This window comes from Podarcis bocagei, assembly GCF_964188305.1.
Source record: "Podarcis bocagei genome assembly, chromosome: 12".
In the NCBI taxonomy this organism is placed as follows: domain Eukaryota; kingdom Metazoa; phylum Chordata; class Lepidosauria; order Squamata; family Lacertidae; genus Podarcis; species Podarcis bocagei.
The window spans coordinates 16,529,949-16,601,579 of record NC_138137.1 but is presented as its reverse complement, the minus strand read 5'-3'; the positions used below and the strand labels follow the sequence as shown (position 1 = coordinate 16,601,579).

Genomic DNA, 71,631 nt, shown 5'->3' with positions numbered 1-71,631 from the left:
GATTAAGAAAATTCCCCAACACCCTTAAGATTCCTGCAGGGGAAATAACTCTCTCCCTTCCAAATATCCCTTCCCTTCTCCCTCGCTCACAAAGCTTTAAATTAGGCTCTCTTGCTGATCAAGGGGCTCTCCATAGAAACAATTAAAAGAGAACTCCATAGGAACAAATCAGCATTTCTATAAAGAGTTTAAAGAAAAGAGATTTGGAAAGATTTATTTAAAGGCGCCCCTTTTTGAATCATTCCAAGTGACATAAAGAACACAATGCTAATGAACACAGCTGTTTTCAAACTGTGAACAACCATTGCACATCCATTTATTTTAATTATTACACACACCTAATAAACCCATTTTTTAACTCTCTAACCTGGTCTTGATTAGGTTATTAGGATAATCGCTAAGATGAAGCATCTATGGGAGAACTGTCTTTCTGACACAGGTCTTCCGTTCCTGTTCAAAAGGCAGCAATAGTGAGCATTAGGAGCAGGAATATACTGCAGTGCAACTTCATAATGTGAGTGTTTGCAGTGTTTACCCCCTTGGTAAAGTTAAAGGGACCCCTGACCATTAGGTCCAGTCGTGGCCGACTCTGGGGTTGCGGCACTCATCTCGCTTTATTGGCCGAGGGAGCCGGCGTACAGCTTCCAGGTCATGTGGCCAGTATGACTAAGCCGCTTCTGGCGAACCAGAGCAGCGCACGGAAACACCGTTTACCTGCCCACCGGAGCGGTACCTATTTATCTACTTGCACTTTGACGTGCTTTCAAACTGCTAGGTTGGCAGGAGCAGGGACCGATCAACGGGAGCTCACCCCGTCGCAGGGATTCGAACCACCGACCTTCTGATGGGCAAGCCCTAGGCTCTGTGGTTTAACCCACAGCACCACCCGCGTCCCTAGTGTTCTTATAGGCAAGTGTAAATTTGAGGAATCCCCCTCTGTGTTACCTGCAATTTGTTGCCTTTAAAACAGTTAGGTAACTAGAACAGCTGACATGCCAGTAGATATTTGATGCTATTGATGATAGCAACCCCAACAAATTCCAAGTAAATGTAAAGGGGCTTGATAACAATAGGAATAAAACCACGAGATAAAACAATGGAATGACCTGTGTCAATAACAAGATATAGGGGCACTAAAACTATGGGGTTTACAGCAAAGATTCGAGGTAAAGGTTATTTTAAAGCTCTGGTTTAGACAAGTTGTCTATCTAAGGAAGTTCCAGATGTATTGGGGTTGCCCTGTAAAGGTCCATTTAGAGAAGGCTTCCTCAACCTTGGCCCTCCAGATGCCTCGAGGCTACAATTCTCATCATCCCTGACCACTGGTCCTGCTAGCTAGGGATCATGGGAGTTGTAGGCCAAAAACATCTGGAGGGCCAAGGTTGAGGAAGCCCGATTTAGAGGCATTAGTTGAAATAGCCTACAAACAGGAAGTAAAGCAGCTGTAGAATGGCATAGAAAGGAGAAAACTGATAATGCAGAATTTTTGCAAGGTGTGCTAAGTCTAAACTGAGCTGCCATGCCCCAAAGCTCTTTGTTTTAGCAGCAACAGAGTAACACAGTGCCCTCCCCCACAATGTTTCTGTGTTTGCCATTGGGATTTGTCTTGACTAGGCTGCACAATTCTGAAGATAACTGGAAATGGCACTTGGTGCGATGAGATCAATGGGTTGAAGCCCCTCTGATCTTGGAGTATTTACCTACAAACAAATGTGCAATTTTCAGCAGCTGAAAATAGATTCTCCACCCCCACAACCACACAGCTGCTTGATAAGCACCCAACCAACCAACCAACCAACCACTGTATGGTAAACATTAAAAATGACCTATTTATATATATAGCTATAGTGTGTGAGAGAGAGAGTCTGTGTAAGGAAATAAAGGAATAGGATGTTTCTATACCCAAACACTATACAGTGGTACCTCAGGTTAAGAACTTAATTCGTTCTGGAGGTCCGTTCTTAACCTGCAACTGTTTTAACCTGAGGTGCCACTTTAGCTAATGGAGCCTCCTGCTGCTGCTGCGCCGCCGCCACGCGATTTCTGTTCTCATCCTGAAACAAAGTTCTTAACCCGAGGTACTATTATTGGGTTAGCTGTGTCTGTAACCTGAAGTGTCTGTAAGATGAAGAGTCTGTAACCCGAGGTACCACTGTAAAGGTAAAGGGACCCCTAACCGTTAGGTCCAGTTGCAGATGACTCTGGGGTTGCGGCACTCATCTCGCTTTACTGGCCAAGGGAGCCAGCGTACAGCTTCCGGGTCATGTGGCCAGCATGACTAAGCTGCTTCTGGCAAACCAGAGCAACACACAGAAACGCCGTTTACCTTCCCGCCGGAGCGGTACCTATTTATCTACTTGCACTTTGTGCTTTCAAACTGCTAGGTGGGCAGGAGCAGGGACCGAGCAACGGGAGCTCACCCCGTCGCAGGGATTCGAACCGCCAACCTTCTGATCGGCAAGCCCAAGGCTCAGTGGTTTAACCCACAGCGCCACCCACGTCTCTATACCCAAACACTATCAATTAATTAACCAGATTTCTTACTCAGTGGGGCTGAAAGCACTACTTCACCCTACCTAAATCCCACATATTAGAAAACAACTGTTGTTTATAGCTATTGACTTCATGGTAACTAGCAAATACAAATTACTGTTCCCAGGATTCTATTGGGGGAAGCCATGTGATATAAGCACATGACATGGATGTGGCTCCCGTTGATGGGGATCAGTGACAAGGATGAGATAAGTAAGACTATAGAGTCGTACCCTGGTTGCCGAACGCCTTGTAACTCGTACGTTTCGGCTCCCGAATTATCGAAAACCAGAAGTGAGTGTTCCAGTTTCCAAACGATTTTTGGAAGCTGAACATCCAGCGTGGCTTCCTACAGCCAATCAGAAGCCATGTCTTGGTTTTCGAACAGTTCCAGAAGTCGAACGGACTCCCGGAACGCATTCTGTTTGAGAACCAAGGTACGACTGTATATGTGTGTGTATCACTGTACCTAGTAAATAAAGACATTTGGAGGTTTGGAGCCATCTTTTTGGCATGCTTTTTTGGCTGTTCTCCCCCATACCAAGAATGGGATTTCCTTATCACTGTTTTGGTTTTGTCAAAAGCTGTCAGGCTTCTATTCCACAATTTATTTCTACCTCATTATTTCAAAACAGAACCCGCGTCAGAGTTTCTGGGGTTTTTTTGAGCCTTAGTAGATGCTTCTTTGCATAACCTTTGTTCCCGCCAGCTGAGGCTGGTTTTTTTTATCAAAAGACCACATCAGCTTGCTTGTTGTTAGAGAGTTATCAAAGCCCAGATCAGGCTCACATTAGCAAAGATAAGTCTCTGCATTGTACTACTGCAGTCTGTTTTAAGGCGCTGCTAGAAATCAGTGTGTCATATTAAATTACTTGCTTTGTTTAAGGGCTGTATTTAATGCTTTCACATCAACAGGAGCATACAATTAATGTATACTTTGTGAGTGTTTGTGTGTATATACACACACACACATATAAAGTGGAGGTACACAGTGGGGTCCTAGGTGAAACTCAGCAGATTCCATAGCCTGCTAGCATTTTGGACCTTAGCATGGGATAAGCATTTTGCTGAGTAGATTGTAAAGCACTGGCTCATTGGAAATAGTGACTTGCACACGTTGTCTTCACAATGCAGGGACGTGGGCGGTGCTGTGGCCTAAACCAAAGCCTCTTGGGCTTCCCAATTGGAAGGTTGATGGTTCAAATCCCCGCAACGGAGTGAGCTCCCGTGGCTCTGTCCCAGCTCCTGACAACCTAGCAGTTTGAAAGCACGCCAGTGCAAGTAGATAAATAAGTACTGCTGTGGCGGGAAGGTAAATGGCGTTTCCGTGCGTGCTCTGGTTTCAGTCACAGTGTTCCTTTGTGCCAGAAGCGGTTTAGTTATGCTGGCCACATGACCCAGAAAGCTGTCTGTGGACAAACACCGGCTACCTCATCCTGAAAGCGAGATGAGTGCCACAACCCTATAGTTGCCTTTGACTGTCCAGGGGTCCTTTACCCATTTTTTTACGTTCACTATGCTCTCCTTCTGTGCTTATTCTATCATAGAATGTGTGGACGGGAACAACTGTCAGAAGCTGCTAAGATTCTTATACTCTTCAGCAGCCTCTGTTACACCTAAAATATAGGCAGATATATGCTGGATTTTCTCTTCCATCTAGCCGTTGCATAATGCACTGGAAGCAAACATTTCATCCAGGCTTTTGCTAAAATAGGGTAATTGGTGGGGGAAGGACCAGTCAAGCCTCTGTTTGAGATGAAGATGAAGCAACAGACATATAACCAGGTGATGTACAGGCAGCCATAGAACTCTTGATGAGATTTTTATTTTTGGAAGCAAATATTATTATATACTTCAGGTGTACATGATGTATTGGTAATCATCTGGAAATAATGCTAAAGTGTACTGCTCATCAGAGTCAGTATGATAATTTTGCTGTTATTAAGATTACAACTGGGACAAATCCTTCCTTGGCATGGGATCCATTATTTCTTGCAAAAGGTGGCAATCTGTGCTGCACTTGCTCTGCTCTCTTGCTGAATAGGGCCCTAGAGTGCTGCCCCCAAGTCCTATCCTGATTGCACCACTTGCTCCCATTTGTACAAAGGAAAAATAGTATGGTGTCGGAAATGACTGCAAAGCACTTTGTGCACTAATAATACTAACATTGCATTGTTCAGGAATCGCCTCTCTTATCTCCTGTGCTCTGGTAACTTGTTCTCATGCGTTAATCTGTCTGTAAACATTTCTAGTCTACAGATAGCAAATTCTCTATAAGTGACTCCAGAGTACAGTGGTACCTTGGTTTGCAACCGCTTTGGATTACAACCATGTCAAACCCGGAAGTGCGTGTCCCTTTTTTTGGATTGCAACCCATTTTTTATTTTTTATTGGATTACAACCAATTTTTGGAGGGAGGCCCCATTGGCGAAAGCGCGCCTTGGGTTACAACCTGTTTTGGTTTACAACTGGACCTCCTTAATGGAAATGGATTATGGTTGTAAACCAAGGTACCACTGTACTTAACCATGCATATGGATTGCATCGTTCAGGGTTCAGAGTTATTCACCTGCACTCCATATTATTTATTAAAACCACGTGATGCTCTCATCCAGCCCTGGGTTAGAGCTCATAACCACCTAAGTCTCTATCAGCTGCAGCTTTCAGTGCCTCCAGTTATGTTTTATTTCCCCAAATTAGGAGTTGTGGCTATTGACCTCTGCACTACCCTGGCCTGCTGGCGTAGCACATTAGATGAATCTGTAATTAGGGTGCATGATGAAGCACAGCTGTCAAACTCAGGTTCCAAGTGTTGACTGAAGTATCATAGTGACCTGGCTTGCACTCTTACTTGAAAAGTTCATTATAAAAAACATAAGGTAAATGGGCCCCTTCTTTCATTCTGACTGCACAGCTATAAAAGGGTGATTTGCATCTGCTGCATTCCCCCCCCCCAATTTTTTTTTGCAAGAATTGGTCTGCTGGAGGAAAGAACAACCCTGCAATTTAAGAATGCCAGATGGCTACCTAGAGGTACAATTTAAAAAGAACTGCAAGAGAGCTATAGTTCTTGTGTTGAATTTCAGCAAACTGAAATGCAGCACAGCGAAACGCTTCCTGCTGGAATAATTGTCTTGATATGTTTAAAGAAAGCTACATTAAGCCTCGTCAACTTGAGAAAAGTGATGGCTATACAAATAACGTCTGAAATGTCCTACTGGGAGAAAACACAGGATAGCTCCTCCCCACTACTAACCCTCCCCACACCCCAAAACAATTTATTTGTTGTTGTCTAAAAGTAAAGAGCCCTCAGCACTCGAATCACAAAGCACAGACTGTGGGAAGCACGTTACTTCTGCAATGAGATTCTCGAGAGGGGAGCGAAAAAAACCTCAAGGAGGTTGAGCTACACTTTGAAAATGGGATTAAACCCCACCAGCTACCTTGCATAACCCTCCATCTGCTGTTGGGCTGCCAGTTCCCATGATCCCTGAGCGCTGCCCATTATGACTGGGACTGATGGAAGCTGCTGTCCAACAACTTTGGTTAGCCACCCCTTCGTTTCCGGACGTGCGGGTCCTAGCTCCTTCATCTCAAATACAGTGGTACCTCAGGATAACTACTTAATTCGTTCCGGAGGTCCGTTCTTAACCTGAAACTGTTCTTAACCTGAAGCACCACTTTAGCTAATGGGGCCTCCTGCTGCTGCCGTGCCGCCGGAGCACGATCTCTGTTCTCATCCTGAAGCAAAGTTCTTAACCTGAAGCACTATTTCTGGGTTAGCGGAGTCTGTAACCTGAAGCGTATGTAACCCAAGGTACCACTGTACTGAGTGCGGCAATTAAGGGGGGCAGATGCAGAACAGATGACAAGCAATAGATGGTCCAGAGCAGGGGTCGGCAAGGTTTACCTCACCTGGGCTGGTTCACTCCAGTAGAGATCCCTTCGTGGGCCGGATCGTGTGCACGCATGAGATTTCCGGCACCTGCGTCTGCGCAGACGCGGTTTCCAGCAACTGTGCATGCGCAGACGCGGTTTCCAGCAACTGCGCATGCGCAGATGTGATTTCCCGCACCACGGAAGCGAGTCCCTGCACTGCGCTGTGCCAGTTTAGGGCATGTGAGGACTTGCTGAGCGGGGAGTTCGGTTCGGGGGCGGCTCATGGGCCAGTTAAACAACCCTCGTGGACCGCTTGTGGCCTATGGGCCTTAGGTTGCTGACCCCTGGTTCAGAGGCTTTTATAGAATCTTAACTACTCTGCTCACACATGCATGGAGAAGGACCACACCTTAGGCCCTTGGCATCGACAACATCCACATGCTATGTTGATGCACAAGGCTCTGAGCACAAGCCTATGAGTAGGTCCGCACTGCATCATCTATCATCTATGCCTTCCAGTGTTGCAATGATCCAACTTTAAGCATAGTTGGCCTATGCAATACAGATTCCTATGTAGATATAAAAGTCCAGAAAGGAAGTCTGGCACGGTGAAGATGTAAAAGCAGCAGCCACAAAGAAGTATAACCCCCTTCTTACAACAGCAAATACCGTATTTTTTGCACCATAACACTCACTTTTTTCCTCCTAAAAAGTAAGGGGAAATGTCTGTGCGTGTTGTGGAGGGAATGCCTACGGGTGGCATGCCTACGGATTTTCCTCCTCTACAAACTACGTGCGTGTTATGGTCGAGTGCGTGTTATAGAGCAAAAAATACGGTAATTATTATTAATAATATAATTGTTATTGTTATTATAGCCCGCCTTTTCCCCAGACTCAAGGCGGCTTACTCAAAACAATGTAGATAAAATGCATAAAACTAAAAACATACAGAAACAAACTGTTAAAAAGGAATTAAACGGTAATAGGATCAAAACATAAAACAAATCCATTAAAACGCAGTAAAAAAACATACACACTATGAAAAGCCCTTTCCTTAAAAAACAAGCAAACCAGTCAGTTCCCAAAAGCCTATCGGAATAAAACAGTCAATGGTTTCAAAACTGAGGCCAGGCTCTACACATTTAGAAAAAGCATGTGGCATAGCTCTCCCGGGGGCACTGTACCACTTCAGAATGCCAGCAAGGAAAAACCATGTTCAGCCCGCCCATTCACACATTAAAGACTCCATGCGCACAGAAAATTAGTATGGGCAGGGAGAAAGCTAGGTGTGAACCCTCCCCCATCATATGCTAGCTCCCAATAAGCAAAGGGGACTTGGTGTGATGAAGGTGACAGCCATGCAGACCTCTATCTGTATTCCAAAATCGTAAATCCCTGGAGGACTGCAACTGTGTGCGTGTTGTGAGGGGGATAATGTGATAGGAATTTTATGGTCTTAGATATATGGTAATGTTCATAACTGCACATACATAGATCAACACAGGAAGACCCTGGAACCATTTTGATTCCTAAACTGACCAAATCCTTTCTCTGCAAGGTTAAACTGGAAAAGCCTCCCCATTGTCTCTTTCCTCACAAATCCTGTCTCAAGGATATGTCTGTTTGAATAAGGTGTGAGCCTGTGACCTGGCCCAGGAAATAAGTATTTTACCACTACAAAAGAATGGCCAGGCTCCCCAGGAAATCCAATCAAGTAACCTGCTAGGTAAAAGGTAAAGGTACCCCTGCCCGAACGGGCCAGTCTTGACAGACTCTGGGGTTTGTGCGCCCATCTCACATCTATAGGCCGGGGGCCAGCGCTGTCCGGAGACACTTCCGGGTCACGTGGCCAGCGTGACAAAGCTGCATCTGGCGAGCCAGCGCAGCACACGGAACGCCGTTTACCTTCCCGCTGGTAAGCGGTACCTATTTATCTACTTGCACCCAGGGGTGCTTTCGAACTGCTAGGTTGGCAGGCGCTGGGACCGAGCAGCGGGAGCGCACCCCGCCGCGGGGATTCGAACCGCCGACCTTTCGATCGGCAAGCCCTAGGCGCTGAGGCTTTTACCCACAGCGCCACCCGCGTCCCTAAGTAACCTGCTAGACAGGAGATAAACAACAACAGGAGAAAAACAGTATTAAAATTTCTGTGATGTAGGTGGGATGTATCTGAGGGGTGGTCTTAGGTTACACCCCTTCTGTGATGTATGCATAATGTTTCTGGGGGTGGTCTTGATCTAGAGGATGGGAATTTCAAAAGTCTTTATAAGCCCTGGCACAGCAATTTTGGGGGTCCTCTTCCTCTCCTGCGTGGGAGGGGAGCACCCTGTTGCAACAGATCAATAAAGATCAGACTTACTAGCTGCTTTGCTTCTCAATATTCTCTGGTTGGCCTCTGTTATTTTCTCCTACCAATAGGGAACCTATGTAAGGACTCTATATGGGCTCTTGGATACCCCATAAGGGAAAAGGGCATATTTTTATTTACAACAGTGTGCTTGTTACCAAATGTAGATTAGCCCTGAGATGTAATTGTAGATCAACGCTTTTATGCAGACTCCATGCTGCCTTATGTTTCACATTTGCCTGACAGCATCCCCGTGTGAAAATTGCCACAATTATAAAATGCATTTGCCACATCAGTAAGAAGCCTTAGTTATTCATATGAACTTTGCCAGGGCAATCTTGCGACCAGAAATCCTCCTGGGTAGTCAGTCCTTGCCATTTATTCTCTCCTGCCATGTGTGTTGTGCACGTACTGTTATTTTGATGGCTTTGGAAGTGTGTTTTTCATGCAAAACATGATGACGTCCGCAGTCGTCGTTTTGCATGTGGGTGCTCCTTACCATTCAAACTCGCATGTTAAAAAGCCAGTTACGTGCTCCAGTTTCTTATACAGTGGTACCTCAGGTTAAGTACTTAATTCGTTCCGGAGGTCCGTTCTTAACCTGAAACTGTTCTTAACCTGAAGCACCACTTTAGCTAATGGGGCCTCCTGCTGCCACCGTGCCGCCGGAGCATGATTTCTGTTCTCATCCTGAAGCAAAGTTCTTAACCTGAAGCACTATTTCTGGGTTAGCAGAGTGTGTAACCTGAAGCGTATGTAACCTGAAGCGTATGTAACCCGAGGTACCACTGTACTGAAATGTGCAACCTACCTTTCAAAAGAAACTAAATAGGTTCGAAATGGTTCAGATTCTTTTAAACTAATACAATCTTATAAAAAGGGGCTGCAGTTTCCTAAAAATGAGAAGCGGTTAGTGTTTTCCAAGCAAGTGCTGCATTAATCCTTGGTGAACCCAGAAGAGGATTGGGTTGTTCTACAATCATGCGCACACTCTCACATGCGCACACCAGCTGTCATCAGCACACAGGAAGACCGAGAGGAGGGGTGGGGGACAATTGCCACCTCTGAGCTAATCAAATGCTCAATCTTATGACCAGGAAGAGGGTGAACTTCCTGGAAGAACTGCTCCCTGCCTTGCAGGCCTTTTCCCACCTGGCCTGGGAGGGTTGGGCTCTGACTGACTCCAGCTACAAAAGCTGAGGTTGCTGAACAGATTCTTGGGCTGGGGTCTTGTTTGGGGGAACAGGGTTGCTGCCATTTTTGATACTGTCCAGATCTTTAGATTATAATTTATGTGAAAATTGTTTAATGTGGTTGTGTACTTTTGGCCGTTTTATTTATTGCTTATGTAAGTTTGTAATCATGCAAAAAGAATATTTATGTTGTAGTCTGCTTTAAGAATGGTTTTAACTATGGAAAGGCGGCGTACAAATAAAATTATGTATGTATCTAGATCAGGATTATGTGCTCTGCCCACCCCCGAATTGTGTGCACTTTTTAAAAAAAGGTTGCCGCTGCCAGAATCACTAGAGTGGCATGGAGCACACCCATAGCCCAAATGAGGGGTTAGCTAGAAACAAATCCCATTGAAGTCAGGGGGGGCATACAGAATTGTACTATTAACCAAGTAAAACTTAAACACGGCACTGAGAAGCAGCTGTGTTATTCTTTTAACCTGTCACCAAAAATAGGCACCTTGCAAGTACATCTAGACATTCTTGCTTTCCCTAGCACATGCTAAACTGTGCAAACTCCTGCATGGCGTCTGCACATCTGAAACGCGCACTCCGTTTACACTGCTTTTTAACCAGTGCTGTTTTTCTAGAAAAAGAGGTGTTGGAGCTCATCTCCCTTGTTCTCTTAGAATAGCAATGGCCTAAGGTGAGAGCTGAGCTCTGTCTGAAAAAAAAAGCCCCTTTAAAAATAATATTTATATTTGCTTGGTTTTGCTCATTACAGGGAGGTTCTGTAAGCTCAGTCAGTAGAGCAGTAGGCTCCCAATTTCAGGGCTGTAGGTTCATTGGGGATTGGACTTGGTGACCCCCATAGTCCCTTCCAAATCTATACAATTTAATGTTTCTTCATTTTACTTTGAAGTAGCTCCAGCTGGCTTCGGTGGAACTTTACTCTTGGGTGGCGTGCGCATAGGACTGCAGCCTTCATGTCCCCTCAGAAGCAAGTCCCATTGAACTGAATGGCCCTCAGGCAATATCTGCAGCCTAAACCACTCTTGTTACAGGGTAATAACCAACAGGCTCAGAGCAACATTTCCTGCCATGTCAGGCCAGGGGTGCCAACTTGAATAAAATATGGGGGGTGGGGGTGGCAGGCAGTGCCGGATTACCGAATACGCAGAGTAGGCATTGGCCTATGGGCCCCATGATTTTCAGGGGCCCCTCGAAACGAATCAAAATAATATTGTGTAATAAAATTGGTGAGTTAAAATTCTTGGTTGGTAAAAATCGAAAACGTAATAGGAGATCATTTTTGGGTAGCATGCTGTGCATTTTAAATTACACGTTGAAAGAAAATTATATGAAAATGATGTACCGTTGGTATTTAACTCCTAGTAAATTAGCAAAAAAGGATAAAATGGGGTCGAATGTATGCTGGATATGTAAGGAAAAAGAAGGCACCTTTTATCATATGTGGTGGGAATGTAAGGTAGTAAAAGAATTTTGGGAAATGATATATCATGAGCTGGGGAAAATGGTTAAAATATCATTTTCTTAAAAAAACAAACCTGAAACCTTTCTTTTAGGAATTCTAGGTGCTGAAATCCCAAGGGAGCAGAAAGGACTATTTATGTATGCGACCATGGCTGCGCGGATGTTATTGGCCCAGATATGGAAAGAAGAATAAAGTCCCTACCAGAGAAGAAAGGCAGATCAATTGATGGGTTATGGCTGAAATGACCAGAAGAATCAGAAAGACCAACATTTTAATAAGGAATTGGGAGGGGATTATAACTTATCTTAAAAACCATTGTAAACAATTAAGGTTGTTAGTAGGATTGGAATGTCACCTGTCGTTTAATGGCGAATTTTGGACACAATGGAGTAGTAAAATATTTTGGATTACTGTATCATAAAAGATGCAGGAGGAAACAATTAACAATATAACCCACAAAGAGGAAGAGGGAAGTCCATGCCATTCTTTGGAATCTTGTTTTTTATGTGGCATGCTGGATATGTGACTGTAAAATTTTAATCTGAAAAAAAATCAAATAAATAAAATTATTTTAAAAAGGGAGACAATTCGACTACCTAGGGGCGCCTCCACAGGGTTTACTCTGGTACTGTCCCCAGGTAAGCCCTGTCCCACAAGGTGTGACGCACACCACACAATTTGAATGGCAATGCTTATCAACTTTTTTTGGGCGGGAGTGGGTGGGTTCAAAATATTCCATAAGGGAGCTCATCCCTTATAGTGTCGGGGGCAAAAACTTGAAGCGAAGACTGGAATTGCCCCAAAAAGATGTTAGGCTGTTTTTGTATGCCACTACAGCGGCAAGACTCTTATTAGCTAAAAACTGGAAATCGCAAGAAATACCAACAAGATGAAGATGTTGGACTTTTTGGAGCTGGCTGACCTGACTGGAAGAATCCTTGACCAGAAAGAGGAGGAGATAAAAGAGGATTAGAAGAAATTTAAAGAATATTTAGCTAAATATTGTGATATAAAATAAATAAGAAAATTCTTGGAAATAATAAATAGGCTTAGGGGTAGAATAATATGTGATAGTAAATATTAAGGATTAAAACATTAACAAAGGAGAAGAGGTTAGTAAATGAAAGGAGTTAATATTTTATAAATATGAATTTGGAGAGCACTTATATAGGTGATGTAATGAAATTCAGTTAGAGGGTATTCGAGGAAGTCAAGTTATCAATGTAATAAGAATCAGGAATTTGAAGAAACAATTTGTCTTTGTGTTTAGTGTAGTGTAATGTGTTTTACTTTGTGTGTTTTGTTGTGTCATTTTTGTGATAAATGTCGAAAATCAATAAAAAAAAAATTGGGGGGGGGACACCTGAGGCGAAGAGGGAGCAAAGGACGCCACTTCAGGGCTTGGCGCGCGCGCGCGCTACCTGGTGCTACCTTCCCTTCTCCCCAGCTAGCCTGCGCCCCGCGCGCCCCTCCAGGGACCCGGCTTTTAAAAAGGAGACCATTTGCAAGATTTCGACTACCTAGGGGGAGCCTCCACAGGGTTTAATCCGGTACTGTCCCCAGGTAAGCCCTGCCCCACAAGATGTGGCGCACACAACACACACAATTTGAATAGCAATGCTTATCAACTTTTTTTGGCCGGAGGGGGGGTTCAAAATATTCCATAAGGAAACTCGCCCCCTAGTAACCGGGGGCAAAATCCTGAGGCGAAGAGGGAGCAGAGGACGCCGCTTCAGGGCTTGGCGCGCGCGCGCTACCGGGTGGCTCCTTCCCTTCCCCCCAGCCAGCCTGCGCCCCGCGCCCCCCTTCAGGGACCCGGCTGCAGCCTCAGGCCTCGCCCCCTCCCCGCGCGCCCGGCTCCTTAGCTCTGCCCCCTGGAGTCCCGGCGACGGGCTTCCTCACAGGCGCCGCACAAAAGCCGCCGCTTCCCCCTCAGGCGCTTCGTCCCCGGGGCTGTTGCGCCGCCTTCGCCGCGCGCAATCCGCCTCAGGCGGGCAGCACCGAGTCCGGAGCGGGCTGGCCTGACTTTGCGGGGAGCGGAGGCGCCCTGGCTGGGGCGTCGGCCCTCCTCCTCCTCCGGGAGCCGAAGCGACCATGGAGCAGCAGCAGCCGAACCACGAGCCGCACCGCCACCCGGCGCAGGAGCGCTCGCGCTCGCACACCGTCACCACCACCGCCAGCAGCTCCTTCACGGCCAACTGGTCGTCCGCTTCCAGCACGCTCGCCTACGACCGAGAGTTCCTCAGGACGCTGCCCGGGATCCTCATGGTGGCCGAGATTGTAAGTAGCCCAAGCTGAGGAGGAGCAGCAGCAGCAGCGCGTCTCGCTTGCTCCCGAGGAAACGCGCGCCGCGCAGGAGCTGCTGCCGCCGCCGCCGCCACAGCCCGCGCTCGCTGGGACCGATCACAACCGGGACCTCCCCGTTTATCCGGGAGGGAGCCCCACTGAGTTCAGTAGCGCTTACTTCCGAGTAGACACGGTTGCGATTTCCGCTCTTCTTCTTGTCCGCATCCCCCTCGCCCGTGCATCTCTCTCTCTCTCTTAAAATAATAATTTTTATTAGTTTTCCAAATTTTAGCAAATTTATCCAAATTATTAAATTTAATACATTTTTTTAAATAAAAAATTATAATTAGGTTTCCGCTCCTGTTACAAATGCTTCCTGATGTTGCCACTTCATTCTTCTAGCCAGTGCATAGCTCTTCCCCCGCCCCCAGGCAGAAAGGTTCAGTTCCCAGGGCAGGTGTAAAGTAGAAAGTGCAATAAAATCAAATATCTGAAGCCTCTCTCGCATGGAATTGGCTCTGCCCCAGGATGTGTGGGGTGCAAGGAGAGAGAGATCCATCCCTGCACTCCTCTGGAACTTGGAATATTTCACAGAATCTGAGTGGGAAGGGATCTCCGAGGGTCATCTAGTCCAACCCCCTGCAACGCAGGAATCTTTTCGCCCAATGTGGGGCTCGAACCCATAACCCTGAGATTAAGAGTTTCATGCTCTGCTGACTGAGCTATCCACGTGTGTGGCTTGTAGTGGATGGGGGAAGAGAGAAGAAAATGACTTTATACATGCTCAGAGGCACGTCCATTTCTTTAAAAGTGCCAAGACTTGAGCATTGTAAGCTAGTCAAAAACCCTGCACCAATTAATAAGAACTGATTTAGATATAACTGAACAGGTGTAGCGCTCCTTTGGAGATACCATTTGCGATGTGGAAATAGGATACGACTCCTTGGGCGGTTCTTCATTGTGACTTCATGCTGTGAGCAACCTCCTAAAGGAAAGAAGAAAGCAGGGGTGGGAGAAGGAGAGGGAGTCATGCATTAAGATCATTTTAACTGCTAAGGGACCTCAATTCCTTTATTTTGTTATGAGAGATCTGGAAGATACAGGAGTAATACAGACAGTTGCTTTCAAATCTACCAAAGAAGAGTTTCGTCTCTCCATTTCTGTTTCTTGCCTGAGCTTTGCTCTGTGCTTGCTGACGGTTCTTAACACATCTCTCCCAGCTTGTTGCAAATGCATTCGAGCCTGACAGATCACTTGGGCAGCAGAGAGTTAGACAAAGAACCTATGCCCCCCCCCAGTCCTTTTCCCCAGATATCTGAATAAAAGGCTTTTTCGGAAGCTCCTTGGGGCCATTTCCTCTGGTTGTTTTTTTTTTGCTTTGTTGAAATGGAGGCGCTAAAGTGGTTGTAGGCTGGGCAGGTTATTGTTGCCCTTAATAGGTCACCTGAGGCGAGATTAGAATCCTGGTGTCAGGTGAATCCCGAATAACTCAAGCTGGGCTCATTCACAACAGTCTTTTATCTCCTGTAAGCACTTCAGTACCTATGGTCAGAATGGCATTCTGTTAAGCCTTTGGTAGTGAAGAGGAAGAGAGCTGCCCAGGAATGTGCCTAACAGCCTAGATATCCACTCCCAAGAATGTGTGCTGTAGGAGAGCCCAGAGATGGGATCGCAGAGGTGTCTTGAACAACTCCCATTATCAAGGTGTGTAGTATAGTATTATACTATAAAAGGTGAAGGTAAAAGTACCCCTGACCGTTAGGTCCAGTCGCAGACGACTCTGGGGTTGTGGCGATCATCTCGCTTTATTGGCCGAAGTAGCCGGTGTACAGCTTCCAGGTCATGTGGCCAACATGATTAAGCCGCTTCTGGCGAACCAGCGCAGTGCATGGAAATGCCATTTACCTTCCCGCCAGAGCAGTACCTATTTATCTACTTGCACTTCGTGCTTTCGAACTGCTTGGTTGGCAGGAGCATGGACCAAGCAATGGGAGCTCACTCCATTGCGGGGATTCGAACCGCCAACCTTCTGATTGGCAAGCCCTAGGCGCTGTGGTTTAACCCACAGCGCCACCCGTGTCCCTTATAAACTTATATACCTTATATACTATACTGTGGTCTAATCCACTGAACCCCTTGGGCTTGGCAATTGGAAAGTTGGCAGTTCAAATCGCCGTAATGGGGTGAGCTCCCGTTACTTTGTCCCTGCTCCTGCCATCCTAGCAGTTTGAAAGCACACCAGTGCAAATAGATAAATAGGTACTGCTGCAGTGAGAAGGTAAATGGCATTTCCGTGCGCTCTGGTTTCTGTCACGATGTCCTGTTGCACCAGAAGTGGTTTAGTCACACTGGCCACATGACCCAGAAAGCTGTGGACAAACGCCGACTCCCTCAGCCTGAAAGCGAGATGAGCGCCACAACCCCATAGTTGCCTTTTACTGGACATAACCATCCAGGAGTCCTTTTACCTTAGTATAGTATAGTGAATTGGAAGTAGAATACAGCAGCAGATGTTTATGTTACCCATATTTTCTTTATTTTTTTTTTAAAAGAAAAATATTTATACGCTGCCTTTCTGTATTGAGCAGGTAGCCTGATGCACAACCCAACAATAGAAAGGTTTTTAAATTGTAACACAGTGGTACCTTGGTTTACGAACTTAATGCGTTCCGGAAGTTCGTTCTTAAACCAAAGCATTCTTAAACCAAGGCGTACTTTCCCATAGCAGTAGGGGGCTCAATTTACAAATGGAACACACTCAACATGTTCTGCTTCCAAGGCAAAGTTCACAAACCACAACACCTACTTCCGGGTTTGCAGCGTTCTTAATCCAAGTTGTTCATAAACTAAGCTGTTCTTAAACCAAGGTACCACTGTACAGGCAACTCACCTTTGACCTTTGAGTTACATTCTGAGGCACCACATGTTTTAAGTCAAATTGCCTATAATACAGTGGTACCTTGGGTTAAGAATTTAATTCATTCTGGAGGTCTGTTCTTAACCTGAAATTATTCTTAACCTGGTTTTGTTTTGCATTAAAGTACCGGTAGTTGAGAGGGACGCAGGTGGCGCTGTGGGTTAAACCACAGAGCCTAGGACTTGCCGATCAGAAAGTTGTTCGAATCCCCGTGACGGGGTGAGCTCCCATAGCTCGGTCCCTGCTCCTGCCAACCTAGCAGTTAGAAAGCACGGCAAAGTGCAAGTAGATAAATAGGTATTGCTCTGACGGGAAGGTTCACCAGAAGCGGCTTAGTCCTGCTGTACACATGACCCGGAAGCTGTACGCCAGCTCCCTCGGCCAATAAAGCAAGATGAGCGCCGCAACCCCAGAGTCGGCCACAACTGGACCTAATGGTCAGGGGTCCCTTTACCTTTACCGTTAGTTGAAGCACAGTATCTTTTTTGAGGACCACGTTGAAGGCAGAATAACTTTTGGTTTGGTTTCAGCATGCCTGATGGCATGGAAAAAGGGCTGCTTAAAGACCAATGTTTTATTTCTTTAGAATAAATAAAGGCATTTAAATTTATCTGCAATGGTATCAAGAATCCTCCTGCGGGGGAAATGTTACTTCATGGAACGCAGTGTGAGACTGAAGATCTGCCCACATAGATCAACTGTAACTGTTCTGTTTTGTTTTTGTCCTGGGCCTTTGTTGAACAGGTTATTTACACATTCAGAGCCTCTCTTCTAAAGCCTGTTCCATAGTGTACTCAAGAGGTAGCACGCTCTCTCTCCTGCCACACTTATTAGCTGCCACGCCTTCAGTGCTGCGTTCTGCCAAAGTTCCTGAAAGTTATTAGAGAGACCAGAGTGCTTTTTGTTCGAATGCTTTCAGCATATACTTCTGATATCTTGCTACGCAAAATGGAAATGTTCAGAATAGCAGAAAATGCTGTTATTTGTAAACAACGATCCACAAGCTAGTTAAGTCAGGCTGTGCAAATATAAAGTCGGAAACATTCCTGCTATGATCTTGACCGTTGGTGCTTCAGCTCATTATAAAGAGTGCTGTGTGGGTTTTGGGTGCTCACCCCTAGCACAAATTAATTTTAAGTGGTTAATGATTAGGGGATCTAAAACCCTTTGTTCTGCTCCTCTCTTTTTTTTTTTGCAAGTCCTCTTGTTCTACTTGACTGTTTGGCTTTGATGGTGTAAATAGTCTGTTTGCTTGATCACATATACCTTGATGCCTTGGGGGTGGAAAGCTGCTGTTGGCTTTGCAGATAAAACAATGGATTGGTGGACGGCTCAACTCACTTCCTCATGGCTTCCAAACAAAAGCAGCCTGATAGGAAGCAGAGACATTTTAGAACTTTGGGAATAGGATGGGTGAAGAACTATGTTACAAACTGTTGACTACAGCTGCAATTCTTATGCCACACAACCAGGAAATAAGTCTTGATAGAATTTACCGGGACTCGGGTGGCGCTGTGGGTTAAACCACAGAGCCTAGGACTTGCCAATCAGAAGGTTGGCGGTTCGAATCCCCGCAACGGGGTGAGCTCCCGTTGCTCGGTCCCTGCTCCTGCCAACCTAGCAGTTTGAAAGCACGTCAAGTGCAAGTAGATAAATAGGTACCGCTCCAGTGGAAAGGTAAACGGCGTTTCCGTGTGCTGCTCTGGTTCGCCAGAAGCGGCTTAGTCATGCTGGCCACATGACCTGGAAGCTGTACGCTGACTCCCTCGGCCAATAAAGCGAGATGAGCGCCGCAATCCCAGAGTCGGTCACGACTGGACCTAATGGTCAGGGGTCCCTTTACCTTTACCTAGCTATGAACCGGAATGCACTATAATATGTGCTACTAGCTGTAAGGAGTATTCATAGCCAGGGCGCTCTCTCTCTCTCTCTCTCTCTCTCTCTCTCTGTGTGTGTGTGTGTCCCTCTTCCTAGTCAAGTACACCTTTAAAATAGTTTAAAATAGTTCAGATACCAAGCTTTGTTGTTTTGTATTCCCCAAAGCACTCTTCTTCAAAGTGTTCTCCTAACTTGCAGCTGAATTCTCAAAGTTGCTTTGCTCTTCTTTCATAAAACTGTTGTTGCTGTTTGCAGGTAGTTATTATTCATATTTTCAGCACATAATGGCTGCAATCTATAGGAATTGTTTGCAATATTTTAATTTAAGTCTGTGGGATTCTTTTGGAGCTGGAGTCCCATCTTCGCTGATTTGGTTATTTTGCATAGCTGCTTGAAAGGAAAGCATAAGAAATGGGTGGGTAAAGATTCTCCATGATAATTACGGCAACAACAACAACAAATAACAACAACAACAATAGCAACAACAACACACGTTTGATTCCTTGTAGCAAAATAGAAAATAGTCACAGAGAGTTAAGAGGGACAGTTGCTCTGAAATTTTGAGATAGCTCAGTTGATAGACCATGTGACTCAGGATCATGGGTTTGAGTCACAAGTTGGAAAAAGGAATCTGGCATTGCAGGAGGTTGGACTAGATAGCCCTCGTGGTCCCTCCCAACTCTACAATTCTATGATTCCATGCCAGTGTTTGTGGTCACCTTCACTATGCTCTTTCTTGCAGTTATTTTCTATCTCTTGTAAAGGATGGAACCATACACCAAGCTACCTTCAGCAACAGCGTTCCTCTAGGTCAGGCCAGTCCAACTTTTCATACCAAGTGGACTGCAAGAGTACTTCAACATGGAATTCATAGCCGGGGCTGTGTGTCTTCCTTGTCAAGTATACCTTTAAAATAGTGCCTTATAGTGAAGCCCAAAGGGAAGAAGGTGTGAGGCTCTGGCAGGGTGCTATAGCCCTCCTTCCTTCTTCCCAAAGCTGGGAAAGTTCTAACTGGACTTTGGCAAGGAGACAGGCTGACTCAGGGACCCTGTTAGAGACCTCATGCCACCTTCTCAAAGCCCAGGAGGGCTGTTGGTGGGGAAGGGGGTATCAAATGTTGCTGAGAGTGCCAAAAGAGTCCTTGAGGGATGTCTTGCTTGGTGCCATTATTGTAGCTTTAGTAACATGTTGTTATCTTCTTATTTAAAAGAGTGAAAGTTAATATAGAGCTAAGAGTAGCGTTCGAAATTCGCCAGGTGCCAGTTACATTTTGCATCTGGCTATCGGCCGCTCGCAGCCAAGTGAAGATGCTTGGGCGCCAGGATGTCACCTGACGCCTCCGCCTTTTGGAGGTGTCATACCTGAGGATCCTTGGATCCGGACTGTTTTCACACACCTGTACCCCAGCCTGTAGAATTCTATATTTTATCTGCACAATCAGAATGAATTTCAGGAACCAAAAAGTTGTGTTTTTCAATAGGGCTTTCTAGCCGCCTGATCCCAAAATGGCAAGTAGGCATTTCTGTTTTGGTGGCTGCAACTCTCTTCCTACACTCGAGTAGGACCCTGGCAGAGACACATGCCTGACTGGCATGTTCTCTCCCTCCTGATCTTCCTTCAAAAGCTTTCTTCTGCCCGAATATCACAGCGACCGATGCCAACAGACACCAGCACGCTTAGGGATCCACAGAGTCTTTGCAGCTTGTGTAACAGACCTCAGCAACTCAGCATTTTGGCTGATCTACTTTATTTACATATAAACACACACGGAGCACTGCAACATGGCTCTCCCTCTCTCTAGCATCAGACAGCAAAGAGAAAGAACAAAGGAAAATAGTCCCACTTCATGGAACACAGTAACACAAACATCCTGTCTCCGTCACTTCCCACTCTGTGGAATCAAAGCATACACCGTTGTGTGATAGACAACAATCCTATGACTGTAGGAGCAGGAATTCTAACAGTTTATGCAGCCATTTGGCACCTAGCTTACATATCTGAGTTTCTAACACTGGCTAAGTGTAAAATTACTGTATTTTATTACATTTTTTTAAAGATTGGATCATTGCTACTGAACACAAACTAGGGATTATTTTGAGAGCAGGGTCTGTTTTACTCCTGATTTTTGTAATAAACTCTGGGGGCCTTTTGGATAAATGATTTGAATACCATATAGGGCAAGCTCTCTCCATCCCTCTGTCTGTTCCCATAAAGCTTCCCTGGTTTATTTTTTCCTGTGATGAAGGTGGTGCCTCTCATAAGGCATTATGTTTGTCTTTCCAGTAATCTTATGATTAAATGATGAGACACTTCCAAGCTGTTACAGATCCTGTTGCAGAATGTTCAGGTTGCCAAGGATGTGGTCCATGTGTTTACTTTCTGTACAGGAAGTTTGAGAGGACACACGTTTTACTAGTAAGCTGAATGTTCAGAGGCTACCAAAACCTGACTGTAGAATTGATACAGGATAAAGCTGAAGCTTGACTAATTTCTTGCCAAAGATTGCACTGGAGTTCCACTGCTACCCTTATTAATGTGGAATTTTAAGATGAATTTTTCTTCTTATCTCAAAAGGGGAAATATTTACAGTGGTACCTCTGGTTACGTACTTAATTTGTTCCAGAGGTCCGTTTTTAACCTGAAACTGTTCTTAACGTGAAGTACCACTTTAGCTAATGGGGCCTCCCGCTGTGCCGCCGCCGTGCGATTTCTGTTCTCATCCTGAAGCAAAGTTCTTAAACCGAGGTACTATTTCTGGGTTAGCGGAGTTGGTAACCCGAAGCGTATGTAACCCAAGGTACCACTGTAATGGCATTTTGGGTGAAATCATGTGCCTTTTGCAAATCCTATCTGGTTTTTGTGGACCTCTCAAGGGGGAGCGCTGTGGAGACACAGGTGGCACCGTGGCTTAAACCACAGAGCCTAGGGCTTGCTGATCAGAAGGTTGCGGTTCGATTCCCCGCAACGGGGTGAGCTCCCATTGCTCGGTCCCTGCTCCTGCCAACCTAGCAGTTCGAAAGCACGTCAAAGTGCAAGTATGTACCGCTCCAGCAGGAAGGTAAACGGCGTTTCCGTGTGCTGCTCTGGTTCGCCAGAAGCGGCTTAGTCATGCTGGCCACATGACCCGGAAGCTGTATGCTGGTTTCCTTGGCCAATAAAGCGAGATGAGCGCTGCAACCCCAGAGTCATCCACGACTGGTCCCTTTACCTTTACGAAGGGGGATGCATGAGGGCAACTGAACTACTTCACTTGACCCAAAAGAGCAAATAGCTGCAGCTCTTCCAGCAGTGAGACTAGTGTTTCAGCCATACTAGTGTTTCACCCCCAAACCAGTTTTATTGCTGAATGTGAACTGCAGATTTTAAGAAGTAAAATCTTCCCAAGAACATCTAGCAACAGAGCGTTGAGGACATCAACCTCCTGATTGCATCTGTCCTATACACTTAAGGTCACTTCATTTTTGAAATCTTTGTTTTATATACACTAAAAGTGGGGGAGGGGAGCAAAGTGCTCTGTGAATATTTGACTTAGCACCTACTCTTCCTGTTCAGGTAAAATTCCCAGTGTAGTCAAATTTCAAAAGTTAGCAGATCTGTAAATTTTGGGGGAGTTGTTTGTTTCTTTTCTTAACAAGGTGGCTATTGGGTGGTATTTTAAAAGAAGTTACATTATTGTTATCTTTTCTTCATAATAATAATGATAATAAATTTTTATTTATATCCCGCCCTCCCCAGCCGAAGCTGGGCTCAGGGCGGCTAACAACAATCAAAATAATCCAACATTCTAAAAACATTCATTATAAAATTAATTAAAATCAAATTGATGGCAACCATTAAGCAAAATTCTGTGCAGATTGCCAGAGGAGGGGGTCAGGCTGCGCCCTGACCAAAGGCCTGGTGGAACAGCTCTGTCTTGCAGGCCCTGCGGAAAGATGTCAAGTCCCGCAGGGCCCTAGTCTCTTGTGACAGAGCGTTCCACCAGATTGGAGCCGCGGCCGAGAAATAATCAGAACTCTGCGTGAGCGTGTTCCATGTTGTGTTTGTGTGTGCATGTGTGCATACATATTAGGTTGCTTTGAAAATGTACAATTCTTTTAAACTCTGTCTCCTGACAGATCTATAACTGTCCAGTATGTTTCCTTGAAAAACATAATTTGCTGTGCTTTATTGTGGGCTGTGGTTTTTTTGGGTGTGGGTCATAAAAGTGGGAGGTTGGTGGTGTCAAAAACAGGGGAAAAATGAAAGGTGAGACATGGAATGAGCCCAGCACATCAAGAAAATGATGGAGAGATTGACAAGGGAATGAATGATCATTCAGTTCACATTTGGATTGAATGAAGGGCTAACGAAACAAAAAAACACCAAGACAGCAATGTGTACTCAGTGCTCATATGGAGGAAATTCTCTGGTCTTTTAAAAAAGGGTGTGTGTGTGTGTGTGTGTGTGTGTGTGTGTGTGTGTGTGTGAACAACCCCTGACTTGCAGCGCCCACCTATGCAAGCTTACTTAAAGGTAAGCCCCAGTGTGTTCAGTGAGATTTACTCCTAAGCAGTGCTGTTTTTCTGGAAAAAGGCGTGCTGGAACTCATCATGAATGCCTCCCTTGTTCTCTTATAATAGCAATGGCGCCCACCTGAGAGGTGCGGGAACTCCGTTCCAGTGAGTTTCGGCTGAAAAAAGAAGCCCTGCTGCTAAGTAAATGTGTAGTCTTAAAGTATTCTTCCTATTTAGTTTTTGGCTTCCGTCATATGCAGGTAGAGGCTGCTATAACTGAAACTAGCAAATGTCAGTTAGTGTGATGGATAATCCATCCTTTGATACGCATGACTGAGACCATAGAGACAGACAGCAGAAATAAATGAACAGTTGTTCTTAATGCATTTTGTGAATCGGCACCTGTGATTGTTTGCGCGGGGGCTCCCGCCTCAAGCCTTCTCTTGAACAATCGGTGCCATATAATTGTGAATGACTAGTTTAATTATTAAAGGACATAATAACCGCAAAACATGTTGCTACGTATAAGTGCACTTGTATAACTGTGTGCATAACTTGCTCAGTCAAGGGAATTGTACGTTAGGGTTACAAATCTCACAAAGTTGCTCCTTGTCTTGATCCCCGAGAAAGACGTTTCTGAATTCCTGTCTGCTGATTAGTCAAGACATTTTAGCCAAAGGTAAAACCTATCTACCTCTTTAGAGATACTCATAAGCATGAGACTTTTAAAGTGGCCAGATCTCTTGACCCTTTCTGTGCCATTATTATTATTATTGTTTTTATTATTAGCTGCAATTGCACAGTTTTGATTAGATTCAAGCCATCCACCTTTGCCTTAAATGTACTAGAGGTACCTATGCATATAAATTTGTACTTAATTTTTTATACATGCAAATTATTATTATTATTATTATTATTATTATTATTATTATTATTATTATTATTAAAGAAATTGCTTCAAAGTGCACAGTGTTTGTGAGATTCCAGCCATCCACCTATGCATTAAATGCGTAGGTACCAGAGGTATCTATGCATATAAATTTTTACATACAAATGCAAAATAGCATCATGGGCTGTGTGCCCCAACTCTTTCACCTATTTAGCAACTCCACCACCCCACTCAGTGGGTGAATAGCCAAGATTATTGGCATGTAATCTGATATTGATGTACAGCGGTACCTCGGGTTATATACGCTTCAGGTTACAGACTCTGCTAGCCCAGAAATAGTACCCCGGGTTAAGAACTTTGCTTCAGGATGAGAACAGAAATCGTGCTCTGGTGCCACGGCAGCAGCAGGAGGCCCCATTAGCTAAAGTGGTGCTTCAGGTTAAGAACAGTTTCAGGGTAAGAACGGACCTCCAGAACGAATTAAGTACTTAACCCGAGGTACCACTGTATAGTATAATATCCTTACAAAACTTTATTTGGTTGGTTGATCTGTCGTAAGGCAACGTTGCTCTACAATAACAACTTGATACAAATTCAGTATTCCAGTGGGTATCAATTATGATATGGAACAAAACCACAGGAAGTCTTTTGACACCTGGGAATTTTATTTGTTTATTTTTATTTTAAATCTTGTAGGATGGGCTTCCATGGGCCAGAGCCCACTTCATTAAACACACTAAAGTCTTGCCCTCAGTCAGCAGATTGTCTGCATGGAAGAATGATGGGATAGGGAGCAAAATGTTATTACAAAGCGAGATCAGAGGGCTTAGCAACCCTAGAGTTAGTAGCAGATGTGTCAAAGTATTATTTAGAGCACTAAGGGCAAGGAGAATCAGTCAAAAAGAGTAAAAGATCCAATGTGCTGAGTCTTCGCCTTCCTGTTTATAAAATATCAGCTGTTAACCCCATGATATATTTTATAAAAGGGGTAGAGGGGTAGTTTTGCTGGGGTGGCAAGGTGGGATGAAAATGGTGAGATAGGGATTGAGAGAGAAGAGAGAAGGTGGGTGCAGAAATAGGGGGCTGTCCTCCGCCTGCCACCCCCATTTTTATAAGGACAAATTACCATTACAGATTATATCAATTGCTGCATGTTTAAAGCTTATTTCCCCTTTCACTTAATAGTAGAAATGTCTAAGAGCAAGAAGTCGTTGATTCTTTCACCTGTTGGGAATGATCAAACCAGACAATATGCAGTGAGTCACACAATACTTTAATGAGCTTGTTGGGGATTTATTTCTAGAATCTGGTTATCATCAGACATGACCAGACGCATTGTGCAAAACCCATTGGCTTGTCTCTTTGTCCAACGGAAAAGGGCTGTAGGGGCAAATATTTGCAGAGCAAGATAATCTCTGGGCGGTAATGGCCCTGCTTTAGAAGGTGCCATTGTTGAGACCAGTCAAAACTCACTTCATCACTCACAAGTGATTAATGAAGCCAGATTCTTTAAGTTAGTTACATGTTGGCATTTATGTTCTCTTTATAAGATTATGTGAAGAAGTAGAGTTTCAGAGGTGATATGACTATGTGCTGCCTTTTGTTTCAATGCTTGGTAAGATCTCAGAAGCCACAGGAATTTCTGGAGAAGTTTGGGAGTAGTTTGAAAGGATCACAGTGTTCAGGTAGCATATTGGGTCTTTCCAGCAGTAGGATAAATTAGTAGTAATTTATCCAGCAGTAGGATAAATTAAATCAGTAGAGTCTGAGTTCCAGGAAAGATGGGGTTATGAAGGAAAAAGACCCCCATGTTCTAAAGCTCCCGTAAATACTTCAGAGGTACTATAGCCAACAGGACGTGGGTGGCGCTGTGGGTTAAACGACAGAGCCTAGGACTTGCCGATTGGAAGGTTGGCGGCGGGGTGAGCTCCCATTGTTCGGTCCCTGCTCCTGCCAACCTAGCAGTTCGAAAGCACGTCAAATTGCAAGTAGATAAATAGGTACTGCTCCAGCGGGAAGGTAAACGCCGTTTCCATGTGCTGCTCTGGTTCACCAGAAGCGGCTTAGTCATGCCGGCCACATAACCCAGAAGCTGTACGCCGGCTCCCTCAGCCAATAAAGCGAGATGAGCGCCGCAACCCCAGAGTTGGCCATGACTGGACCTAATGGTCAGGGGTCCCTTTACCTTTACCTTTATTTTAAGAAGAAGCCGGGAGAGTTTGAGGGATGCTCTCAGCTACCCATCAGTTGATGGGACAGAAGTGTGCCTTAAAACACCCTCTACAGTTCAAAGAAGAAGCAGGGAGTGAGGCTGGAGGCAGCAGCATGCTTTTCTTGATCAGTGGAACAACTTTGAATTCCCACTCTTGCCTTTCCTACACCTGGTGTCTTTTGTGACATCAGAGGGGTGGGGGGGGGGGCAAGGCTACATTTGGCCCATGGGTCAGATGTTCCCCAGTCCCGCACTACAGGAACAAGAATTCAAGCTTCTTATTCCAGATTTGGAACTGCAGCACAGTGAAAAGAGAAATCTTCACTGGTTCACATGTTGATATTTTTGCTAGCAGTTATACTACAAAGCATCTTTGGAACCTGAGATTCTTGGTGGAAAGAAAACGGGCTGGGCAATAAAACCACCCTTTTCCAGCAATGCTGTTTCTTTATTTTAGACTGCACCTCCCAACACCACTTCACAACAGAAAATGTATGTGCCATGGTTTGCGAGCTTGGCTGTCTAAACTATATGCAGAGGTGGTGAGCACTGATTTTGAGCAAGTACAGGTTGCTCGGTTTATATTACAGTGCATTTGAAGGCCAGTACCTCTCCCCCCCCCCCCAAATAAACGCCCCCGCCCGCCCACCCAACACTCACAATAACGGTGGGATAAGAGAAGAAATAATTCAGGCTCTGCATAGTGTACTGTGCTGAACAATATTGGACTTGACAGTCTTGACATATAGTGGCTTTTAAATGCCACAAAAGGTCTGTAGGTCTTGCAGTCAATGGAATTGCTTTTAGATTCTCTTGCCTTGCTTTCCTTTTGCAATTTTCCTATCTCGGCACTGGAAACCTGCCCTGTTGTGGATGGAGCTTCTTTAGCTCTGCATTTTCACAAGGTCCGCTGGAAGCAATTACAAAGCATTTCCATACAAACAACAATGCTAGTTTATGACGTGTTCAGGTTGGAACTAAATTATCATGTTATTCTACTTAAGAGCTGGTTTGGGGTGTTGTCGCTAGCTCCCTTGTGCATTTAACTCCTCACATGAACAGTGTAACACAGGGAAACAAAGGAGGATATGTGCTATTTTGCAGATCTCCTTGGCTGAACAGGATGTCCATTGAAACAGCCGATTAAAGTTCTAAGAAGCTTGTCCACCAATGTTACATTGTTCATGGGAGTGGAATAGAGGTGGACAACTATTTCATTCCATGAAGCCATATGTGATGGTGGGTGGGACTTGTACTGGGTGGGGGTTAAATTCATAGACTGGGTGGGGGGCAAATTCATATAGGCATACCTCCCCATTTGTGTACCATTTTCTCTTGACAAAATTACATTTCTCCAGTTTGCCAAACAGCTTTTGGGCAGGCTGTGGAGAACATAACTTTTTGTGGGTGCATTATTATTATTAATATTCCGCCTATCTAACTGGATTTCTCCAGCCACTCTGGGCGACTTCTAGCAGTTAAAACATTAAGCACAGTAAAATATCAAACATTAAAAACTTCCATATACAGGGCTGCCTTCAGATGTCTTCTAAAAGTCAGATAGTTGTTTATTTCCTTGACATCTGACTGGAAGGCGTTCCACAGGGCAGGCATGACTACTGTGAAGGCCCTCTGCCTGGTTCACTGTAACCTCAGTTTTTGCCGTGAGGGAACCGCCAGAAGGCCCTCGGAGCTGGACCTCAGTGTCTGGGCTGAATGATGGGGGTGGAGACGCTCCTTCAGGTATACTGGGCCAAGGCTGTTCAGGGCTGTAAAGGTCAGCACCAACACTTTGAATTGTGCTTGGAAACATACTGGGAACCAGTGTAGGACTGGTATTATTCAGCCCTGGCAGCTGCTCATTCTCTGATGATCAAGCAAATATGTATTTATGGAGGCAGGCAGGCAGGCACCTGACCTTATAAAAAGCTGAATGAATGACTTAATGAACGATGTTTTGGCCGCTGTCAATATGTTGCCATTTGTTCAAGCAGATTGCTTGATGGCTGTTGTTAGGGATTTTTCTACCTGCCTGGTTTTAGGTGTTTAATTCTCGCTTGGTATTTTGGTCTCTCTTTTACTGTCGTCAGCCACCTTGAGCACCCTCTGGTGGGATAGAAACTGAAAAAAGAAACCGAGAATCCTGTGTGGGTGTGTATCAAGAGAGAGAGCTCTGTGCACAGACCTCAATTATGGCTCCTCTTTTCACCTTCAAGGAATGCTTTTTACCTCTCCAAGGACTGTGCAATAAAATGGTGAATCGTGCTGGGAAAGCGGATGGGGAAAAGTGTTTGTTCCTCTCAAAATACTGAAACTCAGTGGCATTAAACAAAGCTAAACTTTGGGAGACTCGGTACAGATGAAAGATGCACAGGGCATAGTTGAACTATAGCATTTTCTCCCAGAAGAGGCAACAATGTCCATCATCTTGGCTGGGTTTAGAAGAGGATAAGACAGGGATAGTGGGTAAAGACCTGTAAAAAATATTTTTATGTATGCGACGGCAGCAAGAGTCTTAATAGCACAAGGATGGAAGAATGAGGAAATCCCGACGAAAGAACTGTGGCAAGAAAAACTGATGGATTATGCAGAATTGGCAAAACTGACACACAAACTACGTGATAAGGATAACTGTGACTTCAAAGACGAATGGGAACCTTTTATGAAATATTTGAAGAAGCAACAAAATGGAACTGGACTCTTTGGCAGGTTTTGAATAAACTTTCGCAAACTGTTTATTGTAATATATTTTTAGACAACTTGAGGATTTTTACAATTTTATAACATGCAGATAGAAATATGTGTTGAAACCAGAGAAAGGAGCTGAGGGAAGTCCGGGGGTGGGATGGGAGGTTGGGGGGGTTGTTTTGTCTGAGGGGGGGAAATGGAGGGGGGAAATAATAATAATGTGGATGATGTATTTTTGATAAAACTATTGTGTTGAAATTTCCAATAAAAAATAAAAAAATAGAAGAGGAATAGACAAATTCATGAAGGATATGTGTATCACGGCTTCTAACTGATGACTATGCTTTACCTCGGCCGCCTGAGGCAGTTGGCCCCTGAACACCATTTTCTGGGAACTGTAGATGGGAATAATGCTGTCCTGCTTGGGTCATGATTGAGGGCTTCCCATAGGCATGTGGTTGGCCTTATCAGCAGGCTTTTCTTTCGTGTATCCTAGAACAATATGAAGTCCATAATTTTTTGGGTTCATCGGAATTGCCTGGAAATTTGAGTTGAGGAAAACAGGAGAACTGGACAGAGATTGGGGCTCTGCTCTAACAGGCAGTGCCCAAATTCACGCTGCTTGTTCCATAGGCAAAGAATCTAAATAATTTGTTTGCTTTTAATTTATTTAATCATTTTTTCAATACAAACAGCAACCGCAAAAGACACATACAACAAAAACCATAATAACACTACTAACACAATTTGACAATTCAGCTTTGAATACTGATATACCTATGACTACACCTTTTTAACAATATTTCCCCAGCTCTCCTCCCTCTACTTCCCACCACTATCCGCCTTATCACTTAAATATTCCTTCCAGATTTCTTCATATTTATCCATTCTTAATTTGTGTCGACAGGCAATTTGTTCGTATGTCGCTAGTCTGTCCATATTATCAATCCATGTGCTCAATGGAATCTTTTTGCAGCTCTTCCAATTCATCAAAACAAGTTTTTTTGCTTCTAATATAGCACTATATAGCCATTATTTCTTTTACCCCTTGAAATCTCCCACATTTCCGGAATATAATTTAGAATTAAATTCAATTCCCCTAAATAACAATTTCTTTTTATTACTTTTGCTATAACTATCCTCACCTCGCACCAAAATGATTTTATCATCAGACATTTAATCATCATATGTACTAAGTTCGCATTTTTACTCCCACATCTCCAGCAGTTGTCTGCTATATTTTTTTTTTCTGGTATAGTTTTGCTGGAGTCCAGTGGACTCTGAATATTATTTTCTGTTGTATAAGTCTTATACTAAGAATCTAAATAATTTGTTTCCAAATTTGCCCATTGGGTTATTTGGAATAACAGTTCTGATGCAGCAGCGAAAAAGCTAATGCTATTCTAGGTGGCACTATTCTGCCTTAGTCAGACCACACTTGGAATACTGTGTCCAATTCTGGGCACCATAATTTAAGAAGGATGTTGACACCCTGGAACGTATGCAACCAAGATGATCAAGGGTCCGAAAACTAAGCCTTATGAAGAGCGCTTGAAGGAGCTGGGTATGTTTAGCCTGGAAAAGAGGAGACTTGAGAGTAGATATGATAGCTATCTTCAAATATCTTAAGGGCTGTCACATGGAGGAGGCAGCATGCTTCTTTTCTCCTGCTCTGGAGGGAAGGACTCGAACCAGTGGCTTCATGTTATCTTTCAGGGATGCTTTAGCTGAGATTGCTGCATTGCAGGGGGTTGGACTAGATGACCCTTGGGTCCCTTCCAACTCTAAGATTCTGTGATTCTCTGGAGTTTGAGAAGTCAATGTTTGCACTGTTTGATCTATACCCTGAATGCTGCAAATTGTCTAGAGGAGAATGTTCACGCTTCTGTTGGATTATGCAGAGTAGCTGAAAGTACTTGACTTCACAAGCATAAATGAAGGTTTCAGTCTTCTGATTTAAAAAACATGAATAGTCTTGCGGAAGGGATTTAGAATTTGGTTTTGTTTCTGTTTTTCACTTTGAGGTTGTGGATTGAGTTTTGTTTTCTTGTTGCATTTATCTCACTTTTCAGTTTATGTATTCATGTTTCGTTTTTCGTTCAAATTGTTTTCATATTTATTTCTTGTAAGCTGCCAAGAGAACTTGTGGTGCAGCATGCAAATGTCATAAATGGGATGTACAGTACAAAAATTTAGAATTGTTCTTAAATGGTTTCTTTGAGAATATGTTAATGCATCTGTTGTCTGGTTGGACCATGTTTCCATTCTGTCTCCGCCTTGTTTAGATGTTCAGCTTTTATTGCAACAGGAGTCAATGCAAATCTTGTTTCTAACAAGCGTTAGGAAAAGCTTTTTCTCATGTTAAAAACAGATTCACAGAACAATGATGGTGCCAGCTATATATAGATGGCGTAGCAGGAAGGTGGAGAGTCAAAAAACAACAAAAAAGTTTGCCACTATTAATGAAGCAGATGTATACAGCATTGTTCTTTTGCAATGGTTAGAAGCTCTTTAAACAAACCAACCAATGTAAATAAATCTTTGGTCAGGAGTTGTTAACAGCCACTGTTAGACATTCCTCAACAGAAAAGAAATGGGGGGGGGGGAATGTCAGATATTATTTAGGCATAGCACTGGCTCAGTAATACAATGGGATATTAAATCTGCAGCCGTTAAAAAGACAACTCTTCATTACAGTGTATTTGCATTTAAACAATATCAACGTAAATAAAACCTTTTAATATTAAAGGGCAAAATTTAGGACTGAAGTAAAAAAAAGAAAGTCCCAAGTTTCTTTTTCAAAGGGAATATTTTATGCAATTGCTTATACAAAGGACATACTTTAGTCTAGTATTTTACATTCCACACATTTTCCCCCCGTGTGAAATATGAAATGTTAAAAGTCTCTCATAGGTTGACAGCCTGATCCGCATCCTGTTTAGTTGAAAGTGTAAGTCCTATGAATTGGAATTCATTTATTTATAAACTTTTTTTATATAGTGTACTGCTTTTTGGCTCTTACAAAGGAGACCCTAAAGCAGCTCATTTAAAAGCAAAAGGGAAATGGAATGAAAACAATCAAAAAACAATGAAACTGAGAAACGGGATGAGACATGCATCCAAGTAAGTGTACTTGGAGGTGAGATCAGAAAGAAGCTTCTAGCACAGTAGTTCTCAGACTTGTTTCTCTAGGCCACAATTTCAGAATAAAAATCTGTTCGCACCTCACCAATTTTTTTCTTGATATGAAATAATGCATTTTTTTGTGTATAACACGCCTCCGTGTATAAGATGACCCCTATTTTTGGGGATACCAAATTAAGGAAATGGGGGGAGATTGCCCAGAGTTGTGGAGCTTTTTTGGGGGGAGATTGCCCAGAGTTGTTGACCCATCGTCTGCCCGCTTGACGCAAACAGCCGCCATAAATAATAATAATGAATAATTAAAAAAAACACCGTCTTATTCATGGAAAAATATGGTACATTCGAAAACAAAGTAGAAGCAAGTTGAAACAGTGAAGGTCTTAATTTGTTGTTGTGGAAGACGAGGGGGATAAACCTGGTGCCAGCTTCTGAGAAAAGTTATTCAGTATTTTAAAATTAGATTTAGTTGAGGAAAGAAATGTGGCATCAAAGTTGTTGTTTCATACGAGTGCTTTTCAACCAGTGTGCCATGGCACCCTGGGGTGCCTTGAACGATGGTCAGGGGTGCCACGGGCAGCGCTAGCCTCTCTGCCTCTTTCCTTCCCTCCCTCCTCTGATGCCCTCTCCTGTCTCTGCCTCCCAAAGGCTTGGGCAACTGTTTGTTGCAGCAGCGGCTGCCCAGAGGACTCCCAAGGAAAGTGGAGAGGAGGCTGAGGGAACACTCCACAAGGGAGTGTGCTCAAAAAGGGTGAGAGGCTGCCATCTCTGCAGGCAAGGGGTGACATACCTGGGCTCCTGAGCCCCACAGGGGTGCCACAGAAAGAATGTAGTTGGTCAAGGGAGCCGTGGACTCAAAAATGTTGAAAACCTCTGGTTTATATCATAAGAGTTCCCACAGCGGTGACCCACATTTTGTTAGCTTACCTATTAAAAGATCTGGCTCATGAAAGTGTCTCTTCCGCCCCTTTTTGTTTCAGAAAAATTGCAAGGGACAGTATTTCATTTAAAAATAATAATTGCTCTTTAAAAAACCACAACATTTCCCTGGTTGTATGGTTTGGGTAAAAGAGGCTTTTGCCAGATCTCTGAGAACAGACTTGTAAGTTCCTGCCGTGTGTGTGTGTGTGTGTGTGTGTGTGTGTGTAAATATATACAGTGGTACCTTGGGTTAAGTACTTAACTCGTTCCGGAGGTCCATACTTAACCTGAAACTGTTCTTATCCTGAAGCACCACTTTAGCTAATGGGGCCCCTGCTACTGCTGTGCCGCCGGAGCATGATTTCTGTTCTCATCCTGAAGCAAAATTCTTAACCCAAGGTACTATTTCTGGGTTAGCGGAGTCTGTAACCTGAAGCGTATGTAACCTGAAGCATATGTAACCCGAGGAACCACTGTAAACACATCAAAGTCAGAGTGGAATTACTTTCACTTGCTTTCCAGAACAATAGCTATATTGGTCTCTGGTACTGAAATAATCTTTTATCTACCCATTTGAGAGCAAATCTACCAAATCTGGTGGGGCTTACTTCTGAATAAACTTGCATAAGCCTGGGAATTTTAATTTGAGGTTGTCATGATGAAGATTGAAGCAGGGCATCCTTTATTTTGAATTAGTTTAATCCATAACACCTTTGTCTGTGGCTCTTCCCACCACCAGTATGCGTCCCCTAACAGGTAACTCTTGAGGCAATGTAGCCCTCAGCAGAAAAAACAAACAAACTTCCTGATCCTGCAGTAGAATTTTAGCTGTATGGTGAATTCAGTTGTATTTGGACATGCCATCAGCCTAACAGCTGGAGATTGAGTACCTTTGCCCAAGCAAGTTGCCATCTATTTGCATTTTGCACTAGCCGCTGCTACTTAGGGAGTCCAGATTTTATCTGCCGTTCAGTGAAATTCAGACCCATTTGTTCTTGTGAAACCTAAGTATGCTTTGGTGTGTGCTGAAGAACAATACTGGTGCCAGTGAAGATTTCAAGGAGATTCATTTCAGCAAGGAGGACGGAAGAGGGGGGGAAAGGAGGAAAGCTGTGTTTCTTTGATCTGATTATGTCACAACTGTAAGGGAGCGGAGCAGACAGTCCCTTTTGTGTAAGGTCAAGTGGAGATCCATGCAAGGATGGAGGCCTTGGCTTTCTGATATTCTGCCAGAAGCAAACTGGGACAAGGCTTGAAAAAGGAAAACAGAGTCTTTTCTCCCCAATGGATCTGTGAGATCCTGTTGCATTGTACTCCACTGTAGGAAACGAACATTCTTAATTGGGTAGGAAAAGTACTGGAACATTAAAAAAAACATGAATGTGTTACAGCTTTCCATTGAGAAATTTTGTTGTTTAGTTGTGTCCAACTAGGCACTCCTGTCCGCTAGGCACTCCTGTCTTCTACTGCCTCCTGCAGTTTGGTCAGACTCATGTTTGTAGCTTCGAGAACAGTGTCCAACCATCTCAACCTCTGTCGTCCCCTTCTCATTGTGCCCTCCATCTTTCCCAACATCAGGGTCTTTTCCAGGGAGTCTTCTCTTCTCATGAGGTGGCCAAAGTATTGGAGTCTCAGCTTCAGGATCTGTCCTTCCAGTGAGCACTCAGGGCTGATTTCCTTCAGAATGGATAGGTTTGATCTTCTTGCAGTCCATGGAACTCTCAAGAGTCTCCTCCAACACCATAATTCAAAAGCATCAATTCTTCGGTGATCAGCCTTCTTTATGGTCCAGCTCTCACTTCCATACATCACTACTGGGGAAAATTTCTCCATTGAGAAATAGGAATCTGTTTATTCTAGTTTAGAAGGGTGCAGGTTAAACCAATGAAGAGTCTTCTTTGAGAAGGAAGAGCCTTCCTTGGAGGTTTTTAAGGAGAGGTTGGATGGTCATCTGTTGTGGATGCTTTAGCTGAGATTCCTGCAATGTAGGGGGTGGACTAGATGGCCCTTGGGGTCCCTTCCAACTCTATGGGTCTATGACATCTAAAAGACTTAACAGTCTTATTGTGGCACATGCCATCCTGGGCCAGTGCCCACTTTGACAGTTGTATGACATGTTCTTAGTTGACGGGTTAAGTACAATATATTCATGAGTACTAAGCAAAGCAGAGCAGAAGGTGGAGAAAATTTATTACAAGCCAAGAGGCCCAGCAAGGCAATGAGGTGCATGTGCCTGTCACTTTATTATGCAGGGCATAAATGATAAGGAGAACTAGTTAAAATGAATAGAAGATCCAAGCCGAGTTGGTGCAGCCCACCATCCAACCAGCGATGAATTTGCAAAGCCAGATGAATATTGTGTGAACAAGTCTCGATTGAGACAATTGCTTCCTGTAGTCAGCCAACTGCTCCCTGTCTTAAGCCCAAGTCTGATAGAGCATATGAATTTCAACTTTGGAGCTTAGCTTCCTTGAATACCCTTGTGTTGCTGCTTTCAAGTCTGTTACAGCATGTCATAGAATTGTAGAGTTAGAAAGGGCACCGAGGGTCATCTAGTCCAAACCTCTGCAACGCTGGAGTCTCAACACATGGTCCCCCATCCAATCTGAATCCATACCGAACCCTGCTTAGCTATGCAAATGTGCTAGCAGTTTTATTGCTGCACCACTAGGTTTTTGAGCTTTGCCACATGATGCCTGATTTTTGTCCATTTATTCTGTTGCATAAAGGTGTTCCTATTTCATCAATATGTGCATTGCTGGCAACAAAGTGGTTGCACAGAGCTATTTTTCACAATGGGTCTCTGAAATATAGTCCACATGTATTTGATTATCCAAGTTCTATGTTAGAGTCTGAAAACATAAACCTTTTTGGGGTGTTTGTGGGTTTTTTGTGGGGGAGAGTTATGTCTTAACAGGATCCAACACTGCTATAACAAGTCAAGGTTTAGAAACTATCACACCAGCAATAGATTTGTATGCATCATATCCTTTATATGCTGCTACAGACTTGCTCTTTCCCTCATAAAGAAGTATCTCGGCAGAGGTTCAAGAATTGCAGGTTTAGGGACACGAAAGTTCTTTATTGTGTTACTAACTTTCTCTCCTACTTGTTATTGTGATGACTTCTGAGATCATTCAGTAAACAAACTTGACTTGACTGCTCATCCCTCCACCTAAGAAATTGCAGAGGAGCCTATAGGATGTATTTCCATTTTATCATTGTAGTAGCTTTATGAAGCAGATTAGATGAAGAGACAGCAAGTTGCATCTTGTTGCTTCTGAAGACAGGGTCTTTCATGGATGCAATGACCTGTTGCGTCTGAAACGTACTTGGCCCAACAAATGGTGATGTCCAAAACCCAGGACTGCAAACCATGGTTTGCAGGAACCAAGGGAAACTGTAGTTTAACCAACCAGAAGCTATCCTCTCAAGGCAGGTGTGTGACAGAAGGGGGAGCACCTCAGCTCATGACTTGCTCCCATTCCAACAAACCACAGTTATTGAACTGGGGACATTTGAAATCTGTACCAGGCCATTATGTGAATGAGAGCACACTTTCTATTGGACCAGGCAAAAAAATCGTATGATCTATGGGCAAATCCGCAGGAGGGGCTCTGGATATTCAGAATGCAAAACAATTCATCCTCTGTTCTCCTGACATCACACCATGAAAAAAGAGCAAGGGTTACACCAGTTGACATGCTTACACTCAATACTTACAAATGGTGACCGATGTCTCTTTAAAAGGGAGAAGAAAGGAAAGATCCCTCCCCCATATGTGAGGCTGGAAGTACTTTTAATTGATGTTTCATCTGACATGGCTTTGCTACCCCACTTCCATGTAGGATTGCTCTTTTAGTTACATTGCAAATCACTTTGAGATGCCTTATGGGGAAAGATTAATAAAAGCTCTGGGATAGCTCAGTTGGTAGAACGTGAGGCTCTTAATCTCAAGGTTGTGGGTTCAAGCCCCATGTTGGGCAAAAGATTCCCTCATTGCAGAGGGTTGGACTAGATGATCACAGAGGTCCCTTCCAACTCTACCATTCTATGATTCTCTGAAATAAGGAAGGAATATTTCTAGTCTTCATCCATAACAAAAACATTTATTTCCTGATAAAGATGATCAACAAGATGTTCTTCTAGGCTCCGTGTGAGCTTTGAGGCACACTTCATTAATTTTGGTCTCAGCTTTGAGATATAATGGGTTCAGGGGTGTTTGACATTTTCAGCTGTTTCAGGAAAGCTGAACACTGTATTTTATTGAGCCTGACAAAACTCCAAAACAACATTACACATTTCTTGATTAGAGTTCCGAAAAGGTCAGGCTGGCTGTTGGCTGATGACTTATGCTCAATCCATATCTGTATACTTGTGTGAAATACAGCATTTCCACAGTGTTAAAAATGTCTCTTGCAAATTGATTTAAATATTGACAGGCCCAGCCAGCTAAGAAAATATATGAGGCTGTAACACACACACCCACACACACACACCGAGAGACATCTAGGGGACTTATCAGAACAACCCATCCTATTCATTATTTGCTAGTTTGGTATGTCAAAAAAGTTGACTACCACAATTAGGCAAGCCTGCCTCATAATATCCTGTTTGTCCTCTGTGTTACAAGCCCTTTGCCCCTTTCGTGGTTTGTAGAATATGTTGTGATTTCTTCTTGTTGCCTTGCTTGCTGGATACTCGTGGCTAAAATAAATAATGAACAGTTATTAGCCTATGTGAACAGGTTACCTCTAAGCGATGGCTAAGATAAACAGAGGAAGGGAGAGCAAAACATGTACCAAGATAGTAGTCTGTCTGCCAACTTGCAAAGCATCATTTTTTTATTTAGGAAGACAGTATTAAAATCTGCAACTGGACCAATGAGAAAACTAGACCAGTGAAAGCAAAGCTAGCACCTTGGGAAAGGAAAGGCTACAATAAAGCTCACAACTGTTTTTAATGCAAGAGAAAAGAAAAAAGAAAAGCGGTTGCACCCGTATGTGGCTGTGGCAGTTAGAACTACTTTAACTAGATACTATTATAGATTAATTAAGGACGCGGGTGGCGCTGTGGTCTAAACCACAGAGCCGAGGGCTTGCCGATCAGAAGGTCGGTGGTTCGAATCCCCGCAATGGGGTGAGCTCCCATTGCTCGGTCCCAGCTCCTGCCCACCTAGCAGTTTGAAAGCACATCAGAGTGAAGAAGAAGAAGAGTTTGGATTTGATATCCTGCCTTTCACTCCCCTTTTAAGGAGTCTCAAAGCGGCTAACAATCTCCTTTCCCTTCCTCCCCCACAACAAACACCCTGTGAGGTGAGTGGGGCTGAGAGACTTCAGAGAAGTGTGACTAGCCCAAGGTCACCCAGCAGCTGCATGTGGAGGAGCGGAGACGCAAACCCGGTTCCCCGGATTACGAGACTACCGCTCTTAACCACTACACCACACTGCAAGTAGATAAATAGGTACCGCTCCAGCGGGAAGGTAAACTACGTTTCCATGTGCTGCTTTGGTTTCGCCAGATGCTGGCCACATGACCCGGAAGCTGTCTGCGAACAAACGCCGGCTCCCTCGACCTGTAGAGCGAGATGAGCGCACAACCCCAGAGTTGTCCGTGACTGGACCTAACAGTCAGGGGTACCTTTACCTTTATTATACATCAATTAGAAATTATAGTTATTGATCATTAATGGAGATTTGAAGAATTGGATAACTCAGTGATTACCACTGGTTATTTCAGAACTGGAAGTTTGATCAAGGCAAAAATCACAACCAAATTCTATCACCTGTTTTTTAGAAACTGCTTTAATACTGCAGAAGACACATTTCTGTGTAGAACAATGGTGACCTCCAGTGGCAGAAGCAGCTGACTGGTACTAGAAATGATAGTCTGCAACTGATGGATGACAACCTATATAAAAATATAACAATGAATATTAATATGGCCTGTTACTAAATTAAAGAAATCACCTGTCAATTATTTAACATGCTTTTCATTTGCATAAAATACTCCTACATATAAATGAACAAATATAAGATTTAAGGGTTTGGATAAGTGTGCCTGAAATTATAGTAGCCCCTTTCTGTTGTTCCTCTTAAGCGTTAATTAGAATTAAGAAAAGTGAACGTGTATGTAGGATGTGAAATATTCCTAAAATTCTATTATTGCTGTGTAAGTTAGCATTGCATTTGGATATATCCTGAGCAACACTCAAATAATAATATAATAGTAGGTCCTTAGAAAAGCCAAAGTAAAACGGCTTCCCCTCCTTCTATAATATGAAAGTGTATGTAATTTTTGGTTTTAAGGCCTGTTAAATATGGGCATTTGGAACTGATATAATCCTAATGATTTGGAAAGAGAGATTAAAGCTATTCAGACTTACATTTTCCTCAAGGTCATAGCCAGGGAGAGAGTAGACGATTCCATACATTATTTTGAATGTAAAGTCTCTGCTGAGTTGACAAAACGATACTCTCACTAAAGGATTGCAACCTTTTTTTATCCTACCTTACTATAGAGCTGTTTACCTGATGTTATACATTTTGCCTAGCTTTCATTATTTTAGATGATACAAGCAGTCTGTCTACTGAAATTGCCTCTTGTTTGACCATGGATGTTTTCGGGCTGTGAAATATTATTTAAATTGCTTTGGAAACAAATCTGTTGCGCTAACATTTGTACGGATCCTTTTCGTATAGAAATGCCTCTTACGACAGACCTAGACGTGGTAAAATCCTGACTAGGCCGAAGTCAAACCTAATTCCCGTTAACTGTGATAGGATAGGAGCTCTGTCCTGTTCTGTGATTTCTGTGCCAGCAAATAATTGCTTAGAGTTGGCCTTCTATTCCAGTAACCCATTTTCATGAAGCAGAACAATACTTTGTGCATGTACATATCATGCCTTTCTTCTGGGTAACACTATTCTGTTTTCTTTGCATATTTGCAGGTGTTGGGATTGTTGGTATGGACGCTGATTGCTGGAACAGAATATTTCCTATATCCTGTCTTCGGCTGGGTAATGTTTGTAGCTGTGTTTTACTGGGTCCTTACGCTGTTCTTCCTAATCATCTACATGACAATGACGTACACTCGGATTCCCCAAGTGCCATGGACCACTGTAGTGAGTATCAGCTTTCATCTAATTCGGAACGCGGGAATGTAATGATAACAGCATATCCTTGTGCATATAGGAAATTCCTGTGGGTGCACCAAGGTCCCCACCCTCAAAAGAAACTTCCATTCATTTCATTGGAGGGGCTATTGTTACAGAATACTGAGGACCACTCAGGGTTTTCGCCTCAACCTCTCAACCTAGACCTCTACCTCTTTCCTTTAAAAAGTCCAAAAGCCAGAAAGAGCCAGTATTTCTGCCACTGCGACAGGTGCTTGAGCCCCTATACACACGCCGAAGTTCTCTTTTTACAAGAATCCCTTCAATTTTTCAGTATTGGACCGTAATAATGATCATCATCATCTTTTATTTGTATCCTGCCCTTCCTGGCCAAGACTGGGCACAGGGCGGCTAACTTCAAATATAAACATTGATATAAAATCAAACAATAATCAAATCACCTCTTAAAAACAAGTCAGGATAAAATTAAAATCTGAATTAGATGGCTTTCCGCAGGATTTGGGTTGGGAACAGTAAATGCTCATCAGGCCCAACTGTGTATGCTGATCTTATAAGGACCTGTGAGAATGCTGGGACGCCTTTATACAAAAAGGGAAGGGGAGTCAGGCTGAGCCCTGACCAAAGGCCTGGCAGAACAACTCTGTCTTACAGGCCCTGTGGAAAGATGTCAAATCCCGCAGGGTCCTTATCTCTTGAGGCAGAGCGTTCCACCAGGCCAGGGCCAAGGCTGAAAAGGCCAGCCTAATCTCCCTGAGGCCCAGGATCTCCAGGATGTTATTATTTGCAGACCATAAGGTCCTCTGTGGGGCATACTACTACAACAACAACAGCAACAACAATTTATTATTTATACCTCGCCCATCTGGCTGGGTTTCCCCAGCCACTCTGGACAGCTCCCAACAAAATATTAAAAACAGGATAAAACATCAAAGATTAAAAACTTCCCTAAACAGGGCTGCTTTCAGATGTCTTCTAAAAGTCAGATAGTTGTTTATTTCCTTGACATCTCACAGGAGGGCATTCCACAGGGCGGGTGCCACTACTGAGAAGGCCCTTTGCCTGGTTCCCTGTAACCTCACTTCTTGCAGGGAGGGAACTGCCAGAAGGCCCTCGGAGCTGGACCTCAGTGTCTGGAAAGAGCGATGGGAATAGAGACGCTCCTTCAGGTATACTGGGCCGAGGCAATAACAAGTTTGGTGAGAACAGACAAAGGATAGAAACAAAGGAGTAGTCCTGCACTGAAAAAAGGACATGGGCGCAAAACATTGGAAGACCCAAGATTTGCCCACTCTGGAAGAATGGCAGATGCAACTGATAGACTACATGGAATTGGCAGAAATGACTGGCAGAATCCAAGACCTGGGAGAAGAGACAGTGGAAGAGGACTGGAAAAAGTTTAAGGACTATTTACAAAAACATTGTAAACTGTATGAATGTTAAGAAGATGCAGGACAGAAAACAACATGGCATCAGCAATTTAGCTGAAAGAAATATGAGAATAAGTGATGTATCTGAAGAAGTGTGCATGCACACGAAAGCTCATACCAAGAACTAACTTAGTTGGTCTTTAAGGTGCTACTGGAAGGAATTTTTTTATTTTGTATAAGAACAAAGATGAAATTTGGGTTAATATTATGTCAAATTCAAATATCTAAGTATAAAAATATCTAAAGTTGGAGACATAATATTTGAAAACTATAAAACAAGAGTTGAAACAAGGTGATAAATTGCTGCTTATAATTTTATAATTGGGAACGCAGGAAAGGGAGATGTGAGGAAGTCCGAAAGGTTATGGAAATATGGTTTTATGACACTTGATTATGTTGTATTTTATCTATTCTGTGTTAATCTTTTTGCTTTTTTCTTTTTTTCCCTTTGTTTGTTTTATCTGGGCGATGGTATTTTATGTGTTTGGTGATTTATTGTTTAAAACCTTTAATAAATATCTTTTTAAAAAAGAAAAAGAAAAAAGGACATGGGTTTATTCAGTGCTATTTTGCTCGAAAAAGAGATGCCAGAACTCACCATGAACGCTTCCCTTGTTCTCTTTTAATGGCAATGGATCCCAGCTTAGAGGTGCTGGAACTGAGTTCCTGTGAGTTCTGGCTTTAAAAAAACTACCCTTTTGTCTTTCTTTGCCCTCCCCACAGGGCCTGTGTTTTAATGGGAGTGCCTTTCTTTTGTACTTCATTGCTGCCATTGTAGACGCATGTGCCGTCACCAAGGAATTGGACAGCCACAACTACAACAGCTGGGCGGCTTCTTCAGTAAGTTGATTTTTAATCTTTGAATCACGAATAGTACTCAAAATATGGAAGTGGGTGGAGGAAGTTGTTTATGTGTTCCAACAAATATTCATAAACAAGGTATTAAATTGGTGCAGGTTGAAAGAGGGGTAATCTAGATATGTAATTGTTGAGACCATATGAAGAGTCTGGCGCAGCATCTTCCTTATTTTTATTTATTTATTTATTTACTTATTTATTTATTCTACACTAGAATTCAAAACCTCATGGGTTTATTAAAACACACTTTTATTCACCCCTGAAGACATCCCCTACATTGTCTCCCAAGACAGACAGGTGCCAATTTTCTTGCTACATCCAAAGAGGGAAATTGTGGTTTAAGCTCTGCTTACAAACCGGGATATGAAACCAAGAGGTTTCATTAAACTGAGACCATTAAAGCAGTGAAGGATGCTGAACTACCAGCACATTTTAACCACATGTGAACTGAAACCAAAAGAATTTCTTACATGGCAAGCTGAATAGAACAGGGGTGCTGGTCCCGAAGGACAATAAAACAATGAGTGGTTATTTTAAAACCCTTTTCTTGTACCCCATGAGTGATCTGGGAATACAAATAAATCTGCTAAATGGTTTTTAGAATGTTGTATTAGTTTATTGTTGTTAGCCGCCCTGAGCCCGGCTTCGGCTGGGGCGGGATATAAATAAAAAAATATTATTATTATTATTATTATTATTATTATTATTATTATTACTATTTTCTAACAGCTGTTTTCTTTTCCCCCACAGTTCTTTGCATTCGTTGTAACTTCCTGCTACGGTGGAAATGCCTATTTTAGTTTTGTATCTTGGAGATCACGGAACTTGCAATAAATGTCCTCTTTAAGTTAAGAAAAAACACATTTGGGTATAATGCATCATTTTTAAATTATCAATTCCTGCAGTGGTTTTTCTTAATGCTCAGGCAAAGCATTTTTACTCAAGAGAATTTTAATGGCTCATGGCTCACATTATGGCCAAACCATAGTTGACTGTCAGGAGGATGCTGTGGATTTTCCTGTCTCTCCCTCATACAAGCTAATTCCATCTTCTTACTCCCTGATTTGTGATAACCATTGTTTCCTGTGACTTCCAAATTGCAGGATACCATAAATGAAGAAACTGATTATGGATTAACATGAGGGATGGTGAGAAAAAAAGCATGGAAACTCATAGCATGTTCCCGATGGCCAAACCCACGGTATGGCTATGATACCTAAACTCAACCAGTTATCATGTTAGCATCTGATACTGAACCAGGATTCACTACAATGCACTCTCCCTTTCTCCTGTGCGAGTTGGAGGACATCAGAAAGTTTTACTTAATTTTCTCTAAGCAAGGCTTGTAGCATCTGGATTAGGGTTTACGCTAGAACAGTAACTCTGGCCAGTTTCAGAACAAGCAAACTTCAAACCATGGTTTATGAAGCTGTCTTGTTTAAACTAACCATAGTTGATATAAACTACAAACCCCAATTTAAGTGTAATGTGACAAGCTGTGTTTGACGGGAAACTAAAGCAGAGGTTTCTGAAGTCATCCTGGCCACGCAGGAAGAGATGAGAACATGTGAGGCCAAGGGGAGTCTGTGATCTGGAAACCAAGCCTTATGAGGAACAGTTGAAGGAATTTGGTATGTTTAGCCTAGTAAAGTACTGAGAGGAGTTATGATAGCCATCTTCGAATATATAAAGGGCTGTCACAGGGAAGATGTAGCAAGCCCCGAACCCATGGCTTCAAGTTACAAGAAAGGAGATTCCGACTAAACATCAGGAATAACTTTCTGACAGTAAGAGCTGTTCGACAGTGGAACAGACTCCCTCAGGACTCTCCTTCTTTGGAGGTTTTGAAGCAGAGGTTGGGTGACTTCTCTGTCATCCATGAGCTAGCTGAGATTCCTGTATCACAGGTGTTGAGTCTCTGGATCTCTTCCAACTCTACAATTCTATTATTCTAGTGTGAACCAGACTAATGAGTTTGATGGTGCCTGCTTCCAAGTAAGTATGCATAAAGCCCTAAATGGCCTTAGCCCCGTATAGCTGAAGGAGTGTTTCCACCTCCATTGTCCAGCCTGAGGTCCGGCTCCAAGGGCCTTTGGACACTTCCCTCACTGTGAGACATGAAGCTACAGGGAACCGGGCAGAGGGCCTTCTCGGTAGTGGCGCCCGTCCTGTGGAACGCCCTCTGATCAGATGTCAAACAAATGAACAACTAAAAAATTGTCCAGTAGCACCTTAGAGACCAACTAAGTTTGTTCTGGGTACAGTGGTACCTCGTGTTAAGTACTTAATTCGTTCTGGAGGTCCGTTCTTAACCTAAAACTGTTCTTAACCTGAAGCACCACTAATGGGGCCTCCAGCTGCTGCCGCACCACTGGAGCACGATTTCTGTTCTCATCCTGAAGCAAAGTTCTCAACCCGAGGTACTATTTCTGGGTTAGCGGAGTTTGTAACCTGAAGCGTATGTAACCCGAGGTACCACTGTATAAGCTTTTGTGTGCATGCACACTTCTTCAGATACACTGAAACAGAAGTCCCGTGTTTCAGTGTATCTGAAGAAGTGTGCATGCACATGAAAGCTTATACCCAGAACAAACTCGGTTGGTGCTACTGGACAATTTTTTATCTATTTCTACTGCATCAGACAAACATTGCTACCTACCTGAAATGAATAAATATTTGACTTTTAGAAAACACCTGAAGGCAGCCCTGTTCAGGGAAGTTCTTAATGGTTGATGTTTTGTTGTTCTTTTAATATATTGTTGAGAGCCACCCAGAGTGGATAGGACAGCCAGATGGATAGCATATAAATAATACAATTATTATTATTATTATTAGAAAGAAGCCTTAGTTAGATTTGATGGGAAATATAAGGGATTAGGATTGGAAACCTCCACCACCACCCCTTATGATGCACTGGGGGGGATTTGTAGGGAGGGAAGACATTTCTCTCCTCGCCTCTGCCGGTTCATCTCATCTCCTGCTGACTGATGCCAGTGGGGTGGTGTTTCTGCTATTCTGCCAGCACAGACCTCCCTCTTCTGCACATTGAAAGTATTCCACCCACTGATTTCTCATCAGTCTGGAAGAAAGTTCTGACTAGGGTGTTCCAAGGATAGGACTGAGCCAACTTGGAATCTTAGCCTGTGCCGGCCAGTCATGGGTGTGATCAGAGCCCAATTCCTGCACCAGCCTAAAGCCCTATCTTCCTGTCCCCACACCAATGCCTCCGTGAGTGTGTCTCATTTTTAGCAAGGAGCAATAGTGTCCTCTGCCTGATTAAGAAGTATTGTGAATATTTTACATCAATTAATATGTTTCAGAAGGCAGTGTATGTATTCTGTTGTAGCGAAATGTGCCTCCCTTTATTTTTTTACTTTGTACATATAACTGTCACAGTCCGATTCTATATATATTGACTCAGATACACATAGGACTGCAGCTTTAGAATAGGTGATGCGATATATATTAGAATAATTATAATATTTTTATACATGTTAACTTTCTGTGTTTAGGAAAACTTTCCTGCTTAAAGGCTACTGTACACAGTCTTGAGGATTTAGAGATCTAAATGAGATTCTCCTTGGAGCACTAATGTTTCTAAATTGGCCTGGAAGAAAATATTCAGCCTCTGGTTATTGTAACAAGACACAATCTGGCAATTGCTTACAAGAGTTAACTATCTAATGGTGCCAAAGGCCAAAGTTAGTGTACTATTCTGAAGCTGCTGCAGTGTAAACATATGACTAGAATGGGAAATCTACAAGACTGTAGAGTGGATCCTTTTTCAAATTAATATGGGTAGGCCAATCAGCTTTCATTGCTGGTAGATTGTTAGAAGCAGTGGGAACACTGTAAATTCACAGGTCAATTTTATATGTGTCTACTCAGAAGTAAATCCAACTGAGTTCAACCGAGATGTGTCTAGGATTGCAGCCTTAAAGAAATTACTTTCCAAGTAACTGGCTCATATTGGGTGGCTATGTGGAAGAAACCGAAAAACATCCTCTGGAAGTTCACATTTTGTACATTCTGATCTCAGACATAAGTTATTTTTCATTTGATTGCTGACAAACAAGTTCTTCCTTGATTATGGATTTGTCCAATAGCAATATCGGTGCTATGATATTACAGCAGAATCTATGTTGGAGATGATTCAATTATTTTTTTTATCTTTCAATCTGCGTATTACGATTACCAAGCTATTTTATATATATATATAAAAAGCAAACCATTTCCAACCTGTGTGGTGCCATGACCTTCTCCTCCTTCGTTGCACATTTTGTAAAGTATTGGATTTGTATTCTCCCCGAACCATTTCAATGTACATAAAAACAAAAGTTTGTTTTTTCAAAAAAATGGTTGCAGTGTTCTTTATTTCACTTACTAATTCAAAAATTGTGGAATGTCAACCCAAGGAGCATTATTTATACCTTGATCTTTGACTCGGTAAGCAGGTCTTCTTCCTGTCAAAGGTCTCATTTCTTCAGGACCAATCTGTCAAGAACCAGCTCCAAACAAGGCAGAGCCACCCCTTCTTCTCTCTCTTTCTGTGAGACATGGGGTCACCATCCTTTTTGGGTCTCTGGGCACACTTGCAAACAAGAGATCCTGTCATCTGCAATAGAATTGTAGTGTTGGAAGCAACCCCAAGTGTCATCTAGTCGAATCCCCTGCAACGCACACACACTCTACAACCAAGCATACACCACAACGTATTACGTTAACTACAGCAGAAACCTTTCATGCCTAATTTCAGCAGGTGCAATGGACTGTAGGGGTATCAGGGAAGGCCTCTTGCAGCTGCATGTACACTGGATCAAGTTTGGTCATTTGTTACAGTAGCACAGGCTCTGGTGGGTTGAGTGGATGAGGCCAATAGAAGATCCAATGATCAAGGCAGCGATTTCTACACGTGCTATAGAGGGAACGGAGGAGCAGATGGGGCTCGCCAACCTGGGAAGGTGGTCGCCCTTCTAGAAGGAAAACTGATGCCTTGCAGTTACAGTTGTAAAGGTAAAGGGACCCCTGACCATTAGGTCCAGTAGTGACCGACTCTGGGGTTGCGGTGCTCATCTCGCTTTACTGGCTGAGGGAGCCGGCGTACAGCTTCCGGGTCATGTGGCTAGCATGACTAAGCCGCTTCTGGTGAACCAGAGCAGTGCACGGAAACGCCTTGGGTTAAATATAACTTGGGTTAAATATGCTTCAGGTTGAGCATTTTCAGGTTACACTCCGCGGCGACCCGGAAGTAACGAAACTCGTTACTTCCGGGTTTCGCCGCATGCGCAAATGCTCAAAATGACGTCATGCGCGGAAGCAGCGAATTGTGCCCCGTGCACACACAGTAGCGGGTTGCATTCTACTCAGGATGCGAACGGGGGTCCAGAACGGATCCCGTTCGCATCCAGAGGTACCACTGCATACTCATCCATGAGAAAGAGGCTTCAGGAGTAAACCCTGAAGAAAAATCTATACCCTCTGCCACGCAGGATACCTTCAGGGGAAGAAAAGGCAAACCCCTTCCTCCGTTTCAGCAGGGGTTTAAATCACTCCTTCTGGACAGGAGAACCAAGTCGTCTTCTGGACAGGTGGTGGAGGAAGAAGATTGATGGACGTAACAAGGACCTGGCCTGTGAAGCCAAACTTCTCTCCTGATTTAAAGGGAGGAAATGGTATAATGGTCTAGTACAGGGGTCTGCAACCTTTAAGACAAAAAGAGCCACTTGGACCCGTTTCCGAAGAAAAAAAACTGGGAGCCGCAAAACCATTGCAACATTTAAAACACATATATCTCTGGAGCTGCGATCTGACAGCGGGCGGGAAGGTGACGTTGGGGCGGTGCGTGACTAACGCACGCACCGCCCCCATGCGATGTCACAGCCAGTACAGCGCCCGCCACAGTGGGGAGTGTCGGGGCGCACAATGCGCCTCCTCGCCTTGCTAGTATCTGCCCCGGAGCCGCGGCAAAGGTGTAAAAGAGCCACATGCGGCGATGGAGCCGCAGGTTGCAGACCCCTGGTCTAGTAGGCTACTGTATTTTTTGCTGCATAAGACACACTTTTTTCCCTACTAAAAAGTAAGGGGGAATGTCTCTGTGTCTTATGGAGTGAATGTGTGGTCGATCGCTGGCTCCCTTTCTGGCCCCGCCCCCTTGCCCAGGCCTCCATTTTTTAATGTTCTGCAGATGGAGGCTGTTTCCCCAGCGACATGTGACTGGCTGATTAGATTATCTGTCTGGAAACTAGAAACGGCTCCCTTTCCTAAAGCTGCAGAACTGTGAGTTGAACCCCATAAAAAACCCTTTGCAAATAAGCTCAACAACTTTGAGCTGATCCCCCCAAAATGGGGCTTTCCCCCTTTCCTCCTCTAAAAACTAGGCACGTCTTATGGTCCGGTGTACGTTAACTCTTTTCTCAGTCTGGTCTCTGGGCTTGCTGTGTTATAATGCTCCCACCCCCCATATGTCTGAATGAGAGATAAATGAACCTTTGTTGTGGTCCCTTGGAATGTTACTGTGAAGGTAAGGTTTTTGTGGAGACCATGTGCACTCTCTCTTTTTATATAATACATCCTTGCACAGTGAAAGGCACCCCAGAAATTAGACAAACTACATCATGAAGAAATGCACCGTAGTGTCCTTTATTCACACAGTAGCAGGGACAGGTATTACACATTCTTCCTGTGTATTTGGGGTGAAGCTGAAATTTCTGCTGATCTCAGCAAGCCCCTTTGAACTTTGACAGGTGGGCACTCTTGTTCCAACCTGTCAAAATTGGCCCATTGGGTATGGGCAAAATAAGGCTAGAAGTTCCATTCCTGACATACAAAGCTATGGCTGCAAAGATCTCTGCCTGAATTCCTGGAGAGGTGCTGCTCACCATTGTTGTCAGAGGGTGGCCAAGATCATCAAAGGTCTGGAAACCAAGCCTTATGAGGAACCATTGAGGGAACTGGGTATGTTTAGCCTGGAAAAGACGAGACTTGAGAGGAGATACGATAGCCATCTTCAAATAAGAAGGACACTGACAAACTGGAACGTGTCCAGAGGAGGGCAACCAAAATGGTCAAAGGCCTGGAAACGATGCCTTATGAGGAACGGCTAAGGGAGCTGGGCATGTTTAGCCTGGAGAAGAGGAGGTTAAGGGGTGATATGATAGCCATGTTCAAATATATAAAAGGATGTCACATAGAGGAGGGAGAAAGGTTGTTTTCTGCTGCTCCAGAGAAGCGGACACGGAGCAATGGATCCAAACTACAAGAAAGAAGATTCCACCTAAACATCAGGAAGAACTTCCTGACAGTAAGAGCTGTTCAACAGTGGAATTTGCTGCCAAGGAGTGTGGTGGAGTCTCCTTCTTTGGAGGTCTTTAAGCAGAGGCTTGACAACCATATGTCAGGTGTGCTCTGATGGTGTTTCCTGCTTGGCAGGGGGTTGGACTCGATGGCCCTTGTGGTCTCTTCCAACTCTATGATTCTATGAAATATCTAAAGGGCTGCCACATGGAGGGCGGAGCAAGCTTGTTTTCTGTACAGGAGGCTAGGACGAGAACCAATAGATTCAAGCTAGAAAAAAGGAGATTCCAATAGATTCAAGCTAGAAAAAAGGAGATTCCAACTAAGCATCAGGAAGAACTTCCCAACTGTAAAGAGCTGTTGGACAGTGGAACAGACTCCCAAGAGAGGTGGTAGACTCTTCCTTTGTTAGAGCAGAGGTTGGATGGCCATCTGTCACGTATGATCTATTTTTAAATTTTTTTTACAATGATATTTATTGAAAGTTTAAAATTACAGAGAATAAAAAAGAGAGAAGGAGAGGAAAAAGAAGGAAAATAAAATAAAAAATATATAATCAGAAAAACAAGGAATTAAGCAATACAAGTCAATAAAAAGAAAAGAAAGAAAAATACAAAACACACAATACATCAAAACCAACAACAAAAAAGGAAAAACAAAAGATTAAAAAACAAATCCAATATTCCCAAATCTTTATCTTTCGTTAACTTGTTTCATCGACCTCCTCACACCTCCCTTTTTTGTATTCTAATTATTAATTATCTCAGCAAATCCTTTCCATCTTTCACTATATTCTATCATTAAATTACCTTAATTTATTTTAACCTTATCTTACCATAAAAAGCCCTGGAGCTTAAAACTTAAAACTTATTTATACATAATTCCTTATAGTATTTCTACTAAAGCCAAATAGTTTCATTCCAGCATTTTTCTAACACTCGTTAATTTTACACTAATTCTCTAAATGAATTTTTAAACTTTCTTCCAATCTTCATCCATCGTCTCTTCTTCCTGGTTTCGGGTTTTGTCAGTCCTTCCTATCCCTTCCATCTAGTCCATTAACCTGGTGACCTTCTATCCGAGGCTCTTAAGTCTTTTCCATGTTACGTATGATCTAGTTGAGATTCCTGCAATGGAGGGGTTTGGACTAGATGGCCCTTGGGGTCCCTTTCAACTCTACAATTCTGATTCTTTATGAGTACCAGCACCTGTTTCCCAATGACATGCTAAATCCATCTAAGTAGGCTGTGACAGCAAACTCCTTAAATTAATTGTGTGGTAAGTATTCGTCAATGAAAGCTTATGCCATAATAAAATTTGCTGGTCTTGTAAGGTGCTGCAAGGCTCCCTGCTGATTTTGCTGTAGTAATAGACTAACATGGCTCTCCCCCTGTAGAGGCGATAAAGGGGAGTTGACATTCCCAAATTGTTGCCTACATTATCACTCACCTCAATTATATTCCTTATTGGGGAAAGTTGGCGATGATAAGTAAAAACTTAAATTGAAGCAATTGAGCAGTCTTTTTTTAAAAAAAAAAACACACACCATAGTGCCTTATAAAAAGAGAAGTTGACTAAAATGCTCAACTATTATGCTACTAGTTACAGATAGGTAGCCGTGTTGGTCTGCCATAGTCAAAATAAAAAAATTCCTTCCAGTAGCACCTTAAAGACCAACTAAGTTAGTTCTTGGTATGAGCTTTCGTGTGCATGCACACTTCTTCAGATACACTGAAACAGAAGTTGCCAGATCCTTCTTTATAGTGAGAAGGTGGGGAGGGGTATTACTCAGAAGGGTGGTGGGAATGGGAGATTGGCAGATAGCTGAGATGAGCCTGTTGACGACTCTTAACGACTGTAATAGGTCTTACAGGAAAAGGCAAGGGGTGAGAAGGTGAGAAATGGCTTAGTCATGTATAATGAGATAAGAATCCAATGTTGGATCTCAGCTATCTGCCAATCTCAGCTATCTGCCAATCACCCATTCCCACCACCCTTCTGAGTAATACCCCTCCCCACCTTCTCACTATATAGAAGGATCTGGCAACTTCTGTTTCAGTGTATCTGAAGAAGTGTGCATGCACACGAAAGCTCATACCAAGAACTAACTTATTATGCCACTGTTTCTGCACAAGCAGCAGGAGATAAATAGGGAAGCGTTTTTGTTTTTCCCACCAGAACCTCCTGTTAGCATGTTTTGTTCACAATCTATAGAGTTTTATTTGCTGCCTATTAAGATCTAATTAAAACAAAACAACAGTCCACAGCTTAACCTTTGGAGAGGAAGCAGGTAGCATAGAATGGAAAGCCCATCACTTGCACCTCCGTGTAATTAACCACCTACTTTTATTAAACAGAAGAGTGAACCCTGAAAGACCTTTCGGAAAGGAAGTTGCAAAGCTAAAAGGCGACTTCCCAAATTGCCGGATATTAGGTGGGGGTGGGGTGGAGGAAGAGAAAGACGCCGTCATTGTTTTCAAAGTTTTTAGAAATGAACAGCCCAGCAGTCTTATGACATCTCGACGACTGAGATATTTATTGTGGACTTAAGTTTTCTAGAAAGCGTTTACCTCAGTGACGGAAAAGGAGAGCCGGCCCCGCCGCCTGAGACGGGATGGGCAAAGAAAAGCGTTCGCGAGAGAGGCCTCGGGCCCGGGAGTCTCGTGTGAACTCTCGCACCGTGTTTTAAGAGTTCTTGTTAAGGAGGGTGGGGGGTCCCCTCCTCGTCCCCTGCAGCCGAGCCCCGCTGTCCCGGCTGCTGCTAAAGCTCTGGCTTGACACCCCCGCCGTCCCTTTAGGAAACGGCTTCTGTCTGAGGCGGCCGCCGCTGAGCCCCACCTTCCCTCTTCAGGACGCGCGCCACAGATTTCCACCAGGCCGCCTGGTGGAAGAGACTCAGGGGCGCCGGAGCCTCGCTCGTCCTCTCCGCCCCGCTCCAGCTGTGCAGAGAGGCGCTGCAGCCAGCCCGCCCCGCCCTGTCCCGCCTCCGGAGCCCCATAGCGGTCCTAGCAGCGCTGAGGAGGAGGAAGAAGAGCGCGCGAGGGAAGGGCAGGCCGCGCCGTCTCCTCGCCTGCCAAGATGTCTCGCGGGCTGCAGGTGGTCCGCACCGACGCCAGCAGCGGCGGCGGCGCGTCGACGTCCTCGGCGGCGCCTTCGGCCTCGGGGCCGGACTCCGGGCTGCTGGACAGAGGCTACGCGGGCTCTTGCTCCGCCTTGCTCAAAGTGGCCCAGATGGTAAGGGGGCCGAGGAGGGTGGTCCACGGATTCCGGGGGGTCCGGGTTCCTTCTCCAAAGTTTTGGAGCTTGTTTTGCCGCGCGCCTTTTCCCCCCTCCTCAAGGGAGGACGACGTGGACTAAATCTGGCGCTCCAATGAGAGGCCGAGGGCTTCTTCCACGTGTTGCTCCCGCCAGCGCGCTTCTCTCCAGAATAGCGGGCGCCACATTGCGCCGTCGAGCGCGCGAAGGAGAAGCGCGGCTCTTCGCGCTGTTCTCGCTCCACGCCGCCTTTGGTCAACCCTGTTTGGGGGGGGGGGGAGAGATGAGCTGGCTGCTTGTTTCAGAGTCGATGGCCTAGCAACTGTGACTTGCAGAGGCGTACCTAGGCCCCCTCGTGCGTCCGTGGCGAGGAGCTGTATCTGCGCCTCCGAAGGCGGGAGAGACCATGGACTCAAAAAAAGTTTGCTTTCCGTCGTCTTTCGCGCTCCGCCAGCGACTTCCTCCGCGGCCATGGGGTCGGCTCTGCTCTGCTCAGCCTTTCCGACGGCTCAGCTGCCTGCCTGCCTGCCTCCCTCCACTTACTGCTTTCCCTTCTGCCTCCTTCCTTCCTTCCTTCCTTCCCGTTTTCCTCGTCTTGCAACTCTCGCCTGCTTTCTTTCTTCCCTCTTTCTTTCTTCCCTCCGCGCGCACTTCTAATAGCGCCGCTTAGATGCACTGGAAGAACTACAAAGGACGGAGACCTACAAGCTTGCCGTAACTGTTTGATAAATTAAGTACCTTGGGGCCCAGGTAGGGCAGCTACACTTGTTAGGGTCCCCCCCCCCCAGAAACAAGCCTCCTTCGTGAAAGGGCACATTGGGATCCAGCCCTTTACCTTTGTTTTGTGTTTGTTGTGCATGGTTCTCTTCTAGATCTGAAGAAAAAATAGTAAGGGGAAGCTTTGCATCTGCATATGAATTGAAAACATGTCAACTTAAGATTTCTTTAGGACATGACAGGATTAAAGCTCAAGATTGCTAAACCCTTTGTCTTTTTTAGCTCGGAAGCTAGCTCTGGAAAGACTGCATTAAAAATCATGGCTTGCTAGAAAGAGAAACATTTTTGCTGTAATCTTTTCCCCATGTGAGGGCTCTCTATTTTAGCTGCAGCTGAATTTCCTCAGAGGTTTCAAAATGTAAAACCAATTCAGTATGGCATTTTTGTTTGCTTGTTTCTTAAAAAAGGAGGGCTCTATAAATATTGAAAGATTTGCTGTGATTTGAGTAGCATTGTAAAGAACTAGTAATAGCAGATTCAGCTGAGTCAAAACAGGAAGGCACAAAAAATGTGTTTCCTGTTCAAAGAAGACCCTGGGAATTGAGGTGTTTTACTGTCAACTACTTTCTCTAACCTTGAAAAAAAAAAAGCTAGAGAAAGTATTGCACATGGTAACCCCGACATCTGAGATTTAGAAAGGGAATTCTGCTCAAATGCGTAACTGTCAAGTTACAGCTTATTGTATCAAATCTCTTATCTTGCACACACTTGTTGCATTGCACAGTGGGGACTGGAATCCAGCTTTCACTAGAGAAGGTGCATGAGTTTTCCAGGATCTCTTCCCTATCCCTTTCATTATTATTTTTTGAGGATTTCTCAAGTGGGATTGCATTACCCCGCTAACAGAGAGAGGGGGGGGGAAATATGATCTCTTAACTTTTACCTAGAATGGATATTTTTTTTACAGATTATAAATTCAAAAATACATATTGATTGAGAACTGATAGACTGGTGTGCTCTGGGAGATCAAGGTTTTGTATGCACCTCAATGAAAACAAGGGACACGGGTGGCGCTGTGGGTTAAACTACAGAGCCTAGGGCTTGCTGATCAGAAGGTCGGCGGTTTGAATCCCCGCGATGGGGTGAGCTCCCATTGCTTGGTCCCAGCGCCTGCCAACCTAGCAGTTCAAAAGCATGCCAGTGCAAGTAGATAAATAGGTACTGCTCCGGTGGGAAGGTAAACGGCGTTTCCGTGTGCTGCTCTGGTTTGCGAGAAGCAGCTTAGTCATGCTGGCCACATGACCCGGAAGCTGTACGCCGGCTCCCTCGGCTAATAAAATTAGATGAGCGCTGCAACCCCAGAGTCGTCCACCACTGGACCTAATGGTCAGGGATCCCTTTACCTTTACAATGAAGATAGCCGCTTTTTCTGGGGTTTCCTTTTTTGCATGAAGAGCTACCCTTCATGGAAGCGAAGGTTCTGAAATCTCCATCTGTGCAGTGGAATCGTTTATCTCCATGAGGGGTTGCTGAATTGGTTTGAAAGAGCAGTTCAATTCGGGCATTATATGGATGAGTAAGTAGAATATGTGGATGGGGAGGAAAGTGCCACTTCTGTTCCACCTGCCTCTGTCACCTTGCACGAGTTGAAGGACAACCATCTGCAGTGAGGGACATCTGGTGCTTAATGGAAACTTCCCATTGGCAGTGTCAAGCCTGGATTTCTCCAGTATTCTGCATCTTGTGGGGAATCTATAGGAGCACAATGCCTTCGCTGCAGACACTCTGCCTTCCAACTCTTGTACAGTGAAGGGGGCAGAGGTAGCATGCTCGTCCCTGTTTGCATATTCTATGTAATGTTGAGTTGTATAATGCCAGAATGCAGCTAATCAGAAGCACCTTCATTGGTTGTAGAGCTTGCTAACCTTCCCAGTATCTAATCCAAATGCCTTCCCCAGCACCTATGGGGTACTGTCCTCCCACACCTGCCATTCTGAGATTAGTTTTGAAAGACATAGTCTTTTGCAGCTGTCAAATGGAATGTCTGGCAGGGGAAGAATAAGTGTATTTGTGTGTTGCATCTGTGTTCTGATTATGTACATGGTGCCCAGCACAGTTTATCTGGTTTGCAAATGTACTCACAGGCCCAGAAAGATTGGCGGCCTCTGAAGTGTGTAAATGGCTGGATGTCTCTAAATGTGGAGGATACAGTGGTGCCCCGCAAGACGAATGGCTCGCAAGACGGAAAACTCGCTAGATGAAAGAGTTTTCCGTTTTGGAGGTGCTTCGCAAAACGAATCTCCTATGGCAGTGTTTCCCAACCAGTGTTCCGTGGCACACTAGTGTGCCGCGAGATGTTGCCTGGTGTGCCGCGAGATGTTGCCTGGAGGGAGGCGGGTGAGTCCAAAAAAGGTTGGGAAACACTGGTTTCTCTTTCAAAAAGGAAATGTGGGTTAAAGCGGCGCCGCCGCCTCCCACTCACTTTCCTGCTCTGGCTTCCCTAACAGTTTTCCGAGTTGCGTCACTGTATCCAGCCCCCTTTTCCACATGTGACACGGGGCTGGAGGGAGGGAAAGAGGGCTTTACGTCGCGCACAAAGGCAGCCTCCTAGAAGCGCTCTGGGCCGGCGCCGTTTCGCCGAAGGCGCCGGAGGACCCCCACCCTCAGCTCCTTCAGAAAGGAAGCCCCGCCCCTCGGCTCCCTACGCCGCCAGGCAGCTCAGCTGACTGACGAGGACGTTCTGCGGCGGCGGCCGCCGCACAACCACCGCAGTTGCTGGCAGCGTCCGCAGCGCAATAAGTAACAGCGCCTGGTGCTGCCAACTCTTTCTCTCTCTCTCCCGCCCCGCCCCCAAGCTCTAGCGCGCCCCGCGTCAACATCGCCGCGCGCAGCTTCCCGAGCTCGAGGCCGGCCGCTGCACGCACGCGCCGGCTCGTCATCGGCTCCGGTTGTTGCCTTTCTCCGCCGAGGTCGGTGGACCCCGAGCCTAGGCTTCCTTCCCGCACCCCGCTTTCCGAAGACCACACACCAGTTGGGCCAGTACATATTCCCCTCCCGTGACTGGAGCGGAATAGCCCTTTCTCTTCTTCCCCAACCCTTGTCGTTGGAGGAGTCCCTCAGTCCCTCGTTTTGCTGCCTCCCCCCCACCCCCAAAGCTTGGAGGTTCCCCGGCAAGGGGGAGGGAAAAAAATTGAAAGTTACACTTTCGTGCGTCCCTCCCGGCGTGACGCTGCGCGGTGACGTCACGGGGCTGTAATGGTGGTGTGCCTTGAGATTTTTTTCATCAAACAAGTGTGCCTTTGCCCAAAAAAGGTTGGGAAACACTGTCCTATGGGCTTGCTTCGCAAGACGAAAATGTCTTGCGAGTTCCTGTGGTTTTTTTTCCCTCTCCCCCCTTTTTCTAAGCCGCTAAGCCGCTTATCAGCTGATCCGATAAACCGCTAATAGCGCTAATCTGCTAATCCGTCAATGGGCTTGCTTCGCAAGACAAAAAAACCGCTAGACGAAGAGACTCTCAGAATGGATTCTTTTCATCTTGCGAGGCACCACTGTATTGGAATGTTGAAGCTTAAGGAATCTTATGTGTACAGTGGTACCTCGGGTTAAGTACTTAATTCATTCCAGAGGTCCATTCTTAACCTGAACCTGTTCTTAACCTGAAGCACCACTTTAGCAAATGGGGCCTCCCACAGCTGCCGTGCCACCGGAGCACGATTTCTGTTCTCATCCTGAAGCAAAGTTCTTAACGTGAGGTACTGTTTCTGGATTAGCGGAGTCTGTAACCTGAAGCGTATGTAACCCAAGGTACCACTGTAACTGTTGCCGTCTTTAGAAACCTGCCCTCTTGGCAGCTTGAACCCAACAAACATTTACACCAAAGTTCCACTGACTTCAAACTGAGTTGCATGCTGTAAATTTGTTTCGGATTGTACCCCAGTGTATTCCCTCCCCCAATATATTTTTGTAATCTAAACTTTTAAGTTTTATTATCGTTACTTCAGTTGGAATTGTTTTCTTCTGACTCTTCAAAAAGTGGTTTTTCTTTTCTTTTTTTTCATTTTGAGCATTTTACTGCGAGTTGGGAGTTTGTTTGTTTTGCTTTCCTATTCATTCACCCTCTTTTGTCTCTTGCCTTTCAGCTATTGCTCCTGATCGGATTTATTTGCATCATTGCTTCACCGGTGGCCGGTCACAGTACATATACCTACTTCAAAATTATCTCCATGTTTGACTTAGTTATGATCTTCATTTTCTACGTCGTCTATATCTTCAGAATTTACCGAATGCTGACTTGCATCAACTGGCCACTTGCAGTAAGTTCCTGCTCATAGTTAAAATCGCTTTTGTTTTTAATTTCCAGGGGGTACGGGACAAGTTGCTTTTAATAAATTGGCCCGTGGCACTTGTAAAGACAAACACCCGAAAAGCTCCCCACCCCCGAAAGAAAACGTTAGTAAGACAGTGGGACCAAAAAGCCATAAAATGTGACAGTGAGATCTAAGCAAAGTCCAAACGTAAAGAGAATTAAATCTTAATTGATCAGCTCCCAGTCATCAGTTTTCACAGTAAGACAATTTACATTATCAGAACATAAAGAGAAACCTCGGGTTTCCCCCAGCACACTTTCAGGCCCTTTTGAAATGGCAGGATTCCCGTGACTCCTAGCTGTCCTAAAATGTGATGGGCTCTGCAATCTGCATTTGCAACAAGCATGTTAGAGGGGATGCATGTGTGTCGACTGAGCTGCCACAATGTTTCAGTTACTGCAGATGGTCGAAGACTATACTGTACATGCATGACGATGGCATTTCCCCACTCCTGATTTGACCCAGCTGCTGGGACGCAGGTGGCGCTGTGGGTTAAACCACAGAGCCTTGGAATTGCCGATCAGAAGGTCGGCGGTTCGAATCCCCGCGACGGGGTGAGCTCCCGTTGCTCAGTCCCTGCTCCTGCCAACCTAGCAGTTCAAAAGCACGTCAAAGTGCAAGTAGATAAATAGGTACCACTCTGGCAGGAAGGTAAATGGCATTTCCATGCACTGCTCTGGTTCGCCAGAAGCGGCTTAGTCATGCTGGCCCCATGACCCGGAAGCTGTACGCCGGCTCCCTCGGTCAATAAAGCGAGATGAACACCACAACCCCAGTGTTGGTCACAACTGGACCTAATGGTCAGGGGTCCCTTTACCTTTACCTTTACCTTCTCTGCTGCTATCGCTGCATTCAGCATCCACTGGAGAGATGAGTCTGCTCTGTCTCTCTGACTTGCTATTCAGGGACAAGAGTCAACTGCTGCAGGCCCTCTCCCACGGGGAAGGTCAGACAATTGGAAAATTTGCTCCAGAATCTTCATAGCCCATGGAGGGGCAAAGGAGTGCAAAGTAGCAGAGCAAACTCTGTGTTGGAGTTTGCTCTAATTAGTACCCAAGAGAATAAAAACAACATTTCATGCAGTTCGGGTCTTTCTGGGAAAGACAGAGAGAGGTGTATTGGTGACATTATCACTTTCCTATTGTACTGTAAAGTCCCAGTTTCAGAAATACCACGTAGTTCAAACCTCCTGGGACCACCACTGTACCACTTTAGAAGTGCTTATCAGTTTTCAAATGCTTCCTCTTTGCGGATCAAAAAGTAGCATGGGTGTGTGGAGACTAGACCCACCTCTGTGATATGCTAACTTTCCGCAGTAGCCTTAAGACATGCGATTTTATAATCTGCTTTTTAGTGGCGCTGTGGGTTAAACCACAGAGCCTAGAGCTTGCCAATCAGAAGGTTGGCAGTTTGAATCCCCATGACAGGGTGAGCTCCTGTTGCTCGGTCCCTGCTCCTGCCAGCCTAGCAGTTCGAAAGCACGTCATGTGCAAGTAGATAAATAGGTACCACTCTGGCGGGAAGGTAAACGGCACTTCTGTGCGCTGCTCTGGTTCGCCACAAGCGGCTTAGTCATGCTGGCCACATGACCCAGAAGCTGTCTGAGGACAAACGCCGGCTCCTTCGGCCTATAGAGCGAGATGAGCGCGCAACCCCAGAGTCGGTCACGACTGGACCTAATGGACAGGGGTCCCTTTACCTTTATCCCTCGTTTGGAAATGTAGTTGCAGCATCTCTGCTAAAGGCTTTAAAATCAGGTGTATGTATTATTATCGTTTTATATGCCACTTTTCCTCGCAGGATCTCAAAGTGGCATTGAATCCACGTGCAGGTGTCTTCGTATGCACAGCCCCAATATTAAGCTGAGAGTTAGAACATGCATCTGTTGTGAATTTATTTATCCCTAACCTTATGCCCCAAGAAGCTCACACCAGAGGAAAAAAGAAAAGTTGGTTCATTTCTTGAAATGAAAGTGATAGCGGATATGAATGCTGCTTCGGAAAGCAAAGTTGCAAATATAAACGGGCAGGAAATCATGCCGCACTCACACTATGATTTAAGGAGCAAAAAAGGATCCCCGTGTATTCCAAAGCCTAAAGAGAGAATGACAATTTGGCCACAGATGCACACTAAAAGTGAGGAAGGGAAGCAAGCAGAACCGTCAGAGATCAATAGGGCTTTGCCTTTCTGTTTGGGAGTTACACTCTCCTCATCAGTAACACCCACCAGCAAGACTACAGCATCTCTCTTACAGTTACCTATTGTGCAATCTCGAAAAGAACTTGTTTGTTTGTTTGTTTTGGCGGGGAGTGCGAAGAACAAGGGATAGAAACCTTATCTGTTTCAGCAGAACCTTATCTTTCCTCCAGGAAATGTGATTTGGGCCAGAGAGGGCAGTCCCATGTTTCCTTTTTCACAGGTGATTTAAAGCAAAAGAATCTCATTGGCTGGCAGTGTTGTGCCACATTGAAATGCTCCTTTTATTGGGTTGTCTTCAAAATTGTTCTGTGCTTGTTTCTTTTCAGGAGTTTCTCCATTACCTAATAGGTACCACCCTTCTTCTCATTGGATCGGTGGTGGCGGTGGCCAGAAGCTCTGGGTCAGCAAGTCTTACAGCTGGAGCGGTGAGGCTACTTTCCCCCCCAATCGACAAGGAATTGCTTTTACATTGTTACTGCTGTGGTCTGATTTTAGTGCAGATTCCAAGTTTTTTCTGCATAATTACTCTTTGTAGGCATGTAAGGTAGAGCTGCATGTAAAGTAGAGCTGTAGTCTATACCACGAGTCAGGATTTGTCCCTTGTTTGTGCTCTGTATCCTGGTTGGGTTGAGTGTTGGAGGGCCTTTGACAAAAATCTTGTATATATACAGTGGTACTTGGAAGTCGAATGAAATCCGTTCCGGAAGTCCGTTCAACTTCCAAAATGTTTGGAAACCAAGGCAAGGCTTCTGATTGGCTGCTGCAGGAAGCCAGGTTCCAAAGAATGTTCGCAACCAGAACACTCACTTCTGGGTTTGCTGCATTCGGAGCCAAAACGTTCGAATTGCAAGGGGTTTGCCTTCTGAGGTACTTGGCTTGGCTCCCGGAAGTGAGTGTTCCGGTCTGCAAACGATTTTTGGAAGCTGAACGTCCGATGCGGCTTCCTTAATCCAAAGCTGCGCCTTGGTTTTCAAATGGTTCCGGGAGTCAAATGGACTCCCAGAATGGATTAAGTTCGACAACCAAGGTACCACTGTACTAGACTTTCCCCTGCAATAACAAGGGCTGTGTAAGCTTTGCCCACTTTAAATTATAATTAGGTTCTCTAAAACTCTGCCTCTGCAGCCAGATTCCACACTATATGGCTACATCATGTGGCCATTGGGGTCATGCAGATTTCAGAGTTTCTGGGTTGTAGCTCCTAATGGCCACTCTTTTGGCTGCATAATAAGCTGGCAACATCAAGTATGTTAGTCCAACAGAGTTCATGAAACAGCACTTTAAACTAGAAGCCTAATTTATCCTGAATAAAGGTAATGGGGTAAAGGGACCCCTGACACTTAAGTCCAGTCATGGACGACTCTGGGGTTGTGGCGCTCATTTCACTTTATTGGCCGAGGGAGCCAGTGTACAGCTTCCAGGTCATGTGGCCAGCATGACTAAGCCGCTTCTGGCGAACCACAGCAGTGCATGGAAATGCCGTTTACCTTCCCGCCAGAGTGGTACATATTTATCTACTTGCACTTTGACGTGCTTTCTAACTTCTAGGTGGGCAGGAGCAGGGACCAAGCAACCGGAGCTCATCCCATCTCAGGGATTCAAACTGCCGACCTTCTGATCAGCAAGCCTTAGGCTCTGTGGTTTAACCCACAGCACCACCCGCGTCCATTTTTTTTATTTCCTGGATAGGATCTGTCAGTTGGATGCATGCAGGTGAACAGAATCCTTAGTGGATAAATCTTAAATGTGGGTGTAGGGTATATTGGATTCTCTATACTAGAAGGTTTAGTTATCACACGGTTCTTTTTGTTTTGTTTTTAACAGGTATTTGGCTTCTTAGCTTCATTTCTGTGTCTCTTAAGTATATGGCTATCCTACAAAGTCTCTTGTGTCACTCAGTCAACAGGTAAGTATCTAGTCAATTAAATTACACCAACCATAGCTAACTTGCATTATTTACATGGAATGTCCAATTGGTGGTCCATCGGCAGAACTGTCTGAGCGTAGGTGAGGATGACAAGCAAGAGCCTCTTAGACAAGAAAGATAAAGTGATTCTACCCAAGACATTGTCCTCCCCCAACCTCTCAGTGGCATCATGGATTGTCTCGGACATAAGAAACAGCCTTGTTCACTTGTGTTCTCTGACTCTTGCATCCTAGATTGTAAACTGTGTCACAAAGCCGGAGGGACCTAGATAGTTGCAAGGTTCAACAAATAACTCAGCAATATGTTTGACCCAAGCCAGCTCACATTTAAATTATACTGCAGACTGACACCACTAGAGCTTCCTCCATTGGCTCCCTTCATTGTAAGATATTCTTGGCCTGCTAAGCATAAGCTTGGTACCTATAAAATTCCATCTCATGTGCAGACATCTCTGATAGAAGAAGAAGAAGAAGAAGAGTTTGGATTTGATATCCCGCCTTTCACTCCCCTTCAGGAGTCTCAAAGCGGCTAACAATCTCCTTTCCCTTCCTCCCCCACAACAAACACTCTGTGAGGTGAGTGGGGCTGAGAGACTTCAAAGAAGTGTGACTGGCCCAAGGTCACCCAGCAGCTGCATGTGGAGGAGCGGAGACGCGAACCCGGTTACCCAGATTACGTGACTACCGCTCTTAACCACTACACCACACTGGCTCTCATGATATTATTCATGCCATCCCTTTAATAAATGACTCATTATATAAAGGAGTGTATTAAAAAAAAGGTGTACCTGCTCATTAGAAGCTTTGAGCAGATGGAATAAAATATTTTAAATAAATTCTCGCAGTTAACTATAATTTAGCTGGTGACCTTTATCAGGGATAAAAACATTTGAAAACACTTGCTTACATTCAAAAAATTTTTTACTCATGCCTGAACATTTGCACTCTCATTCTGTATTAATTTCTCCCTGTTCATGTCTATATTTTTTACAAATTAAGACAAAAATCTTCTGGTTTGGTACTGTTTGTATATACCGTATTTTTTGATCTATAAGACACACTTTTCCCTACTAAAAAGTAAGGGGGAATGTGTGCGCGTCTTATGGAGCGAATGTAGGCGAGGGGCTCTGTGCAGCGCTCCCTTTAAAGAGCTCCCAAGAACCGCACACACACTCTTTAAAGGGAGCACGGCTCTTGGGGAAGCCTTTATCCTGCTTCCCGGAAGAGGCTACATGCGGCTATCCCATGAGCAAGGACAGCAAGAGGGATCGCTGTGCAGCGATTCCTCTTGCTGTCCTGGCTTTGCTGCGCGAAGCCTCTTGAGGGCAGGGGGAGCCTTCATCCCGCTGACCTGAAGAGGTTTCGTGCAGCTATCCCAGAAGCCAGAACAGCAAGAGGCTATCCCAGAAGCCAGATCCCTCTTGCTGTTCTGGCTTCTGGGATTCAGAATATTTTTTTTCTTGTTTTCTTCCTCCAAAAACTAGGTGTGTCTTATGGTCTGGTGCGTCTTACAGAGCAAAAAATACAGTAGTTCAGCATTTTAAAATATTTACTAGAAGCTCCTACACCTGCTCGCTCCATGTGCCAACCCTACCTGCCAATCCCTTTGCTCACCTCTTTCTCCCCCACACCAATACTATCTATGCATCAACTCCGTTTACCAATGTACCCCTTCACCTATTTCCTCACAGCTCACCCAAACCTGCCCCTTTTCTTGTAGGTCACCCAAACACCTGCCCTCTTTTAAAGGAGGGGAGAAGCATTTCAGAGTATGGTTTGGCCAGCTGCTCTCTGAAGCATCTCCCACCTTCTGTTTAAACAGCTTGACTGGGCCTCTCGCCACGTGCATTGCTTCCTCACTCATCTGCCTGCCTGCTCTTCTGTTGCCACACTGGAATTGGCATAATTGCCTGCCGAAAATCACGCAAACTGCAGTGTGATGACAGCCTTACATTTTTATGTATATAGGATGATATCACATCTACACTGAGAGATGGGGTCTCGCTGTAGAGGCATCAATGCAGACAGAATGGATATTGGGTGGTTCCAAGTCACCCCTTGCCCTCTTAAGTATGTGACATTACATCTTCATGTCCCAAACATTTACAAAGCTCTCTCCTCTTTCATCGGATGAAATTGTTTTGTGAGCTTGCCTAGAAAATTCATGTTTTGGAGCGGCTATATAAATTGTGTCTGTAATTTGCTTGACAAGTTTATTCTAGTCATTCTCTCTCTGTTTCTTTTTCAGATGCTGCTGTGTGAAACTTTTGGCACTTATGATGCACACACCAAACTGAGGATTTCATAGGCTAACAGACAGCAAATGTATGTAAGATGGAATTTTGTTCTGGTGATCATCTTGAGGACTTCCTTTTGTAATGACTCCTGAAACCTCTTACTAAGTGAGTTGACCACCAGAGGGCTCTGGTCTTACACTCCTCATATTCATTTGTCCAGATTGTTAGTACCAGCAGCCTCTATACTGCATTGTCGTTAATACCAAGATTCTTGTATTAGGGAATCTGTTTTTTCTTGCTTTCTGCAAACAAGGGGAAACCAGGATTGAAATTCTTAGCCATGAAGTTACCTGGGTGACCAGATGTTTTCCCTCAGCCTAACCTACCTCACAGGATTGTCGTGAGGATAAAATGCGGATGGTGATGGAGAACCTTGTATTCTACTTTGAGCTCCTTGAAGGAAAAGTGGGGTGTAAATGTAAAAATGATTATTCTATGCCACGATTTGGTAGGAGCTAGCTCCCCTCTCTTCATGTTGTTATCACTCAAGCTACCTGAGTGATCTGAACTGGGAACCTGCATATAAAGGTTGAAGGTGGGGAAAGTACTGTGTTTCCTTTCATCTGCAGCTGGAAAATGCTACATTATACCATGGACCAGCAGCGGCTTTATATTAAGTTATACATGCAAAGTCTATTGCTTACCTCTGCCTTTCCTGGCTTTTGGCTCCCGGTGCGAGAAAAGGCATTTGATAATTTATGTTTTTACTGGCTTACTGTGAATATGTCTTCAGAAGTGAAACAGAGTTTCCTTTGCGTCCTAGTGTTTCTTCTGTTTTTAAGTATTTTTATTCATGACAAAATAATTTTAAATAAATTTTATACCTCAAAAACACCACTCGCTTCCATATCCATACCTGTTAGACAAAACCAACTCCCCTAAGTTTTCAGTTTTGATAATAAGTTGCTTGGCATTATTAATAGTTAACTTTGGTCTCTGTGAAGATCAGCTCTTTTGGCTGGAAGACCCCAGTTAAATACAATCAAATCTTATTTTGTGTTGCAAGAGAGCAGTTCATAGGGAATTCTTATGGCAGCTATGTAAAAAAAGAAGCAGCAAGTTTTCTTGTTTCATTATTTCAGTGTTCAACATGCTATTTCGGTTTATAGGGATTCTATTGCTGATGGTTTGTTTTGTATTCCCCTGTTGTCTGACTGCAGTACATTGGACAGTATCTTCTTTCTATGGTAGCAGCAAGCTAATAGAATGCCCCTCAGTGAGGATTAACTTCATGACCTTCAGGTACCAATTTAGGAAAATTCCCTTCCAGAGCACTTTTGAGTCCTAGATGGTCTTAACATTATCATTGCAGGTTATTCTCCCAGTCTCTGGTGTGTTTATGTGAAATTGTGTTTTTTATTTTGTTTCATTGTGCTTTTAATGTTTTTATCCACTTTGCAAATCTACAGGAAACAGTGGAGTGGAAACATTTGAATAAACAAATCTGCAAAAGGGTTTGAACCTGTTTAGCTGAGAGCAAGTCAGTGGGGCTTGCAGCAAAATCCTATGCTTGCTTACTTGGAAGTAAGCATTTAACCCAGTGCTTTCATTTCACAGCCTGACAGCATCACATTGCTGTTTCAGGATAACAAGGTGGGCAGTTTGGGGTGGGGATTCTGTAATGTTTAGTTAAAGATCAGTCAAGTAATTTATGCTGTTAAGTTGCTAGCACTATTAGTGAGGAAAAAACAGGACAATGCATGAATAGAAGTACGCCTTTCAAAAAGGCTCTAGGTAACCAGAGATGGTTCATGTGATATGCTGTCTGTTGGTGACTTGCTTTTGCATGATCAGAGGCCAGAGCAAGGGTGCAGAAGACTGGCCATTAGTGCTACAGGCTCACGGAAAACCGTCATTAATACTGCATGCACAGCAGTTTATCATGCATGACATCAAAGTAATTATGCTCTTGGCAGACTCGGGCTACACAAGCTGTAAGCAAAAACAACCCCATTTTCCCTCAAAGCAAGGGTTTAATTTATCATCGTTATCTCCATCTTTTATATTAAAAATTACTTAAAAAGAAGCAGTTGCTCAGGTGCCTAAGCGAAACAGAACATGCAAGCGAGATAATAGGACATGGCGAGAAAAAGCTGGTTAATGGAGAAAAACAAAACAAGGTAGAGAAAAGTAAAGGGGGAATTCAACAGCCGTTGAACTTGGAGAATACGTGGAATCAGTAGTCTGAGAGCCTTGCAGTCAGACCTGTAGCTAGGTGATCTTGCACCCCTGGCGGAACCGTCCAGATTGCCCCCCCCCCCCAGCCACAGACAAATTAGTTCTTCTTTCTGCCTCTCCTCCACCCCCACCCTCCATTTCAATCCATCCTCTATTTTAAACCATTTCTTATGAGGCAACAATCAATATTTATATTTATAGACTTGTTTTTTAGCAGATTTTGGGGGCCCCAAATGCCTGCGCCTCTGGCGGGGGCCCACCACCCCCTAGCTACAGCTCTGCTTGCAGTATTCCAGTAAAGGTGTCAGGGATATCCTGCAAATAAGTGCCTCCCTGCTTTTAGCACAAAGACACAGCATATAGCTAACTTGAGGCTCTACTAAGGTGAGGAACATGAGACTTCTGAGTATGGCTGCCAAAGCAGCTCTGAATCCATATGACATATTTAAGGAATGGCCAAGGAACTGATGACTATTCCAGAGTTTAAAGTACTGGTTCAGTAGAGAAGTCAAGATGAATCCTAGCTCCCAAATCTCACCCAAATCATCTTATTGTGCATCATCCCAAAAATATCACGGGCCAAATTGGCATTGGGTTCACAGCAGTGTCAACAGGTGGTCTTGCTTCCAAGACTGAATAATCCAGGCTTCCAAACCTTATATTAAACTTAGAAATGGACAAAAATGCAGTGCCTGAGCAAATTAATAATTAAATTAAATCCAAGTTTAGCCATGATGCACACTGGGTGAACTTGGGCCAACCCTCCTATCTAACCTACCGCATAGTTGTTGTGAGGATAGACAAGGGTGGCAGAACCTTATGTGCACTCCTTGGAGAAACAGAATGTAATTAGTAAAAAGAATTCAATAAGAATAAAATGTATCAACAGCAGGAATGTATCTTGGACAAGCTTGATTGAAAGGGGTAAAAAATAATCCATAGAGTAAGAACAACAAGCAGCGTACGAAACACTACTGTGGGCTGCACTATAGTTGGTGGAGCATACCTAGAAAACAGATGACGTCATGCGTGCCTGGAAGTGTTAATGACTTGTTTCTGTCAAGCATACTTTTTTTGCTCTGCTTGCTTAGAAATCACCCACATTTTTCTTTGCATAGGATGCACCAGAAATACAACCTTGAAGCTTCCAGTCAAGAAGCCTGATCTAACACTTTTTGTAGCCCTAAAGAAAGAATACAGTATATAGCAAAACAAGTCTTGCATTGTGATCAGTAGGAAGGGTTGCATCAGGAAGAGTTTAGTGCACCATGGGATATTTTCAGGATGGTTCATGAGAGATTTCCCTGAGAAAACACACCGGAAAAGGAAGGCCGGTACTCCAGAGTGCTCCCTTGTAACACAGGTCAATGGTTCAGCCCTCGGGGGGGGGGGGGAGGACATTACCATTTATTCCTGTTTCTTCAAGAATAAGTGGGTTCTTGCTGCCCAGTTACCAACAGCAGAAAAGAGAAATACTCCAAAGCAACATGCTTTCTACAACTTTTTAATAAAAACATAATCATTTCGTAATCAAGTGATTCCAACGAAGATAAAAAATAGGTAGTAAAAAGGCCAGGCTACAATAGAGAAGGTAAAAAAGTTGACATAGCATACAGTTTACAGTAAGAATCTATACAGTAACAGTTTAGGCAAGAGTTGGTTTGTCATTACACATTTCCAAAGTGAAGACAATGCTATAATTCACAGTTCAAAATCACCCAAACCTGTTTCACGAAGCATATGCTGTTAGAAAAGTTTGTGCCTAGCCTACATTTAAAAACTCCATTAGAAATAATTTCTCAAAATCGCTGAGTGTCTTCCCATCTTCACAGCGAGCCATTCTTCAAAGTGTTTCCTGTATTATGGATGGAATGCACGTCATTATACAGGGGCTGAGATCCAAAGAATAGCACCCTTCTGTGTGCCCATCCACCATTAAGCTTATCCAAACAGTGGCTCTCCGTGTCATGTGGGAAACCACTTCTGAAACTAAGGGGACTTTCTGACTTTCTCTCCTGGGAGAATGGGGATCTGCTGTACGAAACAGGGAAAGTTAAAAAAAAAAAAAATCCCACCAAGTGTGGGATTTGCCACAAGTAGTTGTTTCGATCTTGGCCTGTGCCCCTTCTACTCAAGGACACCGCAAACACAATGGGTCGGATCCAAACAGTCAGCCTTCCTTTAGGCAAGGGGCAGCTGACATTTTTGGGGGGCTGACGGCTGCATTGAGCCAAGATTAATTAAATGTTTTGGAGGGGTCTAGAGGCCACAAAAAAACCTTTTGATGTCATGCCGTTATAGAGGTGGGTCCATAGGAGAAGTCAATTTTTAATTTTTTTAAAAAAATAATTTAAAAGGGTTAATTTGGTGGATCCTAGGGGACCACAAAAGACAGTTTGGGAGGCTGGAAACAGCCCATGAGTTAGCTCCCCCTGCTTTAGTCCTATGTAAATCTATGCAACAAGTTGCTCACTACTTAACAAGTCATTTGATTTAAATGGGACTAAAGTGCGGCAAGCAGTCTGGATCAAACACAGTGTGTTCAAAGGCTTTGGGTCTTATGGCGCTGAACTTATGGTATAAAAAGGAGATCACTGAATGGGGGGAGTGATTGTTCTGAGCCACCAAGGAGTGTGTTTGTGTGCACATGCACATTAAGGACGGAAACTTAGAAGGCCGCATGATCAAAATCTGCATAAGATTTTGAAGCAGAAAGTGCAATAATAATAATAAAAACTGGCAATTCCAATTTAATCCCAAAAAAGCTTTACGCACACTGGAAATAAGCTAGTGTATTTTCAGAGACACCACAGTAAGTTGCTTAGTGGTGCAACCTTGAACAGATTTACTTGAAATTAAGACCCACTGGATCCATTCACATGAGCAAGATTTCAGCAAGTCTAATATAATATCTGGATTCTTTAAACAGCAACAAAATTAAGAATAATAAAACGTTCTAAACTTGGAATGAATATGATATGGGGGCAATGGTATGAAGGGAGGGGACGGGAACACAGAGGGGTTTTTTTTGGGGGGGGGAGAGCCCAGGTCTTTACCATTTGTGCTGAAGGAAGTAAGAACAGCCATGTAAATAAATATCTCATTAGTTCACCTCTTAATAGTTCATCTGTCCACAGATATTTTAAAGTTCTAACACTCACAACTTGAAGCCGGGGGGGGGATGACACTAGCTAGCTTCCTGTCTACAAGAGCTTTCCTGCCGGATCACTTTGAGGCTATCATTACTCTCCATGGAAAAGCAGGCAAGTGAACATTTCCAAACCTACATTGTTAAGCAATAGCTGCTGTGTACCTTTTCTTCTATGCGAACTCAGCCTGAACAAGCAAGAGGCTCTAAGCTGTCGCATTTTCTGGCATTGCCCAGCTATGTGGAAAGATTACCAGTCTAGCTTGCTTGAGGTGGTGCCAATTAGGGCATCTCATATTTCACTGTTTTGCAGAAACGTCCTATGACAGCAAACAGAAATTTACAGCACGACCCTATGCAAATTTACTCAGAGGCAGGCTCCACTGCATTCAGTAGGGTTTACTCCCAGGTAATTGGGTACAGAATTGCAGCCCTAGTTTCCCTTTATTTGCTTAGTAGAAACAAGCTGCCTCCTAACAGCTTTCACAATTCTTCCCCCCCAAAACCCATAGTTTAGGGCACCCGGGAACTATACAAAGGAAACGGCATAATTGCATCCCAGCCCCTCAAGATAACTCCCAACAACACAAACATCGGAAAGGGAAAGGAAATATTTGACAATGAAGCTTGAGGTCAGTTGCCTGTAACTCTTTGCTCAAAGACAAATCCATGAGAGATTGTGCAGGAGAGAGCTATCAGTGGCTGACAGTTATATTCTCCCTCCACTGTCAGAGGCATTAGGCATCTTTATACCAGTTGCTGGAAACAGCAGAAGAAGAGAGAGCTGTTATTGTGGGCTTCTCATTGGTAAAAAGGTAAAGGACCCCTGGACAGTTAAGTCAAATGTGACTATGGGGTGCAGCGCTCATCTCGCTTTCAGGCCGAGGGAGCCAGCGTTTGTCCACAGACAGTTTTTTGGGTCATGTTGCCAACAGGACTAAGCCGCTACTAGCGCACAGAGGACCGTGACGAGTGCCAGAGTGCACAGAAACGCCATTCACCTTCCTGCCGCAGCCATACCTATTTATCTACTTGCACTGGCGTGCTTTCGAACTGCTAGGTTGGCAGGAGCTGGGACAGAGCAACGGGAGCTCACTCCGTTATGGGGATTCGAGCTGCCGACCTTCCGATTGGCAAGCCCCAGGGGATCAGTGGTTTAGACCACAGCGCCACCTGTGTCTAGTTGCTACTGTGAGAACAGGATGCTGGACTAGATGGGTTACTGGTCTGATCCAGAAGGTGGTTCTTATATGTTCCTATTTCACTCTACAACCCAAATACTCTTCCTTTAAAAACAAGAAGTCCTATTCTATCCAAAAATACCACAAATATGTCACAACGGCATCCCTTTTCTACTTTCAAGGCTACATCAATGTGCAAAACATGCAGGCTCTGTCCCGGCAGAGTAGGTTGTGTGGGGGTGGGGAGAGGAGTTCTATTAGCATTTCACACCGGGAAGATGTGGAAACCTCACAAGAGGTTACAGTCATACCTTGGAAGTCAAACGGAATCCGTTCCGGAAGTCCGTTTGACTTCCAAAACATTCGAAAACCAAAGCGCGGCTTCTGATTGGCTGCAGGAAGCTCCTGCAGCCAGTCAGAAGCTGTGGAAGCCCCGTTGGAAGTTCAGCTTCCAAAAGAACGTTTGAAAACCAGAACAGTCACTTCCAGGTTTTGATCGTTTGGGAGCCAAAACGTTCGAGAACTAGGCTATTCGACTTCCAAGGTACGGCTGCATTGCCTCACTAGCTGTCACATGTAGGCTGGTTGTTATTATTATTATTATTACTTGCAAAACAAACAAAAGCCAGGACACCTCAGAACATTTCACTGCATTCTTATCGCTATATGGGCATTATGCGTGGCCTGCTCGGTGACTCCCCAAATGAAGTTATATTTCTGGGCTTTGATCATCATGCACCACCTTGACTATGATTCCTTCTACACATCAGTGAAACTCTTGGGAGTCAATGTGGGC

General features: G+C 44.2%; 2 protein-coding genes across 2 annotated transcripts; both read left to right on the top strand.

Moving 5' to 3' along the window:
• Positions 1 to 13,285: 13,285 nt before the first annotated feature.
• CMTM8 (CKLF like MARVEL transmembrane domain containing 8) lies at positions 13,286 to 43,135 on the top strand. Its single transcript, XM_081164979.1, has 4 exons — positions 13,286 to 13,708; positions 39,804 to 39,977; positions 42,140 to 42,256; positions 43,025 to 43,135. Exons 1-4 carry the CDS (start codon positions 13,523 to 13,525, stop codon positions 43,106 to 43,108), a joined length of 561 nt encoding a protein of 186 aa, XP_081021105.1. The 5' UTR covers positions 13,286 to 13,522; the 3' UTR covers positions 43,109 to 43,135.
• Positions 43,136 to 52,560: 9,425 nt separating this feature from the next.
• On the top strand, positions 52,561 to 65,162 carry CMTM7 (CKLF like MARVEL transmembrane domain containing 7). The gene is made up of 5 exons (XM_081164986.1): positions 52,561 to 52,801; positions 57,679 to 57,852; positions 60,432 to 60,530; positions 61,930 to 62,011; positions 64,280 to 65,162. The coding sequence occupies exons 1-5, from the start codon at positions 52,646 to 52,648 to the stop codon at positions 64,291 to 64,293; spliced, it is 525 nt and encodes a 174-aa protein (XP_081021112.1). The 5' UTR covers positions 52,561 to 52,645; the 3' UTR covers positions 64,294 to 65,162.
• The last annotated feature ends 6,469 nt before the right edge of the window (positions 65,163 to 71,631 follow it).

Bases quoted from the DNA above. Each gene is read 5' to 3' on its own strand.
- CMTM8 (XM_081164979.1), top strand. From the start codon at position 13,523: ATGGAGCAGCAGCAGCCGAACCACGAGCCGCACCGCCACCCGGCGCAG. The intron at 13,709-39,803 runs GTAAGTAGCCCA...GCATATTTGCAG, and splicing joins TCCTCATGGTGGCCGAGATT to GTGTTGGGATTGTTGGTATG. The intron at 39,978-42,139 runs GTGAGTATCAGC...CCCTCCCCACAG, and splicing joins AAGTGCCATGGACCACTGTA to GGCCTGTGTTTTAATGGGAG.
- CMTM7 (XM_081164986.1), top strand. From the start codon at position 52,646: ATGTCTCGCGGGCTGCAGGTGGTCCGCACCGACGCCAGCAGCGGCGGC. The intron at 52,802-57,678 runs GTAAGGGGGCCG...CTTGCCTTTCAG, and splicing joins TGCTCAAAGTGGCCCAGATG to CTATTGCTCCTGATCGGATT. The intron at 60,531-61,929 runs GTGAGGCTACTT...TGTTTTTAACAG, and splicing joins CAAGTCTTACAGCTGGAGCG to GTATTTGGCTTCTTAGCTTC.